This window comes from Cryptomeria japonica, chromosome 4, assembly GCF_030272615.1.
Source record: "Cryptomeria japonica chromosome 4, Sugi_1.0, whole genome shotgun sequence".
Classification (NCBI taxonomy): Eukaryota; Viridiplantae; Streptophyta; class Pinopsida; order Cupressales; family Cupressaceae; genus Cryptomeria; species Cryptomeria japonica.
In genome coordinates this window covers 450,298,477-450,370,565 of record NC_081408.1, presented here as the reverse complement: position 1 = coordinate 450,370,565, position 72,089 = coordinate 450,298,477, and the positions used below count along the sequence as shown (strand labels likewise).

The 72,089-nt window shown below is 36.1% G+C and overlaps 1 protein-coding gene across 1 annotated transcript; it reads left to right on the top strand.

Moving 5' to 3' along the window:
• The first annotated feature begins 30,334 nt into the window (after positions 1 to 30,334).
• On the top strand, positions 30,335 to 44,051 carry LOC131033732 (mitochondrial import inner membrane translocase subunit TIM17-2). Its single transcript, XM_057965002.2, has 2 exons — positions 30,335 to 31,240; positions 43,550 to 44,051. Exon 1 carries the CDS (start codon positions 30,516 to 30,518, stop codon positions 31,197 to 31,199), a length of 684 nt encoding a protein of 227 aa, XP_057820985.2. The 5' UTR covers positions 30,335 to 30,515; the 3' UTR covers positions 31,200 to 31,240; positions 43,550 to 44,051.
• The last annotated feature ends 28,038 nt before the right edge of the window (positions 44,052 to 72,089 follow it).

Below are 72,089 nucleotides of genomic sequence, written 5' to 3'. Positions count from 1 at the left end.
AGAAGAACGTTAGTGTATTAAACAAATATTAAATATTTATTTAATTTGTGGATAGATTTATGTGTCTACACTAAGTTTTCACTTTATTAAATTACTTCCTGAATATTAAATAAATATAATTACATGTATAAAGTGGCCCCAAGAATGTTAACTGATAGTGATGCATGCCCATCTAGGTTCCCCTAAGTGCACCACACACATAATAATAAATAATACCTTATAAACATTATGTAAGGTATACAACACCTAATTTCCAACAGTAACAAGTTCAACTCAATGTGTCATGACATAAATTAAATGACGACTCTCCATAGTATAGGTGACTCTAGAAGCATGATATATTAATGTAGGATCAATTTGTAAATCTCTAGAAGCATTATGCGGTAATATAAATGTAACAAGTAACTTGAAGTAGTAAAATAACAACATATCAGAATGATGTATTGTAGTTGAAAAAATATGTTGTAACTTTGAGCCCATATGTTGTTACCTTAATACTTAAAGTTACTTGTTACATTTATATTACCACATCATGCTTCTAGAGATTATTACCTTACAAATTGATCCTACATTAACATATCATGCTTCTTATATTGATATATATTATTACATATGGGCTCAATATAAGAATGATGTATTGTAGTAGAAAAAATATGTGAGATATAGTAATAATGATGTAACAACGTGTAATCAATAAGTAAGCTCAAGGAATCATGCGATAACAATGTTAGTCCAATAATAAGCTCCAAGCAACATGATATAAGAATACCATAATAATGAACCATAAGCATAAGGTAGATGACATCAATGTAATAGAGACGAAAATAGATATGCAAAAGCAAAACATGTAACCCAAGTTGAGAATGGGAATAAAGGCACAAGGTTAAATAAAAATAAGTGAAATACACATAGAAGGTGAAATGGATATAAATAGACGTAGCAATATAGGTAAAAGCATAAAATTGAAAATTGAAAAAGGGACTAAGGTGTGAAATTGGAAAAATAAATAAAATAAATGAAGTCTCTCCTATAGGTATATATGAATATATGCTATAGTGGTGCTCATAAATAATTGAACATTATAGTCTACACGGGTAGTAGATTTGGCTTGGGCCGTGGTTTTACTTCCCATTAGCCTCGAGTTTGACTCTGAGGCTTGAATATCACCCGATGCATCTAGCAAGTGAGCTTCTTGGTATATCCCTAGGGACTAGTCTTGCCTTGGCTCACCCCAAATGGGCATTGGGTTGGGTCATAGGGATACCCTATGGAAACAAAAATAAAATAAAATTAAACATTGTATTTATTATATTCCACCTAGGGTGGTACCATTTTAGGTTCATCAAGAATTAGATCATGACTTTTCTAAAAATCATCATCTAATTTGTCTTCCATTTCTTTTTGCTTTTGTTATTCTTTGTTTAATTTTTCAATGGTGTTGTTGTCTTGATATGATTTTGTACAGACATAGCTATTCTGGCTCTGAAAAACGTTCGTGTTATTAACACCTCAAAAAATCATAGCTGTCGCTTTCACAATCAACGGTTTGCAATGCATTCGTAACTGCATGTTATGCTACTTTACATAGTGTGTTAATGCATTCTTAGAGCCAGAATAGCCGCCACCATTTTGTACTATTGAAAATTTACACTCAATGGGCATATGACATTAAATACTTTTTTTCTTGCCCATTCTTGCTTGTTAACTTGTGACCGTGGTGGAATGTTATTTTTTTTTATGCACCACATCCTCTTGCTTTACATTCTATGTAGTATTTTGTGCACAAAGCTCCATACTTGGTGTTACTTTTACTTCTTCTATACCCTCCCTTTAATTTTTATTTTTCTTCAGTGCATGTGTAATATTTGTTTATATGAACTACTGGAAGATGTATAAATCAATACCTCTATGAACATTAAGCTTTGGTTGTATAATTTGAGGTTTTTTTGGTTTTGGAATATATTTATCTAATTTCTTTTCAATCCTTTGTAACCCATCAAGTTGTATTTTATGCAAATTATGTATATAATTATTTCTATTATAAGTTACATCATTTGGTGTTTGCACAAATGTAACTAACATGAAATTGATAACATTAGATATTGGTTTATAATTAACCCTTTCAATTATGATCACTTTTTTCTTCATGAACAAATTTAATATATTAATTCAAAATAGAAGGAATGACTTTGCATTGCTTAATCCATCATTTCTCAAGCAATACATTAGATTTATCAAAATATGGAATCACATGATATAAACTAAATAAATCCCTATCCTAACTCTCAAATGTATAGTAATGCATCCTAACATGTTTTTTTTTTAAGGCAAAGGTGGCAAGCCACAAATATATTAATATAAGATATCAAAATACAAGTTGGTTCAAAAAGAATACCAGGAGGAAAGAGCCAGCAAGAAAACCTTTGGTTATAGCTCTAATTTTGACACTAGTTACAATTCGAAATTGAGATTTGAAAAAATATCTCAAATACAGTTCCTAATTACAAACTAAATTAAACTTATATATGTGCAAATACAAAATATCGAATGACCATACATATATGGGGTAATTTTAAAAATGATTTCTACCAATTGGAAGCCAACAAAAAACCCCAGTGCTGAAGGCCAAAGCTCGTGGGGAGCTGGTATCAAGAGTAGTAAACTAATCAGTGTGGAGGCCCAGTAGACATGACCAAAGTATGATGAGTCACCATGAGGCTGATAATACCAATTCCCATCAAAATTTGCTTGATGTGTCTGATGATGTGAGCTTTGTTACTACTCAGAAATAGAGTCGGTGGACCATGTGGTAAAATTGCTATTCTTCCTTAGCATTGATTGAAAAATATTCATGTGTGACTGTCCCTAAAAAGAACCTCCTTCATCCCCCACGGACAGAACTGTTTCATGCACAAGAGACAAATTTCACATATCCTTAATCTTATGTTCTGTTCATGAAGCAAAATTGGAGACATGATTACAAAAAACAAAAAGACAGAGTGGAATCTGATTATTCTTCCATGGCTACTGGAGCCACAGAATGCACATCTTGTTGCTCTGGAACACCTTCTACGGGCATATCTCTATCTTGTAAATCCTCTTGACCAAGTTGGGGATCCCCCATTCTCGGCATGATGTTGAGATCAGGGATACTTTGTTGTTGAGGCCGAACTGCAACTCTAGACCCTTCATTACTTAGCAACATTTACAAAGCATTAACTTTTTTCTTGGTGGTGTCAACTAAATCACGACCATAGATTGTATGGTATCTATCTAGTGTCATTTGGAGAAACCTAAAATTTTGCAATTCTAGGGAGTTTTTTATGCTATCATATAGTGCAATATAAGCATGCCCATTATGAAGTAAAAGCCTAGGAAAAAGTCCTCATATTTCAGCTTCACCCTCCCACATGTCATACTTTTGAACGACAAAAATTAACTTATTTGTAGGGAGAAAAACATCATGAACCACTTTGTCTACTAAAATCTCTAGTAATTCTAATGACTGTAGGAGGTCCAATGCATTAGAGAGAAAAAATGATAGTAATTGTGAGGGGAAGATAAGTCTACTTGCTTGTGGAAAAAGGATTTCTTCTCCTAAAATCCTTTTCACACTTCTCCTAATGTCTCTATTTTGAACATGAAATACGTGTCCCAGTATTTCATCACTGATGTAACTTGAAAATGGATGCTCCCAATCCGCCACTGAGATCCCAACTCTGTAGTTTTGTGGCTTGTAGTCCATATTGCACCTGCACTTTTTGAATTGAAGCTTCTCGATGTATGGTGATTTAAGAACTATATGGGTCAGTTCGACTACCCCTTCGATTCTCTGTTGTCCCCCTTCTATTAATTGCTTAATACCCAGAATTGCCCCTTCTCAGTAGCTCAGAAAATGCTTCCTTCGCTTAAATTCTGATTGCAAGCAACTTCAAAGGGCTTTCACTGTTTCTAGCGATATTGTGGATATAATAGCAGGTACTGAGCCTTGTTATTCATATTAAATGGATGATGGAAAATATGCGGAGGATCCGCCACATGTCTACGAATTGGTACATGTGAGAATGGTGAATCAGACGACCTTCAAACTAAGCAAACAACCGTAGCTATGATAAATCATTTCGCATGTGTGTTATAATGAGCCTAACCAAAAGCTGATGCTAAGATCCCGACACAAGTCTGCAAATTAAAACATGTGAATGGTGAGACATTTGGCCTACGGTCCACACGAGCAATCGTTTAACTATAAAGTGAGCGCTCATAGGTGGGAAATAATTAGCCTTTACAATAGTAGATATAGATTCGCACTTCAAATCAAGGTTAATTGTAGCTAACACTTAGTGATGATGAGAGAATAAATTAACATCAATGCTCCCATTAATAAATTTGACTTCACACAGATACCCCCCAATTCGCCAACCTGATCGCCAATTTGTATCCTTCTCTAAATCACCTCACACATACTAAACCACCTCACACATATTAACCTTTTCTTTGTGAACGATTTCTTCTATTAATGGAAAGTCTGCTAAGTTGCAGTTTGGATTAGAAGAGTCCACATTTATCTTATCACAACCCATATTTGCTAGGAGTTCTGCTAGTACGTTGCCTTCTCTATATGTACGAGAGATGGAACATTGGATGAATTGATTGAGTAGTGACCAGATTTGCTTGAAAATGTAAGCAATCTTCTAATTGGAGGATTGTTGATTGATACACGCATTAACTATAACAGTTGAATCTCCTTCAATATGTAATTTTTTAAATCCCATCCTTTTTGCTATTGTTAATCCAGTAAGGAGGGCTTGGGCTTCAGCTATGTTGTTTGTACCTGGTGGGATGGCTGTAGATTTGAAAGCCTTCAAATCACCCAGGTAATCTCTAATACAAACTCCCACATCTGACTGCCCCGGGCTGCCTTTGGAGGAGCCATCAAAATTAAGCTTCACATAATCAGCAATTGGAGGATTCCATTTGATATTTTTTCTGTCAAATGTTTGGGGAATTTGATTATAGGTAGCAAAACAGGAAGGGATGGTCAGACCATTCCAAGCTCTTTTTATAGTATCATCCCAAGGGGAATAATGATATTGACCTCTAATGTTTTGAATGTTGGCATTAACCAACTCTGAGATGGATTTTTCTATTGTCTCCAAAACTTTGTGCAAAGGGGTGACAATTTTCCTGAATATCCGTTTATTTCTTTCCCACCAGATTGACCTAATTACTATGGTCAGAGTGCACTTCCAAATGTTTGCAAACATCAAGGAAGAGAAAAGAGTAGGCCAAGATTGGAACATATCCCATAATGAATTAGGGAGTGGCATTGTCAGATTTAGTTTATTCATGATGAAGAACCAACACTCTTGAGAGAAAGGGCAATTAAGAAACAAGTGATCAATTGTTTCATTTTCTTCATCACATAGGACACATCGGAAAGAATGAGCAATATGTAGTTTCTCCATCTTATCACTTGTTAGTATCCTTTTTCTTAATTCTAGCCATGCAAAACAACCTACTTTGGGTAAAATTGAGTTATTCCAGTAGAATGAAAAGGCTTTGCTTTTCATCGATTGGTTTTCCAATTGCTGGGAGGCCTGATAACCTACTTTGATTGAGTAATCCCCATCTTTTGTAGCAGCCCATATCAATTTATCTTGGCCCTTTGAAATGAAAACATTTCTCTTTGAGAAAAGATTTTGTAGAGAATCTTTTTGTGTATCTAGTATAGGAAGTGTCTGTGGGTCCTTCCACCTGGCTTTCCCTGAGAAAAGTTCTACTCCACATACATAATAAATAACTCTAGATCCCCAACAGTTAGTGATAATCTTCTTTGCATCCACAAGGTCATCAACTTGGTTTAACAGTGGTAGTCCATTCCATGACTCATCCCAGAAATGAGCACTTTCACCATTATGGATTTCCTTAGATACGTATTTAGTGACCACATCTCTAGTAGAGATCATAAAATTCCATATTACTGAACCTTTGGGAGGATCCAATATTGTGATAATCCTAATTGGATTATTGGAGTCCAAGTATTTTTCTTGCATGATTTTGCACCATTTTGAATCAGGTTTTGTGTACATATGCCAAATAAGTTTCCCACCAAAGGTTTTGTTTCTTTTTGTTAAGTTGTGCAAACCGACTCCACCTATCTCTTTATTGTTGGCAATATTGCATTATAACAGATAATGAAAGATTGTTGGCATTTCATAAGGATATTGAGAAGGTTGTTGATGATTATGGATATAACTAATTAAGGATGTTTTACTGTCTTGATATTATTATTTTGTCATTGATGTCAAGAAATTGATTTTCTAATTCAGTATGATGTTGCCATATCTTGAGAAGTATGATATGAAGATTATAAAGATGTCGGTAAAAGACACAGGAAAGAATATGATGAATAAGGGGATGAATAAGGTATTCAATGGGCAACTACTACCGAGTCAGACAATGATGAGATCATGATGTTTTAGATTTTTTTAACATCATACATATGTTGTAAATTGTAAAGGTTAATACTATACTATGTTATCAAGCAAAGAACCTAGTTGGTAAACCCTAAGGAACCTAGTCGGTAAACCCTAAGGTTATCGCTATCGGTTAATAAAGGCGGAATGTCTACCGAGTGAAGTTTAGTATTCATCGAGTTGTTACCGAGTTGTAACCGAGCTATAACAGAATGCATTAAATGTTTACATGCGGTATTTAATGAAGGAAGCTGATGAGCTGGAGCAGATTAAATGATTGATAAGCCATGGAAGAAGTTTGTTAACGAATCTAAGGCAATGAAAAGTTGGCATGAAGATCTATAGCTCAGATTGAACCGCAATACACTGGCACAAGTTCCAAGACTAGTATGCAAGTTCCAAGGTGGGGTAAAACGCTTTCAGATCGAAAGATGCATTGAACCTGGACAAGATTGAAGATCTGATGGCTATGATTGATCATGGGAAATGTGATCAAGGAGATTAAGCGGTTACATAATTGTTTATAAATAGGAAACTGTTGATAAACAATGTATGTGGGCAAGTGTATGCATAGGGATGCTACATAGTGATTACCAAGCACAGAAGCTTGAAGACCTGTTTGAATAACAGAGTATAGAAGCCCAGCAGATAGACAAGATTAGTTCTATGTCTAGATTGTATTGAACAAATAAGAATCTGCTTTAGCATTTTAGATGTGAAGTTGCAGATAGATTTTATTACTGTTATTTTGTGAAAGTGACAGAAAATCTCTTAGCCGAGTGGACTTAACAGTCTTATATGTAAACCCTCTAGCAAGGTGACATTCTGATTGAGTGTTTGAAATCCTTTAACAAGGTCACTTCTAACAAAGTGAAGATCCTAACAGATATGAGGGAAATCCCTTAACCGGGCCACATCTAGCAATGTGTTTGTAATCTTTAACAGTATTTGCTTTTAACCGAGCATACTCTAGAAGAGTATATTTCTTAGTGGGTCTGAAATCCCACAGTGGTTTTTCCCTATTTGGGTTTCCATGTTAAATCTGGTGTTATGAGGTTTATATTATTCATATGCTTTTGAGTTTGCATGTTTAACAGTTTTGGTTATATTACTGATATATATGTTACCGAGGTTGAATCCGATGTTTTTATGGATGATTAAGTTTGTATGATTCACCCACGCCCCCCCCCCCCCCCCCCCTCACATCTTGTTGGCTATTGGATCTGTACTTATATTAAGTATCAGAACTATCAATTGGTATCAGAGCTTTGGACTCCAGAAGGAAAGTTTAAATGCACTTGAGTTAAAGATCCAAAGATGTATAAGAGGGATGCACTGAAGCTGAACAAGTCAAGTTTCTCTACATGGCAGAAAAGGATGAAGCTACATCTATCAGGAGTTGGAGAATATGATGTATACTATCTGGAGAATGATTTTGTTGCACCGAGCACCTATCCATTGACTATGGAAGAGATAAGGGCAAAGCAAGAACATATTCAAGCAATGATTGAAATAACATCTGCATTAACTGATTCAGAGTTTAATGATCTAGAAGGCTGCAATGATGCAAAGGCAATGTGGGTTAAGCTCATATCAGTATATGGAGGAGATGAACATGTTCAAAGAGAAAAAGTAGATAGTCTGAGAGGACAACTTGAATCTATGAGGATGAATGAAGGTGAGAACATAACTCAATACAGTACAAGACTAAAGGAGATTGTCAATCAAATCAAAGGAGCAGGTGGAACTATTGAAGAAAAGGATATAACAAGTAAGTTGTTGAGAACCCTTCTACCAGCTTATGTAATGCGAGTCTCTGCAATCAATAAATTGAGGTCTGTACCTAATATGCCAGTTTCTTTAGATGCTACTATTGGTAAGCTACATGCATTTGAGTTAAGTAATTTTGATAACAGTGGATCTTCGGTAAATAAAGTTGAATCTGCATTTAGTTCTTTTCATCTTGATGAATCTAATGATTACAATGAAAGAAAATATAAGTACTCTGAAGGAGATCATAGTGGAGCAAGTGAAAGATTTTGGAAGAACATGGAAGAAGTACACAAACTGTATGAAGAAATCAGAAAGCAAGAAGAGTTTGAAGCACTATTAGCCAAAAGGTTACCGAGAGGCAAAGGTAAGTGTAAAGGAAAACTACCTTTGAAATGTTTCAATTGTGATAAGATAGGACATATGGCTTCTAACTGTCCTGACAAAGATTTTACTGAAAGAAGAGATTACCGAGATGATAGACAGAAAGATAATCATTACAGAGGACACCGAGACTTCAGAAGAAGAGATAGAAAGACATGCCTAATAGCTGACGACGAATCTAACGATGATAAAATAAATGAGACTAATACAGAGGAAGTAGTTTATGTGGCTATCAAGGATGGCTTAGATGAAGAAAGGTATGAAGAAAAAGCCCTAATATCTCACATAAACACTAGTGATTCTTGGATTATAGATAGTGGATGCTCACATCATATGACAGGAGATAAACACAAGTTTTTTATATTAGAAGATTATGATGGAGGCTATGTTAGATTTGGTAATGATGCACCATGTCCGGTAAGAGGTAAAGGATCTATAACACTTCTTGATAATGCAAGATGCAATGATGTTTATTGGGTTGAAGGTTTGAAATACAATTTGTTGAGTGTAGCACATGAAAACAACACAGGTTACCGAATAGAATTTCAGAAGGGAATTGTCAAAGTTCATGACAAAAATGGAAAGTTAGCTGCTACCGGGACACAAACAAAAGGTAATACATTTCACCTTGACTCAACTCAAAATAAGTGTTTGCATGCAAAGATTGATGATACCTGGTTATGGCATAAAAGGTTTTGTCATGTCAATTTTGATAATCTGACCAAAATAAGTAAGAAGCACAGAGTAAGAGGTCTACCGAGTCTTGAAAAACCTGAGAATGCTATGTGTCGAGGATGCCAGATGGGTAAGATGACAAGATCAAGCTTTACAAGTAAGTCCTACACTTCTAAGGGAATTTTAGATCTAGTGCACACTGATCTTTGTGGTCCTATGAAAGTTCAACGTTATTATGGTGATAAGTATTTCATATTATTTGTGGATGACTATTCAAGGATGATGTCAGTAATGTTTTTAAAAGAAAAATCAGAAGCTTTTCAAATGTTTAAATGGTACAAGGCAAGAGTTGAAAATGAAACAGGAAGACAACTAAAATGTCTTAGATCAAATAGAGGAGGAGAGTTCACATCTGATGAGTTCAACTTATTTTGCAATGATCATGGTATTAAAAGACAAGTCTTTGCACCGAGAACTCCACAGCAGAATGGAATAGCTGAAAGAAGAAACAGATCTATTGTGGACTATGCTAGAACACTGATGATTGAAAAGAAGGTGCCACAAATATTTTGGAGAGAAGCAATAAGCACAGCTATTTATACCTTGAACCGAGTTCAATTGAAGAAAGGTACTTTGAAGACACCATATGAAATCTGGTATGATAAGAAACCTAATATTAGTTATTTTAAAATCTTTGGAAGTAGATGCTATGTTCATAAAGATGATAGAAATGACAAGTTTGATCAGAAAAGTGAAGAAGGAATGTTTCTAGGTTACTCTTCTAGAAGCAAAGCATTTAAATGTCTGATCAAATCATCTAACAAAATAGTAGAAAGTGCAAATGTGAAAATTGATGAATTTGCAGAAACAAATGATGAAGGAAATTCCAAGGAACCAGAAAACTATGATGAATTTGTCTATGTTCAACCGAGAAGTCCTACCGAGAAGACTATTGAAGAAAATGAAGAGAATATCCAGTTACCGAGTGATGAAGAAGATCATACAAAGCCTACCGAGCCTGTATTAGCCAAGTATGTCAGAAGACATCATGCACCAAGTCAGATTATAGGAGATAAGGATGATCCAGTGATGACAAGGAACAAACTGAGACAGAACACATGCTTGATATCTGAATTTGAACCGAGAATAGTAAAAGAGGCATTTAATAGTGAAGATTGGGTAAATGCTATGATAGAAGAGATTGATGAAATCAAGAAGAATGACACATTGACACTAATCCCAAGACCGAAGGACAAAAATGTAATCGGTACAAAGTGGATTTTCAGAAACAAGCTAAATGAAAAGGGTGAAGTCATTTGAAACAAAGCAAGACTAGTTTGCAAAGGTTATGCTCAAGAAGAAGGAATTGATTATGGTGAAACTTTTGCACCTGTTGCTAGACTTGAAGGAGTTAGAACATTGTTGGCCTATGTTGCTTTCAAGAACTTCAAGATATATCAAATGGATGTCAAATCTGCATTTCTGAATGGAATATTAGAAGAAATTTTCATTGAACAACCTGAAGGATTTGTTGAAGATGATAATAAAGATCAGGTATGTAAATTGAACAAAGCTTTATATGGTTTGAAACAAGCACCAAGAGCATGGTATGAAAGATTGCACTCTTATTTGATTAAGATTAGTTTTATAAGGACAAGTGAGAACAACAACATGTACATGAAGAATGATGAAAATGGAATACTGATCTCAGCCATCTTTGTTGATGATATTATATTTTATGGAAATGACTCTTTATGCAAGAACTTTGGAAATGAAATGAGAAAAGAATTTGAGATGTCATTAATCGGTGAGATAAAGTATTTTATAGGTTTACAGATACTACAAATGAAAAATGGGATTTTCATTACTCAATCCAAGTACATAAAGGAAATATTGAAGAAATTTGGAATGGATGATTCAAAACCAGTAAGTACTCCTATGACTACCAACTACAAATTATCAAAGAATGATGAAACTGCATCTGTTGATGATACACTCTACCGATCCATGATTGGAAAACTACAATATGTTGTTCACAGCAGACCAGATATAGCACATGTAGTAGGTATAGTTGCAAGATTCTCTGCAGATCCTAAGGAAACACACATGACAACAATCAAAAGAATTTTTAGATACTTGAAAGGCACAGAGGATTATAGCTTAGTATATCAGAAAGGAAATGATTTTGATTTAAAAGTTTATACTGATGCTGATTGGGCAGGCAACATTGATGATAGGAAAAGCACAAGTGGAGGAGCTTTCTTTTTAGGAGAAAGACTAGTGAGTTGGCTTAGCAAGAAACAAGGATGTGTTTTGCAGTCAACAGCAGAAGTTGAATACGTTGCTGCAGCATTGAATTGTACCAACATTGCATGGATCAAACAACCGTTGGAAGGTATAAATGAAAAAGTTACCGAGCCAGTAACTATATTCTGTGACAATACTAGTGCCATTTATATTTTAAAGAATCATGTTATGCACTCTAAGACAAAGCACATATCTATCAAATATCATTATCTTAGAGAAGAAGCTCAAGAGAAGAAAGTGGTATTGGAGCATGTTAGTACAAAGGAGAAAATAACAGATATCTTCACCAAGCCACTACCAAAGGACACTTTTGAATATCTCAAAAGTCAGTTAGGGGTCCTACCCCTATCCTCTACTCACTGACCGAGTTCGATGAAAGCATCAATCCGATGACTCTAATGAATATCTTTTGAGAGTTGATGCTGAGTTATACACTTTAGGATGTTTTCTAAAAGTGTACTGGAATTAATACAAGAAATATTACAGGGAACAGGAATTGAAGACAAATGCTCTGATCGAGACTCAGTTGATACACAACAACAGGAAATAACTTCTTACAGAAAGAAATTATGGTTTAGTTCTTTACTTTTTGGCATTGTTGTCAAAGGGGGAGAAGACCTACAAAGGGGGAGAAGACTACTATAAAGAAGAGACAACTGAGAGAAGACCTATCAGGGGAGAAGACTAAGAGCAAACTGTGCAGACTACAGATTGGAAAGAAGATAGAAATGAGGAGAAGTCTAATGTATGGGGGAGAGCATTTCAGAATCACAGCAATTCGAATCTATTAAGGTCAAATCAATTGGTTTTGCCATCAATGCCAAAGGGGGAGATTGTTGACAATATTGCATTATAACAGACAATGAAAGATTGTTGGCATTTCATAAGGATATTGAGAAGGTTGTTGATGATTATGGATATAACTGATTAAAGATGTTTTACTGTCTTGATATTATTATTTTGTCATTGATGTCAAGAAATTGATTTTCTAATTCAGTATGATGTTGCCATATCTTGAGAAGTATGATATGGAGATTATAAAGATGTTGAGAAAAGACACAGGAAAGAATATGATGAATAAGGGGATGAATAAGGTATTCAATGGCTAACTACTACCGAGTCAGACAATGATGAGATCATGATGTTTTAGATTGTTTTATCATCATACATATGTTGTAAATTGTAAAGGTTAATACTATACTATGTTATCAAGCAAATAACCTAGTCGGTAAACCCTAAGGAACCTAGTCAGTAAACCCTAAGGTTATCGCTATCGGTTAATAAAGGCGGAATGTCTACCGAGTGAAGTTTAGTATTCACCGAGTTGTTACCGAGTTGTAACCAAGCTATAATAGAATGCATTAAATGTTTACATGCAGTATTTAATGAAGGAAGTTGATGAGCTGGAGCAGATTAAATGATTGGTAAGCCGTGGAAGAAGTTTGTTAACGAATCTAAGGCAATGAAAAGTTGACATGAAGATCTACAGCTCAGATTGAACCGCAATACCCTGACACAAGTTCCAAGACTAGTATGAAAGTTCCAAGGCGGGGTAAAACATTTTCAGATCGAAAGATGCATTGAACCTGGACAAGATTGAAGATCTGATGGCTATGATTGATCATGGGAAATGTGATCAAGGAGATTAAGCGGTTACATAATTGTTTATAAATAGGAAACTGTTGATAAACAATGTATGCGGGCAAGTGTATGCACAGGGATGCTACATAGTGATTACCGAGCACAGAAGCTTGAAGACCTGTTTGAATAACAGAGTACAAAAGCCCAACAGATAGACAAGATTAGTTCTATGTCTAGATTGTATTGAACAAATAAGAATCTGCTTTAGCATTTTAGATGTGAAGTTGCAGATAGATTTTATTACTGTTATTTTGTGAAAGTGACAGAAAATCTCTTAACCGAGTGGACTTAACAGTCTTATATGTAAACCCTTGTAGCGTCGTAAATTGTACGCACTTGCTGGGGTGGTACAATTTCACACCTAGTTTAGCATCCGCCTTGGCGCATTTTGCATTTTGCATCGCATTTCCCCTTTAGCACTTAATTAATCAAATTAATTAGGTCTAAGGTCTTATTTTATCATCTTCCACATCATAAAGTTGGGCCCTTTTCATTAAAGTGTGCCCCTTTCATTTTATTCTTCCAATACATCATTTAATCTAAAACCCTAATTAGGTCCTATTTTGAACTTGGGGGCTTGATTTCGGGGGTCAAAACATCTCGAAATCACTTGTAACTTCGGGATTCTCTCTAAAATCATCATATCCGATGACCTTGAAAATTTGGTGAAAAGTTGTCGAGACCATGGCACCCGGCGTGCACATGGTCCCGGACATTTTTCTCAAAATTTTAGGAGTGCAATCCAATCATAAAATAAAGCTTAACCCCAAGAAATTGGCGGGAGATTCAATCTCTAGGTCGGCCAAAAGTTGAAATTAAGACCTAGGGTTTCATATATAAGAGCTCTCTTTCTTCATTTGAAAGGATCAAAATTTTTTGTTTCAAGGACCTTCTATGCAGCGAAAGAGCAGATCTTTGAAGACTTCAAAACCATTCAACATCCATCCATCAAGCATCCATCAATTTCATTCATCCATTTAGGGCTTTGAAGGCATTGAAGAACACTTTGAAGGCATTGAAGAACAATAAAAGATCACCGACTGAAGATTGGCTTGTACCCCTCCCTTGGGGTTGGGTATGATTTCATGTTGTTTTCATGTCTTTGCATAAGATTCATCATATCATTTATATTCATGCTTTAGATCACTTTGCATCTTGATTTGGAGCACTTACATTATCATGTACAAGCAATTAGGGTTTACTTTCTAGGTTGCTCTAGTTTGCTTACTTGCATTTTAGGATCTTGCACACACACAAGGTCTGCACACACTACTTTTACAATACAACTTGGCTATTCGTGGAGGTGGAAACAACCAAAGCGGGGGTTTGACTAAGGCAAAACCCTATATAGCCGCCCAAAACACCTTTTCAGATATAAGTGCAGATTTCGGGATTCAGATGACGCCGCAAGTTGCAGATCCGAAAGAAGCAGACGGAGACTGAACCATACACCAAATTTCAGAGCAAAAGACCAAGACAGGGGCGTGGAGCGCCCTGGTCCTGCCAGGACAGGGGCGCTGGGCGCCCTGGTCCCTGGGATAGTGGCGTTGGGCGCCCTATTCCTTCTATCAGACAGCAAGCTTCAGACAGCTTTTCAGGTTGCAGAACAGCAGTTTCAGGAGCAGTTTCAGGGGCAGTATTAGGACAGTGGCGCTTGCGCCCCTGTCCCGAACATTTTCACTCAGATTTTAACTCTGGGTACGCATTTGCATTCTTGTCTTGTCCTTGTGTTTATAGCTTTCCATTGTTTAACCTTAATTCTGCAATCTTGTTATTAGTTCATACTTGCACTTTGGGATTAGGAATTGAACTTGTATCATTTTATCTTTCAATTACAACAAAGGAATAGAAATCCTAATAGGCAGCCCGTGGCTCTCTCTTCCACAAAAAGAAGTAGGCAATTGTGTGATACCTCTAGGCTCTTTCGTATTCCACAATGTGTGTCAAAAGGTAGGATTAGGACATGTTAGCCTAGTCTCGCTTTTTCCCCTACACATTTTGGTGAACCCGACGTGAATCTATTATTGCCTTCTCTTGCATTGCATTTGTTAGATCTAGATCTAGATTTAGTGTGTTTCATTTAAGTTTCGTTTTCATAAAAAAACAAAAGAAAAAAAGAAAAAAAAGAGGGAAAAGAAAGAGTGTGTTTCTTTGTTTCTTTGCATTTTGTGTTTAGGTTTTATGCAATTTTTATTTCAAAATGTCAGATTTTTATTTGCAAGATGTTCATATTTGTGATGATGTATGCAATTATGTTGATTATGAGTTAGATGAAGCTTTAGATGAGTTTTTGAACCCTAAAAATACCAAACCTTCATTTTACCAAAAACTCATAAACATTGTTACTATGCCATTTCGTTGTGATGAGAAAGATAAGTCGAATGATTCCTCTCAAGGGTACATTCCCATCAACTCTTCCACTAAATCTAGTAACATGGCTATTTTCAATGATCCCCTCTATGAAGAAATGTCTCCTTTTGAATCAAAAGATAAACCTTTTAATAGATATGATCATGCTTTGTTGGATGATGCCCTTGATGACCTTGTGGCTCCTAAAAAACGCTCCCTTCATGAGGATCCTTTTGTGCAAGAAGATGACATTACCCCTACATTTCCTAGTGATGGCATTTCCTTTTCCAACAAAATTCCCACTAGAGATGATGAATTAATGATAAATGTTTACCCTTCTCCTAAAGTTTGTCTTACCCATAAGCATCCCTTAGAGAAAGAAGATGAAATAAAAAGCAATTTCCTTAATTCTCTCTCCCCTGAAGATCATATTGAACATATTTTCAGGAAAGAGGATGAGTTTAACACATCTATTGATGCTCTCCCTCCTAAGGATGAGGAATTAATAAACAATGTTATCTCCTCTCCCGAAATTGACAATACTTCAAACATTCCTTTCAACAACATCACTATTTGGGATGAACCATTAGAAGAAGGTATAGATTATTCTCTACCCCTAGCCAAAGGGGATGAAATCAAGATTGAAAACTCCCTTGATAGTTTCTCACCTTCCTTGAATCTCAATCATTCTCCCTCTAAAAGTAAAGCATCTACCTCTCCTCAACTTGGTTCTACTTATAAGGGAACCCTAGTTCAAAGCAAGATGGTTAACATCTCTTTCAAAGATCTCCCTCTCAAAAGTGAGACTTTAGAGAGTAATGTTGATCCTTCTCCTAGAGATTTTATTCCCCATGTAGATCCTTTGATGATAGAGGATGATATGACCTTTCCTAGTATTACTCTTCCTACTGGAACATCAATGCCTACCCCTTGTCTCTCTCCTAAAATTGATTTAATTCGTGATAAGATTTTAGTGCAAGAGAAGACTATCAATAATTCTTCCAACACTTTTGTTCATTCCTCTAAACCATCCTCAATCAATTTGATACATACACCTAACAAACCTCTCTTCACTGTCCAAGGTGCTTGTCCTTCTCAAAATTCTCAACCTTTAAATAAGCCTATCTTAGTGGTTCAAGGTGGTTATGCTAATGATTCTTTTTGCACTCCTAAGAAACCTATTATTACTGTGCAAGGAGGTTATTCTAAGAGCCCTTATGAGTATGCTAAGCAACTGACTAGAGAGAGTTATCATGCGGTTGCCCATACTTATAATACTAGAAATAATAGGCAGCCTAATCCTCCTCCAGTTATCCCAACTTCACTTCCTCTTTCCCAACCTATTCTTCCTCAAGCTCCTCATATTTCACAAATGCTTAGTAAGGACTATGATCTCATAGAACAACTTAAAGCTACCCCTGCTAAGATATCCCTTTGGGATTTGATTCAAATTTCTTCCGCTCATCATGGAATGTTACAAGATGCCTTGAAAGATTTGAATGTTCCTCCACCTAATACATCTAGTAATATAGTGTCTTTGGTTAACTCTATGATGAATCCTAAAGCTCAAATTGTGTTTACTCAAGATGAGTTGCCTACTAGTGAAATTCAACATCAATATGATCCCTTGATGATTGTGGTTATCATAAATGACACTGCTATAAGACGAACACTGGTAGATAATGGTTCTGGCCTTAATGTGTGTAGCATTAATCTATTGCATAAGATGAATGTGGATACATCCCTTATTGAGTCTGACTCTCGTCCCATTCGAGGCTTTGATAATGTGGCTAAGTCTTCATTAGGTATTATCACCTTACCCATCACAGTGGGACCTGTTACTTTGCCTACTCCTATCCATGTTATGTCAGGAAATCTAACATACAACTTGTTATTAGGGAGACCTTGGATTCACAGTATGCAAGCCGTCCCCTCTACATTGCATAGACAGGTTAAATTTATTTATAATAATAAGACATATACCTTGATAGGTGATACTAATTTTCAAGCTTGTTTGCAAACATCTACTTCCAAAGGGAGTTCTTCTAAGCCTTCCTCTTCTAGTGGTGACTCGTTAAACAAGATACCTATGGATGAATCATCACCCTCTGATAATCAAAATTCTTTGGATGAGTCTAAAGTTCCTGAAGAAGATTCTTCTCAATTTGAATCTACACATGAAAAGGCTTTTGATCTTGAGAAGGTTCTCGCAGAAGACGATTGGGGATCTCTTGATTTCAATCCCACCTTTGTAGGTGAGTATAGGGTTCCTCCTAGGGAGCTTAAAGTTAAAAAGAAGGAAGAAACTAGAGATCAATCAGTCTTACCTGAACCTATGAGCAATAATTTTGTGGCCGCTTCTCAAACTTCTTCTCCTCACACCTCTAATTCTGAAGAATTTGATTCTTTGTCTTATGAAAAACCACCTTTTCTTTTTGAAATGGCTAATCGTTATGGTCGTGGTTTTCATATTTTGGCTAAGAGTGGCTATAGTGGAAATGGTTGTGGCGCAAATGAACAAGGAATTAAAGTTCCTTTAGAACATAACATGCATGAATATTCATTTGGACTTGGATATAATCTTTCTAAGCCCACCAAAGCATCTAAAAGACCATCTCTCAATGTGAATGCTATATTTAGTAGTGATGATGATCTCACTTCAACTAAATCATCTTCTACTTCTATCAACTCTCATTCCCCTCATAAGGAAATCTTGGCGATGAACAAATCTCTTTATGACTCCCCTCAAATTTCTAAATCCACTTATGAATCTTTATCTCCTATTCATCATAAAGTCCTTTCCTCTAGGGATAAGGCTCTAATAAATTACACTCATCCCTCTTCTAAGATTTCTTGTGACTTTTCTTCTTCAATTTTTATCATTTTATACATGTTTTTGATCTCACTTATAGTTGAGCATTTAGCATGTCATATTCAAATACCTCATTCAATCTATCATGTCTTTAAATAACATTAATGGCTATTATGTTGCTCATCATTATGTGACATTGGTAGCTCATTTACTGGGGGCTCATTGTCATTCATGATGGTACAATTTCAAGTGCAATCATATTTTTGAAGCAACATAATAGCCTAATCTCTTGTTCCTATGGGGACAAGAGTGATTTCATACATCTCTTCTTTTTATGGTTAAAATTTCCCTTTGGGGTAATAGTGTGGAAATATTGATCATCTTTTCTTTAGAATCCTCTTTTCCTAGATATGGGAGAAGATGTGTATTCTCTTTCTTATCCTACCCACTTCTTGTGAGGAGCATTTTACATACACTAATGTCTTGCTTGCATGAACTCATGTGAGTATGTAGTACATTTTGCTTATGTCTAAATCTCTCCCTAGAAGATTGTGTAAGTCCTTCTCATTGTCCTTATCCTTGGGAGGCAATGATCTTTTCTTATTTTTTATCTAAGGATCCACTTTTTCCTATTTCGTGGATGGTATGAACTTTATTACTTGATGTTATTCCTTGTATGCATTTGTTTTTGTTTGTTCAAGGATTCTTTCTTACAAGAGGTGTAAGTCCTTGACTACAACCTCTTTTGCACTTGGTAAAATACATCCATAATGAATTCACTCTCCCAATTGGGTTAAAAAGAGCGTCATCCTTCATTAAGAATCACTTTCACCTTGCACAAGAAGGAAGTATTGCATTCTTATTCTCTTCTTTGTCTTATTCTAGAAGATGTTATATTTGTCTAAGACAATTCCTCTTGGGGATAGGTGTCTTTTGTACAAAGATTTCTTCTCCTCTAAGGATCTCCTTTACACATACTACAAGATATCCCTTTTCAACTATCTTATCCTTGCTTAAAGAGTGCAAAACTCTCTTGCTTGGATCTATGACATTGTTGCATTTTTGGGGTATCTTCTTTTGTGATGAAGGTAGGTATCCTTGTTCTACTTTGCTTATGACATAAACATTACACTTTTTGAGCAATGGGTCATTCTCGGAACCAGAGCATAGACTCTTAGAGCAAGATGTCTCCATTTTTCTTTTATGCAAGGTGATTATTCTCGGAACCAGAGCACAGACTCTTAGAGCGAGATGTCACACTTTTGTACTATACATATACAGGTTGTAGCATACTTGGGCATAGACTCCTATGAGGTGCTTCTAACCTCCCTTACACACACATGCACGAGGTTGAGTGGAACTAGCGGCATAAGGCTAGATTTTCTCACTCTCCTCCCTTGCATGGATCACCTAGACAGACTCTAGGGGCTAGTTTTCCATGTCCTTTTTCCCATGGATCACCTAGACAAGATCTAGGGGCGAGAAGTCCATGTTTTCTCTCTCACTATTCTTTTCATGGATCATCAATGTGTGTATTCATGCTTTTTTCCTTTCTTTTCTTCTCTTTGCATTTTGTTTCCATTTACATCCTTCATCTTGTGTTAGAGAACTCTCAAATCCTCACACTCTTTGTTGTGTTGGAATTGAGATTTAGTCCTCTTTCTTACCAAATGATTCTCCATTAGTTTTTGATCTCATATCAAATCTTCTTGTGAGCATTTGTCATCAATATTCTTTAACAATTCGAAGTGGTAAACATGATACCCTGTTTCAACTCACTAAAATTAGCAAGCCGAAACAGGGGGGGGCATATAGCTACCCTCGAATTTTCATCACCTTCCTTAGTAAGCATTAGGTGATTTTGTGATCTAACATGTGGTTTTGTAGGTTGTGGTTCCTAACTGTGTACTGCAGATACCGCTGGGGGCTTCGTTTGACAGACTTATGGATATATCCTTTTTCAAATAATGTTTACTTTTATGTACTTTAGCTTGCATATGCACGTAGTGTTCATATGACCGCTAAAGTGGGGGCTAAATGTAGCGTCGTAAATTGTACGCACTTGCTGGGGTGGTACAATTTCACACCTAGTTTAGCACCCGCCTTGGCACATTTTGCATTTTGCATCGCATTTCCCCTTTAGCACTTAATTAATCAAATTAATTAGGTCTAAGGTCTTATTTTATCATCTTCCACATCATAAAGTTGGGCCCTTTTCATTAAAGTGTGCCCCTTTCATTTTATTTTTCCAATACATCATTTAATCTAAAACCCTAATTAGGTCCTATTTTGAACTTGGGGGCTTGATTTCGGGGGTCAAAACATCTCGAAATCACTTGTAACTTCGGGATTCTCTCTAAAATCATCATATCCGATGACCCTGAAAATTTGGTGAAAAGTTGTCGAGACCATGGCGCCCGGCCTGCACATGGTCCCGGACATTTTTCTCAAAATTTTAGGAGCGCAATCCAATCATAAAATAAAGCTTAACCCCAAGAAATTGGCGGGAGATTCAATCTCTAGGTCGGCCAAAAGTTGAAATTAAGACCTAGGGTTTCATATATAAGAGCTCTCTTTCTTCATTTGAAAGGATCAGAAATTTTTGTTTCAAGGACCTTCTATGCAACGAAAGAGCAGATCTTTGAAGACTTCAACACCATTCAACATCCATCCATCAAGCATCCATCAATTTCATTCATCCATTTAGGGCTTTGAAGGCATTGAAGAACAATAAAAGATCACCGACTGAAGATTGGCTTGTACCCCTCCCTTGGGGTTGGGTATGATTTCATGTTGTTTTCATGTCTTTGCATAAGCTTCATCATATCATTTGTATTCATGCTTTAGATCACTTTGCATCTTGATTTGGAGCACTTACATTATCATGTACAAGCAATTACGGTTTACTTTCTAGGTTGCTCTAGTTTGCTTACTTGCATTTTAGGATCTTGCACACACACAAGGTTTGCACACACTACTTTTACAATACAACTTGGCTATTCATGGAGGTGGAAACCACCAAAGCAGGGGTTTGACTAAGGCAAAACCCTATATAGCCGCCCAAAACACCTTTTCAGATATAAGTGCAGATTTCGGGATTCAGACGACGCCGCAAGTTGCAGATCCGAAAGAAGCAGACGGAGACTGAACCATACACCAAATTTCAGAGCAAAAGACCAGGACAGGGGCGTGGGGCACCCTGGTCCTACCAGGACAGGGGCGCTGGGCGCCCTGGTCCCTGGGACAGGGGCGTTGGGCGCCCTAGTCCTTCTGTCAGACAGCAAGTTTCAGACAGCTTTTCAGGTTGCAGAACAGCAGTTTCAGGAGCAGTTTCAGGGGCAGTATCAGGACAATGGCGCTTGCGCCCCTGTCCCGAACATTTTCACTCAGATTTTAACTTTGGGTACGCATTTGCATTCTTGTCTTGTCCTTGTGTTTACAACTTTCCATTGTTTAACCTTAATTCTGCAATCTTGTTATTAGTTCATACTTGCACTTTGGGATTAGGAATTGAACTTGTATCATTTTATCTTTCAATTACAACAAAGGAATAGAAATCCTAATAGGTAGCCCGTGGCTCTCTCTTCCACAAAAAGAAGTAGCCAATTGTGTGATACCTTTAGGCTCTTTCGTATTCCACAATGTGTGTCAAAAGGTAGGATTAGGACATGTTAGCCTAGTCTCACTTTTTCCCCTACACAACCCTCTAGCAAGGTGACATTCTGATTGAGTGTTTGAAATCCTTTAACAAGGTCACTTCTAACAAAGTGAAGATCCTAACAGATCTGAGGGAAATCCCTTAACCGGGTCACATCTAGCAATGTGTTTGTAATCTTTAACAGGATTTGCTTTTAACCGAGCATACTCTAGAAGAGTATATTTCTTAGTGGGTCCGAAATCCCACAATGGTTTTTCCCTATTTGGGTTTCCATGTTAAATCTGGTGTTATGAGGTTTATATTGTTCATATGCTTTTGAGTTTGCATGTTTAACAGTTTTGGTTATATTACTGATATATATGTTACCGAGGTTGAATCTGATGTTTTTATGGATGATTAAGTTTGTATGATTCACCCCCCCCTCTCATCTTGTTGGCTATTAGATTTGTACTTATATTGAGTATCAAAACTATCATTTATTGGATGTCATCTCTTTGAACGAGATCAATGGTAACTTTTTCTCACTTGTCATGCTATGTAAAGACGTAAATTATTCTATATTCAATAATGAAACAAAATACTCTTTATTCTTAAATAAACTCATAAATCTTTTAATAAGTCTATTTCAAACACTTATTCATCCTAAGCTCTTGTAGATAATTCAAATGATATCATAATAAACACTAGATTTCTATTGAAGATAAAGCATATTCATAAAATAGTATAAATTTTAGAAGTATCTCAATCTTATCTTCATACAATGCTTGGGATTTTCTAATGCCTTAAGTTTAATTACAAATATAAAAGAAAGAGAGAGATGCGTCCTTTGATATGCAATCTAAGCTATCTTCAATATATTCTTTATAATGAAGACGAGAACAAGATTCAGGTGCTTTTTCCGCCCAACCTTGAAGTTTACACTTCCCCAAAATTCTTGGTCAATCAAGAATACCCGACCCTGCACGAATTGCTTAGCAAAAAGAATTCAATAGACAAGATGGAATCTGGTGCATGCCTAAATGATACATGCATTTTCAATTTTCTAATTCAATAAAGAAATAAGCAAGTTCAATCAAGGATATGGTAGAGTGGATAAATAAAATGATTCCATCTATTTAAATGGTTATTCGATTACTCGACCGAGTATAATGCCATGCATAGCATTGAAATTTAGTTTGGAAAAAGAAAACTCTCTCTCTATAACCCATATTCGGCACCCGTCCTGGAAGGTAACTTTCCACAACACAAACCTATATAGCTTTGTTCATATAAATCTAGAATAAATATTTATATAGAAGACAATCTTTCATTGAATAGAAATAGAAAATATCAACTTCTTATTACAATCAATTATATCTAACAAGAACAACAATCTTTCATGGATAAACAAACTCATATCTGAAAAGAGAAAAAATTTCACTTCTATTTTGAAAAGTAATTCAAAAACAAATATTAAAGAAAGAAGGTGTAGCGCATGTATGTACACATTCCTTACATATAATTGAATAGAATGAGTACACATTCTTTTAAATAACTTATTTAATGCAATCCTAACATGTGTTTCTACGAATTTAGTATTTAACTATCCAAGTTCAATAATTCTTTCTATGATTATTAAATAAGATGATATCTCATGATACATATCCCTATATGGCTATTTAAAGGAAACTTTCAAAGAAAACCATCATGACTTCTATTGCATGAATCTAAATCTAAGTTTAGCTATTTCCTTCATTATCGATCTAAAGCAATCAAATCTCAAGAGAATTCCTTATCTAAAATATATAGCAAAATATTGTTCAAACAAGAGCTTACCTCTATAGTTTGATGCCAAATCTGCGATGATCAACACAACTCTTCTTCCAAATTTGACTGTGACTCTTTCCTTTACTTTCTTCCTAACCTCTTCAATATCCTTCTTTCTCTACGTTTCCAAGTCTGTCATTGTCTTTTGATATCGCTGCTCTCTATTATATCATCCTTATTCTTTGTATATTTCCTCCACTATCTTTTTGTGTCTCTCTACTGCGTGCTTATGCTTCTATTTATCCTAAACTTGTGCTACGTTTTCTCCTTCATTTTAGGCTTGCATTACTGCTATATCTGTTTCTCCTTGCGAATTACATGTTCATTAAAAACTCTTAGTTCTTGTTTATTGCCAGTCGCCATTATTAGATCTCCACTATCAACTTCCTACTACAAATAAGACTATGTGGGCTTGGTCCAATGGTATACCACATGTGCAATCTGTGTTAGAGTTTAGTACAACCACTTTAGTGGCAAGGTTGATGTCTATATCACTTAACCTTTGCAACTGGTGTTCAAATCGATCACTAAGTTTTAGTTGTTGCATGAGTCGAGGCTTCTTATCGACTTCACCATAACTTAATGTTTGCTATGAGTTGCATTTACTACCATTGTCTGGTTGTGACTAAACTACACTATATTTCCTCCTAGTTTTGAGCTTTTTGCCACTCTTAACTCAAGTTTAACAAAGTGTCACCATTTATTTTGATTACTTGCAACCGCCTACGTTTCCTGCCAACAGTTTCCTAAGTCTCTGCCAAGTCGATTAGTATCAACTTTTCTCAACTCATAGTCTCCCATGAGTCTTAGTTAATATTGTATCCTTAGCAAATAATTCCCTTTTCATCGTGGCATGAAGTTAATGCTTAGTCGACTTCTCTTTATCGATTTCCTTATAACATGCAATGACAGTCGCTTAAATCAAGTTTAATCAATAAGATCTGCCACCTTATATATATATATATATATATATATATAAAATGATTACATTTATGAAAATATAAACATAGAGGTTATAACAATATAAATGCATACATCATGATTATGTATATGTATACATGATTTCAATAAGAAAGTAATCACATTAAGAGTAATCAATATAATTACATATATACCATAATTACCTACGCATATATATGTATAAGATCGAGTCATAGTTATTCGAACTAATATACATATAAAATATGTATAGTTATATTATAATCTTGAAAACCAAACATTAAATATAGTTTCAATAAATCACATACACCTGCACAAAGAATGTTAAATCATAGGGTCACTATTTATTTTCAAATTATTAACAAATTTCACTCTCATAGACAAATAAAACATAACGTTTGCCATCACTCACAAAATTTCATTCATAACTCAAAATCATGCAACAATGCAGACACACACACACACACACACACACACACACACACACACACACACACACAAATATTCACTACTATGGTGTGTGAGATTCCTTTAATCTAGCGAAGTCCATGAGATAAGATAACTCTACCTGAACCATGTTCTCACCTTCATTTGCGTTCACCTGTCCCTGCATCCACTTGCACTCAATAGCTCATCAACGATGACGATCCCAATTTATAGTAAAAATAACACTAGTCATTCAATTGCATTTGCATAAGTAAAGTAATATAAATCATTTCATTGCATTTGCATTCTGATTGCATTATCATCATAGAAAAATTTCATTTCCATTACAATTTTATCTCATAAACGAAAAGTATACATTATTTTCCTAATAGCATAATTATTGAAAAATATGGTTCGTGACATGTTACCTTTCCAAAGAAATTCTCTGATGATTTTTTCAATTATCTGAATCACCGAGCTAGGAGCTTTGAGGACTGAAATGTAGTAATTCGGGATAGCTGCCAGGACTGTTTTGATAAGCAAAATTCTTCCTTATCATAAATAATTTTCAATGATACCCTAAAACATGTGTACTATCAATATCTAATGTGAGTATCAATTAATGTTTCTTTAATTCAGATATATCAATAAGAAATTTAGTAGGTGACAAATATCTAACATTCCCTTAGATATATAATAAGCCATAATAATTGTTGTGAGATTTTCTCTTCATAAAATATAATCAATGTTGCAAGAAGAGGTAAGGAAGATGTAGCTTTAGACTAGTTATTTCCCACAAAAAATTAATCTCTTGTGTAGTATCTTGTACCACAATATTATTATAGTCTAGGAAAAAATAAATGAATAATTATTATTACCTATTCAACTTTGAATGTATTGGTGCCAATGAGATCTTGTACCTCATGCTTAATAGTTAAACGATATCTCGTTTAATACTTTTTGACTCTTTGATAGTTATAAGATTCTTGATCATCACAAGAATTTGTAAGTGGTTTATAGGTATCTAATAGATGACTAAGAGGAAGTATAATTAGACCAAAAATAAACAAACTTTGGAGCACATCATCCATGTATTCTTGAAGCTTATAAGTGAACTTCCTAGGAGCATTTTGTTTAAAATAGAAAAAGAAGAAGTATTTGCCACTTGATTCATATTTTTGCTCATATTACTATCTTTTGAAAAATCATGTTGACTTAATGATCTATATTTAGAAGTATTACATGCAAGCAACTTATATTATATGTTTTAAACATGTGCACACAAATACATAAAAGAACAAAACTATTCAACTACATATTATATTTAATTGATTTGATTAGCACTTTCATAAATATATTTTGCACTTTGGAATCATGTAAAGGAGTAATCAACTCAAGCGCACAAATTGCACTTGAATTTAACAAAAATGCTAATGTGTTCAGTATATCATTGGGCATTCAAATAAACTGGCAACAATTACTCTAAGGTCCACCTTGACTTTGAATTGTGTTAATTTTTTAAAGTGAGGTCATCAAAAGAATGAATATAATATCGAGGAAGTGAAAAGAACCACTCTATAGCAAAATCATTCAAAGTGTGTGGAAATAACTTTGTTAACAACTCATGCTTAAAAATAAAGTCTACTTATGCAATAAGATAATATCCAATATGTGTATTAGGTCAACCCTTGCCATCATACATGAAAAACTATGGTACTAAAAATCCTAAAAGATGTGGACATGCCACAATATCATAATATAGCGATGTCTTCAAAATCTATAAATTCATCCATAGGCTTGGCATCCATTCTTTTTTCTACTTTGTCTATTTTGTGAAATAATTCATAAGACAAAAGAAATAGTGGTGATTAAATGGTAACCACTAGGAGGTATATGAGAAGTGATAGGAGTGGATGAAGTAATGACTTGGGATAAAGGCAATAACATATAAAAGGTACTTAAGGTTGTAGCATCGGAATTAGGAATCATCAAAGCAATATAAAGACATGTTAATCATTATTAGCTCAATCACACATTGCAATGATCTAATCCTAAGCACACTCAATAGAGACATAAAAACAAAGCATTCAAAAGCAAAGATCATGCAAACCAGATGACAATTTGGATGCTTCTTCCATGCGGCTCCATTGTTCTTCTTTCCTCTTCAAATGAATTTGTGGATCTCACCTACAAGTGCACATACAATTGAAAGCAAGATTGACATTGATGAAAAGCTCAAGAGTACTAGAAGCATAAATTCGATAGCCTGATAGGGATTACCAATTATTAGGGATTTGATTGAAGAAAATCATCCAATTTATAGATAAATTGGAGGAAAGACAAGATTAGCATGACAGTGATTCGAATGGAAATTCAAATCAAGAATAGAAAAATTATGACATGTTGCTATGCAAAGATTTATGACAATTTTATGACAGATTCTATGACAAATTGTTATGTCAAGACAAATTCTATGACAAATTGCTATGTCAAGACAAATTCTATGACAAATTTCTATGTCAAGAACTTATGACGATTTATGACAAATTTCTATGTCATTTCCATAAATTTAGGAGAGAAATAGGAGGAAATTGAATTTAAGAATTAAGAAATTAGGAAAATTAGAAAAATAGGAGGAATTAGGAAAATTAGGAATTAGAAATTAGGAAATTAATGAAAATTAGAAATTAGTGAATTAATCAATAATTTTTCATTTATTAATAATTCACAAAGAGGGAAAATTGATGAAAGATTAGGAAATTAGGTGAATCAATTAATAATTTTTCATTTATTAATCAATTCACAAAAAGAGGAATAATTAGCCAATTAAATGAATATTTAATTGTAATGAGAAGACTTAGGATAAATAAGTAATTTATTAATCCTAAAGGAAGAAAATGATAAGCAAGGTTAAATGACTAAATCATGAAACCCTAGAAGGTGAATTAGCAATGCGAGGATGACAATTAGGTCTTGACAAAGGATAGTTGATATCGATTCGATCATGATTTTGAATTGATAAATAACCAGTGTTGATAAATGATTTGATTAAGATTGATTGACAAAAATCAATGACAAATTGACCAAATTGACATGATTGAAAAGGACAAGGATCGATGACGAATCGATCGCAATATGACAAGATTGACAAGGACAAAGATTGACCAAAATCATGACTGAAGGTTGTTGTCGACAAGACCAAATTCGAAGGCGAGATGATAGAAGAATGACTCGATGCTCGCAAATGATAAAAACCAAGTGCGTGACATAGGAGAAATGTTAATGCGACGCAAAAACCTAAAACGAGGCAATGCGCAAATGTTAAAGTATGACCCTGCAAGCGTTGACCATTTTTAGGTGTCTACAAAGGGTATTTAGGGTATAGGATGTGATACAAGACACAAACGTAGCTTGACAAAGTGGGATAACTATAGGCCTAATATTAGTGAAGGTAAAAGGATTGGACATGTGGTACATCTTATCGGTATTGGGTATCACAAGAAGATTATATTCATGAGATATGTCATAAGGTGGAGGAAAAGTAGAAAGGGAAGCTAAGCACTGAATGGTGAAACACTAGTGACTAGGGTATTGTGAGGATAAGCAGTGGTAGTGGAAAGAGTAATGGTAGAAGGAGGATTTATGGTAGAGGTGAGCATAGGTCCATTAGCTACTATAGAAGAAGAATAATTACCCAAAAATGCATACAAAATTTCATGTCCCTATGGCTTATTTGCAAACATATCATAAATTGTATTTGCTACTTGTGTAGGTTTTTTCAAACCGACCAATGTAGAAACCCATTTGTAAATTCTTGATTAGCAGATGAGCATCATGCCATAGGTCTTGTTGTTCTTATTATGCAGATCAAAATATACTTCATTTTATTAATATGGGCCATGCTAGGGTTTATGTAGACACTCCTTCTAGGAGGTATAAATAAAAGATAAGAAAATAAAGCTTAAATGACTACTTTTAAATTGAAAATTTTAAAATAAAAAGGGCATGCTTAAATAGTTTCACCAAAATAAAAAGGAAAATAATGTTTCCTTAGTGAAAGGTGTTTAGGTAGAATCAACCTAAATTAAATAAATATAGTTGAGAATATTAATTTGACTATGAAATTTGGAAATTGAACAAGATACAAGATGATACTTAGCTCAATGAACAAAGAATGATGCCAAATGGATAGGGTCCTAGAATTTGTTGGTTATTAGACTTTGGAAACAATACCTCTTTTAGTGTAATTGTGTGCATTGGATCTAAATGTTGTCAAAGGACAAGTTTGTGAGCCTAGCAAAAAATAGTGACTATGGATTTGTACTTGTGCTCTAAATTCATTTCTAGATTTTGCAGGGTTTTTTCTTGCAACTTCATCATATATGTAGTCTTTTGCTCTATCTATTTTTAAAAGCTTGGGCTAACAATATTAGTAAATAGATTTGTTAGTATGTTGTATGATTACTCCATGAAGACACTACACATGGATTGAATTCTTTAAAAAAAAAAATCAAACACAAAGGCAAACACCTAAGATGCATAACTTTTACAGTTTTCATTACACCAAATTGAAATATGTTACTATTGATTCTTCTCTAGAATGATTCCTTTATTCAAATGATAAGATGCATAACTTTTAATGTTTTCATTACACCAAAGGAGGCTAGCTACCCAAAATTTGAAGTTTGAATTTTAAATTGGAAAGGGACAAGTTTGTGTTGTGACAATGAGGTCATCCTTGCAATGGAAACTTATCTTGATTTGGATTTAAAAGTAAGATCTAAGTGGCAAATGAGTAAACAAAAATAAATCGTGAATAATTGTGATAGTCACATGAATAAGATGAATGTATAAGAATGCATGCATAATTAGATTAATAGAACAAAACATATAAAAATATTTATAATCTAAAAAACTATTAAAATGAGTCTAATTTCACACAAATCATATCATTTATCATAATATACCTATATAAGACATTGTCTAAAAGTAGACACAAAGCTAAATATAATATAATATTAATTTGCTAATTTTAGCATTACAAATTCATATCGTAACACAATTGCAACTGTCTTAAAAAAATTGACAAAAAAAAAAGATCCGTGTTAGGGCATGGACTTACGGCTTTACGAGACTATTAAATGAAAAAAGAAGAAACACTTCATATTTTTCATTGTGGAAAGACCAGGGCATCAGGGCGGCGCGCAAGGGATCCTTAGCACCTTCAGACGCATAGTTGAGGGTTTGGGTAACAGGGTAGCGGTGGAAGATCATGGGCACGCCCGAGAATTCACGAGAGCCATGCCCAGACAGAATTTTAGATGATGTCGGAGGTGCCTTCGGCATGGGAGCTGTAGGGGGATCGGTTTATCATTTTGTCAGAGGATTTTACAATTCTCCCCGGGGGGAGCGTTTAATTGGCGCAACCCAAACTGTAGGAATGAATGCACCCAGAACTGGGGGAAGTTTTGCCGTGTGGGGCGGCCTCTTTTCGGTTTTTGACTGTTCCATGGTTTATGTGAGACAGAAGGAGGATCCATGGAATTCTATCATAGCAGGCGCTGCTACGGGAGGGTTTCTTCAGATGCGCCAGGGCCCAAGGGCTGCTGCCAAGTCCGCTATGGTTGGCGGCGTTTTGCTTGCTTTGATCGAAGGTGCAGGGATTATGCTCAACCGCGTTTTGAGTGCGCAGCAGCAACAGTTTCCTCCCATAGAAGAAGGAATGATGCCCAATATGCAGGGAATCCCTAATATGCAAGGGATCCCTAACTTGCCAGGGGTTCCCGCTACGCAGCCCAATTTAACGGAACCCAAAGAGAAAGAATCTTCTTCTTGGTTTGGAGGGTTTTTTGGCGGTAAGAAGGAGACCCAGCACAGTGGAGGCCGCGGTATGGCTGAGGTTTTGGACAGTTTTGATCAGCCTAGTGCTCCTGTGCCTAATTTTGAATATAAGTGATCATCTGAAACAGTTGGAAGCTTCATGTTTCACGTTTCCAGGCAAGTTTCGTGTTTAGAAACATTAAATTTTCATAGGAATTGTATTTGAAAAGGATTTGGACAAAACTGTATAGTGGTTTTTACATTGATAAAAGTTTCTTGGTTGTTTTCTTTATTGTTTAGTTGAATGATTCATTGTTTTTTCGAGTATTACATCATAAATTTATGTGTTATTTTCTGCCAATGATCTCTTTTTTCTAAATGTTTTAATAATGGGTATTCTGAGTACCGGATTTTCTCAAATACATTTAGCAAATTTTAATCTAAAATAGATGAAGTATTTTTGCCAAAATACACTTGCCTATTGTGTTTGGAGTTTGTTTGGAGAGAGTACATGTTATGCGTATAGGATTCTAGGGTTTATAAAGTTTGTAGGTATAATCATGGTGTTTCTAATTTGTACACAGTGAATGGGCGCTGGTGTTGGGATTGAGGGTTTAATCGTGTCTGCATCCAGTGAGCTCTTTTTAAATTGACGGTGATAAATATTTATAATGCCAATTAGATTAAATTGATTAGCGGGACCTATTAAATACATTATTTAAGATTTACAGTTTAACCAGTCTTTGGATTTTGTCGTGCAACGTGTCAGTGGTGTTGCCCTAATTATTATTTCCATCCCTCCAATCATTCATGTCCCATAACTTATTACAGGTGAAATTGTTGTCCTTGTGAATTGTCATCAATATTGCAAAATCTTTCGCTCTCCTTGTTCCTCTATTCCATCACGTTTCATAGATTACTATCCACTCAATCTTTGACGCTAAACTTCCTAAAAGTTTATGACAATCTACTTCAAATTTAATTTAAGAGATTTGTTTAACTTTTTTGCGTACAGGTACACCAGCGCACAATTTTTGTAAAACTCAAATTCACTTTGAAAATTTTATCCTACTAGTAGAAAGGTTTAATTTAGTGAATTCCACTATTTTTTGGTGTAATAACTTAGTCTTTTTGGCATATCTAAGCTCACATGAGTTCAGAGAATCCTCTAGTATATTGTTTTGCCAAATGAAAGTGTAGATTTTATTTTATACTAAAATACTCGACATTTCTCAAAACTGAGAAAGTTTGTGAATCTATGAATTCCAGAGAAGTGTTGAGAAATGAGAGCTGTCGCCATAGGATCTAGAAGCATGTTAAGATCCAAAATTTTGCCATAGTTTTAAGATAACGAAGAGACCAGTTTCTTCAACATGGAAGCTAATATCTCCACTTTATTTGATATTTTCACAAAACTCATGTCAGCAATGTTGGAGGAGGAGGGATAGCTAGTGGAAGAAGAGTTCTAGCTTGTGAAGGAAAATGATGAAGCAGATCCATGTTTGTAATGTCCCCTTGTTGAAATAGGATTTATTAATAAATAATAATTATAAATTAACTAATATAATTAAAATTTAGTTAAGTTTAATGAATGGTCAAAAGGCATGAAATGAAAAGTTGTGACTCCCTCAAACATGAGATATAAAAGGGAGAGAAGAGAACTTTATTTGAGGGAGAAAAGGGATGAAAGAAGAAAGAAGGTGGCAAAGGAATTAAGGAAGCATTAATGGGAAGAAGATAAGAAAGTGATTCTTTCAAAGGGGCAGCAATGATGAAGTGTTGTGACTCTTTTGAAGGTTGGTAATTGTAAAAGGTTGTGACCATTATGAAGAGGTGTGAAACACTCCTGCTTTGGTGGGGAAGCTAGTTTTAGCCTTGGAAAGAAGGCAAGGATCTTTCTTATCATGAGGTTGAATGCTTTCAGGAAGTTGATTAAGATATTTTTTTTGTCACGAGTATGAGGAAGAAGAACTTCATAATTGACACATTCTTGATAGAAGCAGGGACATGATGTGGGAGTATGCTTTGGAATTATGGAAGCATGCAATATTGTTGAATATCTATAAAGATAACTTATAAATTTTGTGAACTACTTGGTAGGTCTGCATGATCATATCTAGAAAGATTTGACTCTCATGATGTTACAAGCAGTAACAATGCTAACAAGGACTTGCACATTGAAATGAGTAGAAGGAATCATTGGAATTTTGGTGATTTCACTTTCACGTCTTAAGAGAATTTTTCTTAAAAGTATTTGAATGGTCAACAAGCAATTTTTTTGTAAAAAATTAAGGAAGCCACACAGAAAGGACTTCTTCAATTTTTGTGGTATTGATGATCATACAAAATCCACTTGTTGCAAGCTGCACCTGGAGCTTCACCCCTAATCTAATAACTAGAAACATTATGAAAGAAGAAGTTGACATCTAAGGTGTATTGGTAGGAGGTAAGTTTGCAAGTAAGTTGATGTGGAAGAATCTGATGGTGAAGATCTTGATATCAAAGGTGTTAAGAGTAGAAACTAAGACTCAAAATCTAGAAGCATTTGGAGATGTACCCACCGTGTTGGCTTTGTAATGACATGAACTTGCAAATGAGGCATGCAAGTAGCAGCTGATTACATTGATGAAGTTGGTTGTTATGTTGTACCTTCTGATGTTTTTGAAATCCTTTTCAAAAGCTTTTACTTATGGGGTAGTGGTAACATATCCCTGAATAAGTATTAAGTTGATTAAGGATATAAATCTTGATATCTTTCTTGCTCACAAAGACAAGCAGGTACTGCCTATGTGTTTGTTGGTATGGCAAGGAGTATGATCGATGCCACTAAGAAACTTTTGATGTTTTAAGCCAAACATTGAAGGTATAATTATAGAATTGTTGTTTCCTAACGGAAGATGTGCCAGGGAGTATTTGGAATGATTATCAAGCTTGTTTGAAGACCAAAAGGTTTGCTTCCAAAGAAGTAGGACAGGATAACCACCATTAGAAAATATTGTTTCTTGTTCCTTGCTCTTGAAATTCTTCGGGAGTTGCATGAATTTTTGTATCAAGGAGTCATATAGGTCAACTCAACTTTTGAGTGACCTATATAATTGGTACTGAAGAAAGATGAGATAACGGAATGTGTTTCACAATAAGGAATTCAGAAAAATTACTAGTCAGAATTTATAATATTTGAATATTTGATTGATAATCCACTTGAGCAATTGCAATATGTGATGAAGGAAGAACAATTTTCATAAAGTTGGATTTGGAAACAGGCCATGATGAAGTTGACATTTAGTATATATAGAACTTCTGAGTTGACACACAATTGCCAGTAGGATGCCAACATGTGAACACTCTGAATAATCTATGTTGCTGGTTCTGATTCAGTGGTTCACCGATTTTTTTCCTGTATTCCATACAGCAAGGTATATGTACCAAAAAATGCGTGGGTCCAGACCAAATTTTGCCCAACCTGTCCAGGTTCCTCTAAGATTCCCAGCAAACACAGCTTCATAGCTCTCAATACTGCACTAACTGAGGGGCAATTAATTAATATAACAAAAAACTATTCTCTATACACAATCTCCTTGTAGATAAAAGTCTTTACATGTCCAACTTTATCCTTAATCCGAAAGAGCATTTACTCTCTCACAACAGCAATACTGACTTAAAAAACTACACATTCTTCCTAATTTCTTGTAGAATGATATTATTCAATCTCAATAGCATCTTTTCTTGGGTTAATCTTCTTGATGAAGTTTGTATAATATGCCCAATAAATTCATCATTTCAATCGACATCCTTTGCCCATTGACTTCTCTCCCAGACACTTGAGTACAAATAAATCCAATGCTTGTATGGTTTTACTTAAAAGTGATAAAATAATGACAAATGGCATGTGCACTTAAGGTCCTGTTGTGACCATTTCACACATCGCCCCATTAAAATGGGGACCCCCTCTTTTTGTTTCTGTTTTGCTTGTTCTTCTCTCTGCTTTTAGGGTTTTGAAGTAAGTGAGTGAGTCGTCTGGACTAGGGTTAAGCCTTAGGGGTTTCTTTTGATATTTTCAAGCCAAGTCCAGTCAAATTTTGAAAGAGTATTAAGCATCCTCCCGAGGATTGCAATTTTTGAAATAGGATGAGCTTGTCAGGGAGTCAGGTATGTCTCAGGTTAGGTCTAGTCAGGGTTTTTTGAGGGCAAATTCAAGCTATGTCTAAGTGTTAGCATTTTGAGGATGGAATTGTGCATTTTGTCGGGATAAATTTTTGACCAAATTTTTGATGGCTTGATAAATGGTTCCCGGCCTTGGAGATGACCTAATTATGCCTTGTGAAGTGACTGAAGACCTAAATTTTGGATATTTTGGTTTATAGAGGTGAAATCGCCCCTGTCCGTCTCCCAGGGACCAAGGCGAAAATGATATTTGGTGCATCTTGGTTACTGACTTGTTTTAATTGTTTTGTGCAGGGTCTCCAGGGGAGGTAATTGGACGTAAATTGAAGATTTCGAAGATTTTGAAGACTCGAAAATGATAAATTTTGAAGGGTTGAGGTGAATTCGCTCCTGTCCTCTACTGAAGGACCAAGGCGAAATGGTTTACTTAGGTCATTCTTGGCCTCGATTGGTCAAATTGGAGCGCCAAGGATACAATGATGGATGAAATCAACATGATAGAGCACCCAGACTTAGTCAAAAGCAATGAAAGGTTGAACTTTTTGTCTAGCAAGATAAAATCGCTCCTATCCCTCTCCAAGGGACTAGAGCGATTTTCTTTGTACACACCTTCTTGGACCTTTTTGCACTTGGGCTCTCGTTCACAGATGGCACAAAGATGATATCTTCCCCAGCAAAGGAAATTTGAGATGAAAAGTGGAAAGATTTGGCCTTGAGGACAAAAGGCGCTCCTGTCCCTCACTGAAGGACCGGAGCTTGAATTCCGAATTTGCATTATCCGCACAAGATTTAAGTGATTTCGTGATTTGAAGAGGTCAAGAGAAGTATGTTTTATTCGTTGAATATAACTTGAGTGGCCTACCAAGGAGAAAATCAACCTAAGTAACTAAAGCGCTCCTGTCCCTCACCAAGGGACCAGAGCGATTTTCAAAGGATGCTCCTGTCCCTCTCCAAGGGACCAGAGCGATTTTCTCACAAGACAAATTTTTGGCAAAGGTAAAGCGAGTTTCAAGTTTTAGATGAATGAAGGAGGACGTAATCAATCCATTGAAGATAATTTTGAAAGTTAGCAAAACACAAGTGAGCTCATAATGGCCAAGGCGCTCCTGTCCCTCTCCCAGGGACCAGGGCGAAAAACACATTATCAAGTCTTCCTCCCCAAATTTGGACGAATCCAGATTAAGACATAAGATTGGGGTGATATTTAAAATGCTTCAAGGAAAAATGAAGTTGCAAGGACCACAAAACTTGATGAAAATTGGCTAGGGCGCTCCTGTCCCTCACCAAGGGACCAGAGCGAAATCTTCAAATATGCCTAATTTTGGAATGCTACTTTCGTTTCCAAGACTCAAGATGGAATAAGGAATGACGTTTTACGCCTTGAATGTAATTAGATATTGATGTGGTTAAGAATTTGTGCAATAAACTAAAAATCGCTCCTGTCCTTCACTGGAGGACCAGGGCGATTTTCATGAAATCAACAATTTTCCTCCAAAGCCATGCCAAGACAAGGTGATACAAGATGGGAAATGCCTTTCAAAGGACGATGAACAAGGAATCGACCCCAAGAATCAACAATCTTAAGCTCAAATGCAAAAATCGCTCTTGTCCTTCACTGGAGGACCAGGGCGAAAATCCTTGGAAGAGCTCATTTTGTCTTAAGAAAGCGAGTGAAACATGCATTGAAGGGACGAATGAAGATCATTGTTTACCCCCAAACATGAATTGGCGATTTGGAAGACAAGGACCAAGGACAAAAGGTAAGATCGCTCCTGTCCCTCACCAAGGGACCAGGGCGAAAGTGCTTTAAGGCACACTCCTTCCAAAGAAGGAATGAATTAAACTCAAGGTTCCCAATAAAAATGCCATTTTGGACGTCCAGGAAGAGACTTTGAACGTGAAAAGCAAGAAATACAAGGCCAAAAATGAAAAAGCGCTCCTGTCCCTCTCCCAGGGACCAAAGCGAGGTTCTTAACAAAGTGATATTTTTACCGTGCCTAGGCGCCAATGTCCTCTAAGACACACTAAATGCCAATTTCGCTAAAACTCCAAGATATTTTAAAATCAAATTGACATTTAATAAAAGCACATATCATTTAATAATTAATTTTTGAAGCCTTAAAAAAAAAATCAAAATTTTCAATTATAAAGGCATTTAAAATTAATTTTTTATTAAATTGAATTTAAAAATGGAGCGCTTAAGGTATCTTTTTTAATGTTTTTGTTAAGTCGGCCTTCTCCTTTTATTAATTTTTATTTGTTTTTGGCCTATTTTCGAAGTCGGCCTATGGGAAATTGCAATGGTGAGCACCTATATAAGAGAGGTATTGTGAGCGATGTTAATCCATCATTCAATCATTTATTCAAGTACGATTTGGAGAAGCAAGGAGGAGTGCGAAATCTGGTCTAAGTTGGAGCGAACTTTGTTAGAGGCTAGAGGTGGAGCGAATTTTCCTCAAGGCGTTGAGGACTAAAGGTGGTGGAGTTGAGGCTCGTGAGGATAAAAGGGAGGCGCATTTTGCTAAAAGACTTCGATCTACCTTTTTTCTAGCGAATTTCCTCATTTTGTATCGTTTTTTAGAGTTAATTCTCAAGAGGAGGTGTCAAGATGGCGACCCCAAAGGCAGGAGCATCCACTAGTCGTCCAACTCTCATGAAGGAAGATCAAAGGAATGAAGAATTGGAGACCAAGATTGTGTCAAAATGGAGCAACATTGGAGATACCAACTTGGGAAACTTCAGTATGAAGAAGTTTCGAGAGGTCCCTTATATTGGAAAGCCATCACTTATCGCAAGGAGAATAATTGAAAGTGGCATTATCAAGGCGGTCGGCTTCCCTCCAGCAGTCTAGTGTCATGAGCTGATGATCGAGTGTGCCCGCCATTATGACCCACAATCAAGATCAATCATGTCCAAAGAAGGAAACACTTTGGCTTACCTTTCAGAATAGGCTATTAGTGAAGCTCTCCATCTGCCAAAACATAAAGATATGATTTACAAAAGCTTGGAAGGAGCTAGATCCATGTACGAAGATGATCCAGACACTTGCTTGAGCATCATCAATAAGAATTGGTTACTCAAAAGTCGTCCTCGCCTGAGCAAGATTCCCAACACACCACATAGGATCGACTTCCAGGAGGAGTACAGAGATTTGATAACTTTGCTCAATCGAGTTACTGGGGCTCCTCATGCCTTCTATTTTGAGAAGTGGATGCTCTACTGCATCCAAGTGATAGTTCAAGGGAAAGGAACAATTCATTGGGCTAGAATTATTAGCCATTGCTTGGACGTGCAGTTGAGAAGATTGAAGGCTACCAAGTCATTCCACATGAGCTCGTACATCATATATGCCTTGATCAGGAGTTTTGAATATGCAAGACTACCTCACAGAGGAGTGATCGGAAGAGGGCCCAGGGAAGTCAGAGTTTGTGATTCTTATGTCCATTTGCATCATCCACCTGGAAGTAACTACAAGTTAGTTAATGATACCTTCACGATGAACATCACCAGGACATTGCAAGGTGGGATTCACAATCGGATATCTCAAGATGCACAAGAGCTTGTAAAGAGGTATGGTGCTTGGTTTATCCAATTCCAGAAGTTTACATATATTAGAGTTCATGGGTGTCCTTCACCTCCATATATGTTGCCAAGATATCCGACAGACAGGATAGTGTTACTTGAGGTGACTAGACAGTTGGCAGCTTATGCAAAGGTATTCAGACACAGGCATGGAAATGGAATTCCTGTGCCTATCATACTAGGGAATTCAGTTGAGGTATGTCCTAATGCTCTAGCCATGGATGATGCAGAGAAAGAGTTGGCCTTATATTCATTTTCATTCTTTGCCTTGAGAGAGAATTTTGATCCTTATGGATATATAGAAGAAACAGTTGGTAGAAAGTACAAGCACGAATTTTAGATAGAGGACTTTTTGATGAATCTTTCAAGTGATTTAGAGGTGAAAAGAAAGATGCATTCCAGATTGCCTTTAGATCTCATCAAGAAATGCAAAGTTTACAGAGTGGTCGATCAAGCCCGGGACAATGGCAGACATCTCCAATCATCTTATGACCGAGAGGACAAAACAGTGAAGATAGATTGGAATGAACCTGAGGGTTTTGACTTAAAAGCTTTGATGGCTCCAGTTTTGTCATGTACTTGCAGATGGGTGGATATACAACATCAAAAGTTGAGAGAACAGAACACATCGATGACTTTTACTTTGGAGGAAAGGCCAGGGGAAGGAGGAGCAAGCACAAGCGAAGGCAATCCTCATCCTAGGAGCACAAGTGAAGACAATCCTCACCCTAGATGCGTAAGTGAAGGCAATCCTCATCCTAGAAGCGCGAAAAGGAAAGAAAGACTTGAGAAAAGGGAACCCTCCAAGAAGAAGCAAGAGGCCCATCGAGATCACTCGTCTGGCACATCTTCCCGACATGAAAAAAGGACAAGTCAAGGACAAGAGAAGAGGGTACTTGAAGTTGAGGAATCTATGGAATCAATGGTCCAGAATGATAAACATGAAGAAAGGCAAGCACCTCAACGTTCATCAAGTCAATCTCCCCAAGTCAATGAGCTACATGAAGACAAGAATGATGATGAAGTGACATCTCCTCTCCGAGAAGAGGGATTAGTGCCTAAAGAGATACAAGTCAGAGAGACAAGGTCCGCCATTCCAGATTGGTTAAAGGAGAGGCTAACAAGGGTGATTGTGATCGAAGACGAAGATAATGTGATTGATTTAGAAAGCCTTGTTGGAAATTCTCAGGGAGTAACAGAAAGGAAGAAGGCCACTAAGATGTCCAAGATGATCAGAGATGAGACAAGGTCTAGGAAGTTGCAGATAGCTACACCAGCAGTGGACAAATATGAAGGTGAAATCCTTGCAGAAGAGTATGATGTAGAAACATTTGAACTTGGTCCACTCACAGCCGAGCAGACACTGGATGAGGCAACTGATTCATTTGAGGCACTTAAAGACAAGCTTAGAGAAGAAATGGAAAAGAATAGAAAGCTTGAGCGAGAGGTCGGTGCTTGGAGAGGCTACTTTAGCCATCTCAATCAGCCTTTGGGACGTCAGGATCCAGCAGTATCTCCTGTTCAAGCACTTCCCCTTGAATCAGTTGGTGAGGCAGAAAGAGTTAAGAGCTTGGTCCAGCTTATGAGCTCTTGGATTGACAAATCCCATACCGTTGCCATTGAGTTCGCAACAAGAATGATGCAGACCACCCATCGAGCTATCCAGGTTCTTGAGGTCATTCACAACCTAATGATAACAGTAGCCGCCTTTGCCCACACTAGAGATGTTATCATTCCTGTTCTGCAAGTAATCAGGCAAACGCCAAGGAAGATCTTAGCATAGGAAAAGATAATGGATGGAGTAGCTCATAATTTACTCCAGTGGTCAACTCTACTTCAGATGAAGGAAGTTCTTTTCGAAGACATTAGTACCAAATGCAATCAAGTTGAAGAGGTCATCCATCCAATTCAGGACAAGGTGTTTGAGGTGTTGTGTTCTATTCTTGGCAGAAGGATTGAAGATGAGACGGATGTGAATCTTCAAGAGTTGGAGGAGAAGGTCAAGGTCATCTTTTGCAAAGATGAGAATGTTATCACAGATGAACAAAGAGATCAAATGTTCACCACTATGCTCCTGATTGAGAAAATCAAAGAACTCAAGCCTGGATGGGACGTAGCTCTTCTCAAGGCTTTTGATCAGGTCATCCACTTGGAGGAACGAATGAGGAATCTTCCAGAGATTCCTATTGCTGAGATCGAAGGAATTGTGTCTAGATTCACTGCATATGCTAAGAAGGAGCATTGGAAAGGGAACAAGGTTCTAGAAGAGAGATTGTTATAGATGATGTGGCACCTTAATTATCATTGGTCTATGTTTCCTAGATTTTTGTGCCAATTAAATATTTGGCTATGCATTTAATATTGTTCAATAAAGGGGGAACTTTTTGTAATAAACCCTAATTAGGGTTTAGGTGTCAAAATCTCAGCCGTTGATCTTCTTTTGATCTTGGCCGTTCATTGTAATTGAGGATGCTATATATACCCTCATTCATTTTCATTTTGTCATGGGAATATAGATAGAGAATAGCAGAATAGAATTAGAGCTTTTGGAGAGAAGAAAGTTATTTTGTAGCAAGATTGAGTTTTGAAGAAAGAATTTTGAGCAATTGTTGTCTATTTTTGGCTTTGAGATCAATAAAATATTGAAGTTATGGTGTTTTATTGCAATTCTTGTGGCTATTTTCATGGTTGCTTACTTTCTTGAATTCTTCTTGGTCGAAGTAGTATTTAAATTTGAAGGACTAAGTGTTGAGCTTGATCTTTGGTGAGATTCACGTTCCAAACCACTAGCTTCTTGCTGATTGTAAGGACGCCTTGTGTGGTCAACTGGAGATATTTGGATTGCTTAAACTTTCAGTCATTATTGAACTATTGATATGTACCTTCATGGTAGTGTCTATGATTCTTGATGAATTGAAAAATCAATAGTCACCTTAGAAGATCGCATCAACTTCAGTAGAGTTGTTATTCCTTGGCAATACTGAAATTGGTAGAATCTTACCAAAGCTAGCCTACATTGAGTCATTCTTAGGATTAGATTAGAATCTATCTCTTGCAAACCCTACCTTTTGATCTTTTTGAGAACTTGTTAGTTTTAGGAAACCCTGTTCCTGCAATAACGGAAACGTAAGGCCCCTTGATGAAACAACATTCACAACGACCACTGGTGCTTATCCACACGTAGAGACCCTACATCGAAGAACCTTGGAGTCATCCTGATTGATCCTTTTTGCGACATCTTCAGCAATCAGAGGCTTTATTCAAGAGAGGATAAGGTACGCTTGGGTATTTTATTCTGTGTTTGATTGTGTACAAAATACACGTCAACAGGTCCCTATGGCCTTAAAGGAATTAATTTGGACATTGGCAGTGGGGGCTCAGTCCCCAACACCACCATCTATTGCAATCGGGAATGCATCAAGCCCTAACTTTGGTCTAAAAAAGCAAAAACAAAAACTGTTTTGTGCTGCAGCAGAAATAATTTTTTTTTCCCCTTATTTAGTTTTAATTAACAATAACAGCATCAATTTCTTATCTTATGAATATTTCACCTTTTTAATTTCTCGTTTTTTTTTTTGCTGGTTAAATCCTCAGTAATTGAAAATTCCATATGTACTTTTGGTTTATTGAGGCAATTTTGCTGAAAACAATTCTATTATGACATGGGCCAATTTTATTTTTTGCATATATCTGGGGTATTCTTTGAATTTAAACTTCTTATTAAAAACTATTTCAAATCATTAGGACGTTACATGTACTAATTCTAGCCAGAAATTGACTTTGGTCTAAGAATATGTAGTGGCTTGTTATTCCTGTTGTGCTACCACAGTATGTCTTCCTCTCCATAATCATTGGTAATTGCATGCCCATTTGAGCTGTTTAGATGGTTATCCTTTACGATCAAGCTTTTTTTCTGGAACAGGGTGGGATTTGTAGTTTTATTTCACTATTCTGTAATTGAATGATAGATATTAGATAGTACGAGTTTCCTATCCAGGCAAGAACTGAGACCATGTTGACAAATGCTTTTATGTTTTAAAAAACATACAATGCACATCCTATCGAAAATGGTTGTTATTTCTCCTATAATCAAAATCAATCCCAACTTTCAAACATTTGTCTGAGGATATCAAACAATTATTCAAACTGAGGATTAGAATATTCAATATATATTTATATCACTAAAACATATAGGCTTATAGTTAGTCATTGTGAAGGCGAAAGAGAATAGTATGCAATTCTAAGTGTACAATGGATTCAGTTAAAGCAGGCTTTCTGTGTGAGGAATGTGACTGCTTGCAATTCCTTATGTTTTTGTAATTAGTAAGTTTCCCTTTTTCTAACTGCTCTAGGGGTCAATGGACCTTCAGTTAAGATAAAACAAGGTTTTTTTATTTGGTAAAATTCACTCAAAATGAGTGCCCTTCGTTAAGTTTTAAGGTATGGTGCACTTGGAATTGGATGCAAGCGGTTTATTGACTGTTTATAATTGTCTTTCAGGATCTGTTGAGAAAAAGTCTGTTGATTGTACGTCTTTTGAATGTGTTCTCGTCATTAATTAATTGTATACAATCACTTTGATAGCTATCCAAATGATGGACTCTCTTTTTACGGTATATTAAGAATTTTGATGCATTCATTTATGAAAACATAATAATAAGAAACTTAAAGTTAAGTATGAAAATATAGTTTCTTATTTATTTTCTCTAGTATTTATGCTACATTGCTTTCTTCTTGCAGGTTAAATGGATATTTTATTTAAAGTAGTTGTCATTTGCTCTGTTGTGGTTTGGGTTCTTTGGCATGCCCAAATAAAACCACCAAGATGAAGGTGTGTATGTCTGAAAGCGCAGAATTGCCCTCATATGAGGTTCTCAAAGTTGTTACCAAAGCAATTGGGAATAATATCCAAGTTCCCTTATTTTACATTCTTTAATGTAGTGCTCATTTTCATTCTTAGCACATAAATCTCAACATCATGTTTATATAAGCATTAGTTGAATACCTAAAAACGAAAGAATTGTTAGATTAGTAGAGAAAAAAATCAGAAGGTGGGTTGTTGTTATAATAGAGATTATGAAACATGTGGTTGAGGTTCTTTTTGTGATGGTGGGACCAACAGAGTTTATTCTGATTGTACAATGATTTATGATAGCAAATCAGTAGGAAATCCAGGTTCAATTAGTCTGCTCTTTTAAACTTTCCTTTTCTAATAGAGCATGCTACGCATGTTTTTTCTTTATGGGTATGCTAGAGAACATTGTGGATTTCTTGATATTTGGCCTATATAATTGTAGACATTTTAACTACTCAAAAAAGCTTGTGCTACTATCGGAAAAACTTAAAATAATGTTCAGAAAGAATAACTTTAGCATGCCTTACCAAGAGAAATCCTTCCACTAGTGGAATATACTTACAGTTGTGGCTTTGTAGGAACAGATCTAACATTTTAAATATATCTTTGCTATACTTGTTTATCAAGAAGGAAACTGCTGTTTGCCAGTTTTAGCTTTTAAAATCAGTCTACTGATGATCATGTCATTGACTGTATCAAAGTGATATTCTATCCAAGGCTGACATGAGTAGATGTTTAATTTTGTATGGTATTTTAAATGTTGAAAGAGAATAAGAGAAACTTGGTAAATTCATACTAAACTAGGAATTTAGAAAGTGTGTAAAGAAAAAAGATAATTAGCGTCTATGGAAATGTTGAAGATAATCGGTCATCTCTATAAATTTTATTTTGGTCGAGGCACGAAAGTATTGCATTGGTCGTTTAATGTCAACATGAATAACCTTGGAGCATTGAAGAAATTTCTTCGTGATCTAGAGATTATCCATAAAGAAATGTTGAAACTCGGGTTTGGGAAGGTGATGGTGCATATTCATAAGAGTTGATTAGAATATTAAAAAAAAATAATTACACAATCATTGTTTAATATTAACATCCAAGGCAATTTGAACATAGAAGTAGCTCATGAATGTTTGTATAAGAACATCAAAGGATGTAACTAACCTAATGAGGAATTCCATGCGCCCTCACCCCCGCCCGATTAGAATTACTTTCGTCGAACTCCCTCCCGGTCCGATCAGCCCTCACCCACGGTTGAGCTCTATGCTCTATGGGGTCCTCGAGCTTCAACTATAGGTAGGAAGGCTCCACCTGACTTCCTTCCATCCAGTTCTTCATGATAGGAATCTTTTGACCGGGTGATAGTGATGTTGCTTTCTTCTCTTTGTTTGCTGTCCTGCTTCTCTTCTAAGATCTGGACAGATAAAATAATCTATAAAAGTGGAAAGTAAAATTTTCACAAGAATGTTATCATCATAAAGATAATCAATGTAAGTTGCATTGCAGGATTGCACATCTATTGTGGGTGTTTTCATTGTTTGTTAGAGAGAAAATCAAGATACCACAAATATGAGTGGAAATGGAAATGATATATCATCATTAGGGGCTTATGTTGTGGACCTTCCATATGTTGTAGGTCCACAACACTAGAAGGAATAACATAACTAATTTTGAAATTGTCAAAAATGATAAAATAGGGGGCATTCTAAGATAAGGATAACTTCTCTTTAGCAATTGTCAAAAACAATAAAATAGAGGTAGTGATGGGAAATGAGGGGCCATAGAATAATTGCACAAATGTAGTATAGAATCTAAGTACCATATATGGTATGAAAGATGTTGAATGGGAAGACATAGTAAAATGTAAGTGCAAGAAATAGGAGATTAGGTTAATATTTAAGGATGGGTTAGTAAACGAAAATAAGAGGAAACATAGAGGTAGTTATCAATGGATATATTACAAAGGATAGAAGAAGAATGAGCAATTTTAAAAATGCTTTGTTCTAGAGCTATGAATTTGTGAGGTCATAAATGAGGGATCTTATAACCATTTAAACATTCAATAATAGCACCCTAGTGGGGTTTGAACCTTAGTGGCAAGAACAATAGCACCACAACTTACCATCACAACATGATAAATGTTGAACGAATGAGCAATTGAGGGGAAAATATAAGTTAAATTTTATGGAGATAAAGAAGTATGCATAGAAAAATAGAACAATGATAAATAAATTGGAACCTACATTTGTGATAAGTTAAAAATGTGGGGTGCTACTTGTGAAAGTGGAGGAGTTAGACAATCATCCAAATATGATAGGTGGAGGATTATGGAGGAGTAGATTGATGAATGACAATTTTAGAAGAAATGGAGGATTTGCTCAAGGATAAAATAAAAGTAGGCACTAGAAGAAGGATGAAAGAAATGTGAACACGGTGAATTAACAGGGTGGTTGATAACACAATTGAAATCTTATAGTTGTAAAATAATTTTGGCAAAGTGGGTGTCGTGATAAAAAATTCATGAGAATTAAAAAAATTAGTGTCATCATCAAAATTATTGGAAATAGAAGGTATATGAACCATGAAAGGGTTAATGATTATGTTGTAATGAATTGAATTGAACTAGGATATGTAGCACATGAATTATGATGAGAAGTAGACATTAACAAAAGTAAAAGGAAAGATGTTTTAATGTACGAAATATAAGGGACGATATCAAGGAGGGGCATAGGAGATGTGTGAAAATTGGTTAGGAAAAATGAACTAGAATATAAGAGAGGGAAATGATATATGACGAACTAGGGATACAAAGTTCTACCCCTTATACATATATCAATAAAATTACAAATATATACACATTAGCATCATAAATAATCAAAATATAGTGAGCTATGCTAGCCCCACCTACGTTGTTGAATAAAATTAATCCCTGTTTGAAGAATTTTGTCAATAACAAATTGAAATGACAAAGAGGATGTACCTTGAACTCCAAGATTCAATTTCTTAGTTGTATGATTTGTTTTGTTTGCTTCTAGCTTCACACTCATCTAAGATTTGAATTTTTCATCAATTTCCTTAGTATTATGTTCAATTCTATATCAATCTAATAGAATTGGTACAAAATATAAAATAATAACTACATACTATCAAATTCAAACACAACATGAAAATAATCATTCCAAATCTTTAAAACATGAAATTAATAGTTGACACTATCAAATTCAATCTAGAAACATACAATTCAATTTTTCTACAATGTCAAAACAAGAAAATGATTTAGAATTGTTAAACAATCATTGAAATTTTGTCAAAATCATGAAAAGTGTGTTTTTGCTAGAGAATGCATAATAGACAAGGTAAAATAGAGTATGTGGGTGTTGCAAGGTGTGCGCCCTTAGTCTCCTTGTGTTGTGCAACACAAGGCTTGGGTTTGTGACATGGCTTAACCGCCTCCTGTGGATTCTATAAGTCTAGTGGTTGTATCAGGCATTAACATGTCGATCTTTTGGTGCAACAACAATCACACTTGTAACAAGTGGTATCAGAGCTTGGTCACAGGTTCAAACCCTTCGCTTACACTGGCAGGGGATTGTTGCAAGGTGTGCACTCTTGGTCTCCTTGTGTTGTGCAACACAATGCTCGGATTTGTGACATGGCTTAACTGCCTCCTGTGGATTCTATAAGTCTAGAGGTTGTATCGGGCATTAACAGGTCGATCTTTTGGTGCAACGACAACCGCACTTGTAACAGTGGGTTCATAATCTTAGGCTGTACATGCTTTTTTTAGCCATTTTTTGAAAATTTATTTTCCAAATATGCAAGCGCACTAAAATGCATTCGTGTTTATGTATTGCAATAAAGAGGGAGGGAAAGAGATGAAGAGGTAAGGATAGAGTTATGTGTGTGTGTGTGTGTGCGCATGCGTGTGCATGTGCGTGCACACATACATACATACATGTATGTATGTATGTGCACGCACACTCAGAGAGAGAGAGAGAGAGAGAGCTCAATAGATAGAGAGGGAGAGGGAGTGAGGGATATAGATAGAGGGAGATATATATAAAGTGATAGGGAGAAAGATAAAGAGATATGGAAAAAGAGGTAGAGAGATATGGATTGAAAGAGAGTCAACAAAATAGAGAGAAATAAAGACACCCACACACACACACACATAAGGTGATAGAGACAAGTTATAGAGAGGGAGGTATAGGGGGGAAGAAAGAGAGTGAGAGATATAGGGAGACATAGATACATCTCTGGATCTTTGTCTCTTGCTCTGCACCCCTTTATATCTCTATATCTCACTCTTTTCTAAATCTTCCTCTTTATCTTTCTCTCGCTTTCTTTTATTTTGTTTCTATAGAAATATGAACGTGTAATAACACAAGCACACTATAACACACTTATGCTTCCTTGACATAGGTATCGTTAATACTTAGGGATGGATTTGCCTTGAGCATTTAACCCAAAAGGTTGGAATTTTTATTGTAAATATCGTCATTATATACCTAGTTAGCTAATAACCTTTCTAGGATTGACCTATCCACACCTAGCTTACGTTTACTTATGTTGTTCTATGTTCTTGTCTCTCTTCATATGGTTGAGACATTTGTCCTCATCACTTGAGATACCTAGCATATTCATGTTTGACATTTGCTCACACACTTGTCAAGTGAGCTCTCACAAGTTTTACACCTTTGGAGGGGTTCACTCCTACCTTCTCAAGTTCATCTTTGCCTATATATGCAAGGTCGATCATTGTATTATACAATCTCCATGTTATATGATAGATATTCTATTGTGTTTATCATTTCACTGATGAAAGTTGTTTTCACGCCTTTAGATTCGTGGCTTACTCCAACATGCTTGTCAATGTCCAAATGCGTTTTTTAACAAATCCTAAAAAAATGACTAAATCTCAAGTGTGATCTCCATTACCTATTTGCACATTTGTTAATGTTGAGTTGAAAAATACCATAATAATGTCAATATCTCTCTTCCCTTTCTAACCACATAATTTTTTCTACACGTGAATATCTTAAGATTTTGATCTTTAATTTTTTTTGCTAAAAAAATGTTTATAGTTTTTTTGGTTTCTCTTTTTATCCATTTATAACAATTTGAAATAAATCATTTTTTTATATTCTAGACTCTATTTTATACACATTCAATTTTAATTTTAATTTTTCAAGATGAGTCCACTTTATCATATACTAATTTAAAAATTAGTAGAAAAATTAAGCATAAATACATGGTGTTAGCTATTTTTCCACCAAATCAATATTTGAAATATTAAAAAAATTATATTTTAGAGGGAGCACACCAAAGACTATATTATATTTTTTCAACAAAAACATGAGCACATTGTGTGCTCCTCTATTTGAACTCCTTAATCTCCACCATTTAAAAAAAATTTGTTTAGAAAGTAGATCCAAATCACTAACTCTTGTTCTTATTTCATCTTCAAAATTTGAGTATATCTATCTTTATTTTATCACCAAAGATTCATTTATTGATTTTTTAAAAAAGTGATCACTTAAGATGCCCATTTGGTCCCTCATTTTCATGCACATACCCATGTAATGAGTGACAATGCCAATTACAATAATGTAAAGTCCCAAATTAAAATATTTGGTCATTTTATAATTTTTCAACATTAATGTATGAAATCTAACACTTTTTGATTACTAAGATCTTGGTATGAGCAGGGTGAGAGAACACAATGACTATGATATGTTTAATATATAATCTATTGTGCTTAGTGGCATAGCCAGTAACACACACAATTCTAAATATGAAAGATTATGATAATTTGGATTTTGGGACTATGCCTTCCAAACTCCATTACAACATTATTGTAATACCAATATAAACATGGCGGAGAACCACATAGGGCTCTATAATCAAACAATAAATCACTAATTGGGAAAAGATCACAAAATTTGATTATTAAAAACTTGTGAGGATATACATTCTAAACAACAAAATCCCTATGTAATAAGTCAAGGAAAAAGTTTGAAACAATTTAGAGATACTATAATATAAATATAGTCACAACCTCAACTTGTACAATTATGGAAACACTTTCAAATTGTTGCGATTCCTTGTTTATACTAGCACAATAGCCTTTATGATAGGAAATAAGCAAGGATTGGATGGCCTATCAATGTAAAGCTTTGTTTGGGTTGTGATTCACATATAACATTCTCTATCATAGATAATACAATATAATTTATGAGCGCACATGCCAAATTAGAAAGTTGAAAATGAATGCAATTTGCACAGTTAAAATCTATAAGATCTTCAATCAATTCATCTGAAAGTAGGATACATTTCAAGCTTTCAACACACTAAAATACGTTCAAAAAATGGAAAAAGTCATGTAAGTCCTGTAATAGTACACTGTTGAACACAATGTACCACTGAGAGAGGGGGGGGGGAGGGGGTGAATCAGTGGTTCCAACAATTCTTTTCTCTTTAAACTGAGCTTTGAGTACCGGTTAACAATCTCAACACTAAGCAATCAGACCGGTAAGATATGAGAGGACATCAAAAGAGGCAAACACACAAATGCATAACCCACAACACCATATGTACGAGGAAAACCCAATATGGGAAAAACCTAGGTGAGAAATGCTGCCGGAGTCTAGTGCTCCAATCCAGCCTCACAATGAAACAAGAAGTTACAAATGATTTAGGGCACCAACCCCTGCACCAAGCACCAACTTGGTGTAACACAATGAAATACAATTTTAATGCAATGACAGCACCTAGTTGCAAATGAGTTTTGCAACACCTGATCAACTGATGTTTGTTGGTACTCACCTTCCTCTGTTTCACCAGTCCTTCTTTTGCCAGTTATCAGATTGCTCTCTTTGATCTCTTACCGGTTGATCTCTGCCTCTCTTCTCTTTCTCAGAACTTCACCCTACATAGTATCACACTTGGATGCCTTCTTAACCACACAATCTCTACCGGTACACTTGACTGTTAAGATTCTAACAGTTTACTGGTTACACCGTCTCTGTCGGTTAGAACCTCTCACCGGTTCAACTTGCTAACTCCACACTCTAACTCTCTGTGAAAGAACTCTCAGGAAGATAGTCTCTCTTCTTTCTTAAGATCTCTTCTTCTCTCACAACTCGCATCCAACATCATCATCTTCAGTCTCAAGTTCACATATTTGTATCCGAGGGTTCCCGCCAAAAGCAACATTCAAATGGTGGTGTGCTAGGGTTTTCCTCTACCAACTCAATCCGTATCCAATCTGATCGGATCTGCTTTTCCGGAAATATGATCTGCATCATATTAAACAACACCGCCATATCCTTGCCTTTCAATGCATGTTTTCTATTTTTAGATATCTGCAACATGCTTTTCGACGTTGCTTTGTCAGTCACCTTTAATGGCTCGGTTGTTTCCTTCAGCCAATGAGTACAAGGATCAGGTCGTCCTGCAAGGTTAGTTCAATCACCTTGCCACTGTCTCCCTCGAGCCGCAACATCCTACCATTGTCCAATGCTTTGCGGGTTCTTCATTAATGTCGACTTGCTCGTCAAACTACTATGTCGATGAATACTTCACCGACCTCTGTGTGCTCGCCACTTGGTGTCCACCTGTCATCCTTGTCGACATCCACCTATGCTTAGACTGCAAAGTCAGTTTAACATCCTTCACCAACCAAGACATACTACTGGTTCAACTCACCTTACTGGTATAACCTAATTTCACTGGTGGACCTTCATACCTGTTGACCTCTTCTTTGCTGGTGGATCAACTTGGCCTTCCATCAAACATGGTGGTTCATCCACTAAATCCATTTACCGATTGCATTATATTTCTCTTTATCTATCGATGATCACATCCCTCTGTTCTTCTTTGCTTCTTTGCTTGCTTGCCTTGCCTTGCTGGTAGTCCTGCTTTACCGGTAGATGTTGCACTTCATGTGTATCGGTAACATACCTTTTTTGTCTACTTACACACTTCATCCTTCATACCGATTGACATCATTTCTTACTTCACCCATACCGGTCACCGCTACTTACTCACCGGTGACCATTCCATACCAGTTGACATCAATGACAACATAATGCCAAATATCTTCCCCTTTGGCATTGATGTCAACACACTCTATTCCTTCATCCGGCCCATTTGACCATTCTCCCCGTTTGACAACAATGACAAAGGGTTGGGGCATCCTTCTATCTAATTCATACTCCACCGGATATACAATGTATTCTCCCCCTTTGGTCACAATCCGCTCAACCAACAACATATAAGAATCAAATGTGATTGTACTATGAGTGCTACCAAGTGGGAAAGTAGATACTCGTAATCATGAAAATCTCTTGGGTATTCCTACAACAATTTCATTCTTCTGCAGTTTGTGCTTCTAGTACACCCAAAAGTTCAAGCATTCCGGTACCGCATCATAAACACTTGATCTCCCCCTATGTCCAACATATGGTCCAAGAGATAGGAGATTTTACAATGAACTCCCCTTGAACCACAAATCTTCATACATAGTTAAGTGCATGAAGCAGGTAACACTAATCCTAACTTTTGTCTCAGATACTCAAAAGTGTTTATCGATAGAGGCTTGGTGAAAATATCAGCCACTTGTTCACTTGTAGGGACATACTCTACCTTGAATTTTTGATCTGCCACCTTCTCCCTGAGGAAATGATATTTGATGGCAATATGCTTTGTCCTTGAGTGCATAATCGGATTCTTTGGTATGTTAATTGCACTGGAATTGTCACACAAGATGGAAATGGGGTCAAACATCTCTGCCTGAATATCCTTGAGGGTCTGCTTCATCCATAGCACCTGAGAACAACATGTGGCAACAACAATATATTCTGCCTCAGCAATAGACAGAGAAACTGAATCCTGCTTCTTGTTGTGCCATGAGACCAACCGGTTATCTAGGAAGAATGCACCACCACTTGTGCTCTTCCGGTCATCAATGCAACATGCCCAATCAACATCAGTGTAGGCATGCAAGATAAAATCCCCTTGCTTGGGATACCATAGTCCATAATCAAGTGTCCCTTGTATATACTAGAATATCCTCATGCCTACATTTACATGTGACTATTTGGGTGTAGCTTGAAATCTAGCCACCATGCATACAACCTGCACTATATTCGGTCTAGAAGCAGTAAGATATAACAAACTGCCAATCATAGATCTATATCATCATTGCTCAACTTGCATCTGGTCACCATGGGGGCACTTACCGGTTTGCTATCTTCCATTTGGAATTTCTTTAACATGTCCCAGGCATACTTGGTTTGAGAGACAAAAATTCCCTTGTTTCGTTGTGAGACCTATAAACCAAGGAAAAATGACAGCTCTCCAAGCATAGGAATCTCAAATTTTGTTTTCATCTGATCAACAAAGTCTTTGCATAGAGTGTCCTTGTTACCTCCAAAAATGATGTCATCTACTTACACAACCACAATGATCATGTGGTTTCCAACTGCCTTGATGTATAGATTGCTGTCAACACTCCCCTTTTTGAATCCTTGCTCCTTCAGGTACTTATCTAGCCTTGAATACCATGCTCTAGGAATCCGCTTTAAACCATACAGGGCTTTCTTCAACCAACACACAAAGGTTTCATCATCATGTAACAAAAACCCTTCCGGTTGCTTCATGTACACTTCTTCTTCCAAATTTTCATTGAGGAAAGCAGATTTTACATCCATTTGATATACCTTATAACCCTTGTAGGCTTAAAAAGCTAGAAACATCCTAATTGCTTCTAGTCTAGCTACCGGTGCAAATGTTTCTTCAAAATAAATGCCCTCTACTTGAGAGTAACCTTTGCACACAAGTCTAGCTTTATACCTAACAATTTTACCTTCTTCATTCATCTTGTTCTAGTAGACCCATTTGGTGCCAATGATGTTCTTGTCTTCCAGTCTAGGTACTAATTGTCAAGTCTTGTTCTTCTCAATCTGCTGCAACTCTTCTTGCATGACATCCATCTAATTCTAACTTTTGCTGGCCTCATTGAATGTCTTAGGTTCCACTTTAGTCATGAGCAGAAATTGATTGTCATCATTCTGGGCAAGTCTTCTTCTAGTCTACACCATCACTCTTATTAACTAAAATCTTCTCTTCCGAGTGGTTTTTCTACACATATCAGTTAGGGACCTTATTGGATGCTTCTTCTAGTTCATTGTTTGACTAAGTTTCTTCACCTTCATCACCAGAATCATCATACCAATTCATTTGTGCTTGTCTTCCTTTATGCATATCCTCATCAACCCTTACATGCACACTCTCAATGACTCTTCTTAGTCTTTTGTTGTAGCATTTGTAGGATCTACTGTGATTTGAGTAACCAAGGAAGATCCCTTCATCACTCCTAGATTCAAAGCTGCCCAAGCCATCCTGATCTCTTTTAGTGAAGCATTTACTCCCAATCATCTTGAAGTACTTGACTGAGGGTTTCTGATCATACCACAATTGATAAGGTGTCATATTGCTGTTTGTTCTCAACTAAACCCGGTTCAAAGTATATGCTGCAGTATGAACCGCTTCCTTCCAAGACATATCCGATAAACTTGCCTCATTCAACATGGTTCTAGCCATTTCCTTGACTATCTTGTTCTTCCTTTCTACCACACCATTTTGTTGTGGTATCCTGGGGGCTGAGTATTGTCTCCTGGTTCCATGTCTTTCACAATAATCTTCAAACTCATTTGATGTGAACTCTCCACCTTGGTCAGATCTTAGGCATTTCAGCTTGCATCCACTATCCTTCTCTACCATCTTTTGAAAGATCTTGAATCTGTCAAATGCGTGTGATTTATCCTGTAGGAAGGTGACTCATGCCATTCTTAAGTAATCATCAATGAATAGCATAAAGTATTTCTCACCGGCAAGAGCTCTTATCCTAGTCGGACCACATAGATCTGTATGTACAAGTTCAAGTGGTCTTGAGGTGTTGTGTTATTTTGTCTTTAAGCTCACTTTAGTCTGCTTTCATTTCACACATTCATCACAAAATGTGCTTACTGGTTTGATGATGGGTGGAATATTTCTCACACAACCCTTTTTTCTTACTGCAACTAGATTATCAAAATTTATGTGGCCTAATCTTCTGTGCCACAATCAACTTTCATCCACTTGTCCCAACATGCATTGGGATTCAAAACATTCTTTCAGGTTGTATACATTTCCAACAGTCCTCTTGCCTTCTGCTACAACCTGACCGATACTCTCCTTCTTTATTTGGCAACTGGTAGAATCAAAGGTGAATTAATAACCTTTGTCACACATCTGACTCACACTCAACAAATTGTGCTTTAGGCCTTCCACATAATATACATCATGTGCTTTCAGTTTTCCATCAATATTTAGAGTACCTTTTCCCTTTATCTTGATAGATGAGTTGTCTCCAAACCTCATTGAGCCACCATTCCAATCTTCAAGTTTGATAAATTTCTTTTTATCACCAGTCATGTGGTTGGAACAACCACTATCTACAACCCACAAGTTTCTTCTTTCTGCATGTAGGGTAGTTTGCACTATCAGACTTGATTATGCTTTGTCCTTTTCTTTCTCAATCCAAATTGGTTGAGTTTCCTTCTTCTTGTCAACTGTAATTTTATGCTCCGGTTTCACTACCGGTTCCTGTTCAAGAGCTGTCCTCTTCTGCTTGATTTTCCTGTTTTTACAATGCTTTGCAATATGTCCAAACTCATGACAACTATATCACTTTACATTCATATTAAATGACGAGTTTGAAAAATTATTGTAGGAAACCGGTTGACTTCTCCTACACTCATAACTTCTATGACTGGATCAATTACATTGATAGCAGATGACATTCGTCTCCCGGAGTGCAGCAAAAGAGTTTCTATTTTCATAACTTACAGCGGGCTTATTCATTAATCTACAGTTAACTAACCTATGTCCAAATTTGTTACACCGATAACAATAACCATGAAAGTTTGGAACATATCGGTTAGGTTTCCTTTGTCCTGCAAAAATCTGTCTCACGGGGGGTCTTCCTTTCATGCTGCTAACTCTAGTGAATCCTTCATGATCAACCCTTGCATTTCTCCTAAGATCTACATTTTGGTACATTGAGTGTGGCCTCCGGTTCATTGATTGTGTATACCGGTTTGTGTGGTGGTTTCTAACAACATCTGCATAAGTCTTCTTACTGGTATCCTTGCTTACTGTAAATGTTTTCCTCTCTTCACCTTCACTTGAAGAAGTGAACTGTATCTCTTTACAAGATGTATCTTTTCTATTTGAACTTTGTCCTTCTTCAAATCCTAAGCCACCGATATCTTTAGATTGCTTCTATTTTCTCAACATCTTGTCCAAGGCTTTTGTGCTACCCTCATATTTGCTCCTCATTTTTAGTTCATCCTTACTCTTTCCAAGCTCCTTTCTGAGCTTCACTATTTCTGATTCCAGATCTTGATGCTCCTTTTCCTTCTTTATCAGATCAAAGGATGTAACTTCACATATCCTCTTGGCTTCTTCCAACTGGAGTTTTAAACTAGTGATAACTTGATTGGACTCATCCAGGGATTGCTTCAAGAGACCTTGTTCTTTCTTTTCTTTGTTCATCTCCACCAGTTTCATTATAGGGACATTTTGCAGCAAAGTGTCCAATTTTACCACAGTTGAAGCATTTGAGTGGTAACTTTCCTTTATACTTACCGTATCCCCTCTTGAGATTTCTGACAAAGTTTGCCACCTCTGCATCCGAGTCTTCACTGGATCCTTTATGAGAAACCTCTTCCTTTCCCTTTTTGATGGAGTTGAAGGCTGCCTCTTTTCTTGAAGATGCTTCACTGGTTGTCCTCATTTGATAGGCAATTAAGGAGCCAAATAACTCATCCATTGTGAAGGTTTTAAGATCCTTGGCTTCCTCTATGGAAAAAACCTTAGTATCATACTTAGATGTGAGAGATCTAAGTACCCTTTGACAATAATTTCATCAGCAATTTCCTCTCCAATTCCTCTGACGGTGTCACGGTTTCATCTACTCTGTGAAGGTAGTTTGCAATATTTTCTTCATCCTTCATCTTCAAGCCTTCAAGTTGACCTCTCAGTGATTGCAACTTTCCCTCTTTGGCTTTGGCATCTCCTTCAAATAATCTCTGCAATTTATCCCAAGTCTCCTTGGCAGATGCACAATGCATGACCTTGATGAACTCATTATCTAACAACCCACTTAGAATAACATGTTTAGCCTTTGCATTGTTCTCATACTCTTTCTTAGCATCTAGATCAGTGGGAGGAACACGAGGGATAGTGTACCCATTCTTGACAAACATCCACACATCAAAACCAAGAGAGGAAAGATAGGTCTCCATTCTTCTACTCCAGAAGGCATATTTAGATCCATCAAACATGGGGGCTTTTGAGGAGGTAGACTCATTTCTTGCCATTGTGTTCTTTGACTAGAATCTTCCCAAGCTAGAGAAAGATTTAATCAACCGGGAACCTAAGATTTGATACCAATTGTTGAACACAATGTACCACTGAGAGGGGGGTGAATCAGTTTCTAACAATTCTTTTCTCTTTAAACCAAGCTTTGAGAACTGGTTAACAACCTAAACACTAAGCAATCAGACCAGTAAGATATGAGAGAATATCGAAAGAGGCAAACACACAAATGCATAACCCACAACACCAGATGCATGAGGAAAACCCAATATGGGAAAAACCTCGATGAGAAATGCTGTTGTAGTCTACTGCTCCAATCCAGCTTCACAATGAAACAACATGTTACAAATGATTTAGGGCACCAACCCAAGGAGCACCAACCCTTGCACCAAGCACCAACTCGGTGTAACACAATGAAATAAAATTTTAATGCAATGATAGCACCTAGTTGTAAATGAGTTTTGCAACAACCGATCAACTAATGTCTGTCAGTAATCACCTTCCTCTCTTTCACCAGTCCTTCTACTGGTTATCAGATTTCTCTCTTTGATCTCTTATTGGTTTCTCTCTACCTCTCTTCTCTTTCTCAGAACTTCACCCTACATAGTATCACACTTGGATACCTTCTTAACCTTCCAATCTCTACCGCTACACTTGACTATTAAGATTCTAACAGTTTACCGGTTACACTGTCTCTGTCAGTTAGAACCTCTCACCAGTTCAGCTTGCTAACTCCACACTCTAACTCTTTGTGAAATAACTCTCAGGTAGATAGTCTCTCTTCTTCTCTCACAACTCACATCCAACATCATCATCTTCAATCTCGAGTTCACATATGTGTATCTGAGGGTTCCCGCCAAAAGCAACATTCAAATGGTGGCATGCTAGGGTTTTTGTCTACCAACTCAATCCGTATCCGATCTGATCGGATCTGCTTTTTTGGAAAGACGATCTGCATCATATCAAACAACACTGCCATATCCTTGTCTTCCAATGTACGTTTTTTATTTTTAGATTTCTGCAACATGCTTTTCGACGTTTCTCTGTCAGTCACCTTTAATGGCTTAGTTGTTTCCTTCAACCAACAAGTACAAGGATCAAATCGTCCTGCAAGGTTAGTCCAATCACCTTGCCACTCTGTCTCTCTCGAGTCGCAACATCTTGCCATCGTCCCATGGTTTGTGGGTTCTTCATTAATGTTGACCTGCTCGTCAAACTACTACGTCGATGAATACTTCACTGACCTTTGCATGCTCACCACCTAGTGTCCACCTGTCATCCTTGTTGACATCCACCTATGCTCTGCAAAGTTGGTTTGACATCCTTCACCGACCAAGACATACTATCGGTTCAACTCACCTTACCGGTATAACCTAACTTCACCGGTGGACCTTCATACTCGATGACCTCTTCTTTGCCGGTGGATTAACTTGGCCTTCCATCAAACATGCTGGTTCATCCACTGAATCCATTTACCAATTACATTATACTTCTCTTTGTCTATCGGTGATCACATCCCTCTATTCTTCTTTGCTTCTTTGCTTGCTTGCCTTGCCTTGCCAGTGGCCCTTCTTTACCGGTAGATGCTACACTTCATTTGTACCGGTAACATACCTTTTCTGTCTACTTACACACTTCAACTTTCATACCGGTTGACATCATTTCTTACTTCACCCATACCGGTGACCACTACTTACTCACGGGTGACCATTCCATACCGGTTGACATCAATGACAACATAATCCCAACATGCACAACATTGCAATGATGATAAGGAAAACAGTAGAGCACTTTTGAACAAAATCACTATCGCAACATACTATAGAAAACTTAAAGTATCCAAAAATCCTTTCAATTCAATGATGATCCTATAGTGGAATTTCTTTAAGAGGGTTCCCTCTTTTCTAGTCACTTTTAATATTTGGCCTCTTTTTTAATAATAAAATAAAAATATTTATTGAAAGAACATAAAGTTACTGTAGTGTCATAAAATTGTGACCCTTGCAATTTCTGACCATATTAGGGTCCTCACGCATGCGAATCGAATCCCTAAGCCTGATCGGAGACCAAAGACTTGCTTGACACTTGGAAAATGCATCTTTCTTGCCCTCTGCACTACCCGAACTGTATCCTATCCTAGAAAATGATGAATAATGATGAGCAACTAAGGTCCTAACTGGTTATTGAGAGGGGGGGGGGGTGATTCAGTAAATATAAAAAACTTCTCAACCCTTTATCATATTAAAACACAGCTGACCAGTTGTCTTCACCACTAAGCTTAATCATGGCTATACTGGTTAAACACATATACTTCAGACAACATTCCACATATCTCAAATCTTGATGACTACATTACTGATATAATCATGCATGAGTTGTATCTACAATACCACAACCATTTAACACTGCATGCATAACTAACTTAATCAAACACACACAATCATTACATGAAAAACTCACAACTCATAACACAAAGATTTTCACGTGGAAACCCAAATGGGAAAAACCACGGTGGGGATGAATACCCACAAGCTTGTTTTGAACTCTTTTGAAGTCTGCTCTATTAGGAGCCTAGTTTGGTTAAAGACTTTACAATAAGGTTCTGTTAGGAACCGATCCTGTTAGGGATCACCCAATTAAGGGATGGCTATATACCCTGTTAAAGGTTATCTCACTAGAGGATTTAAGTAACTCAATGAACTTGAGCAACTTGGTTAGAGGATTTACAACAAAGCCTGTTAAAGCTACCGGATCAAGGGATTTACCTTCTGTTGAAATGGTTAGAAGACAACAGGTAAAACTCTGATCTGATAACATCACTCCTTACTAAGGCAAATCCTTTTCAGTTCCTTTCCTCTGCAATCACACTCTGTAGATTCCTCATTCTGGTTTGGCAAGTATCTAATCTCCAGCACGCAAACACACACACAACTTTTGCCAACAACTTATAATAACAAAACTCATCGACCTTATAGATAGAAGTTAGGTCGGTAGCATAAACCCTAAACCTTAAATATTTTAGGTTTACAATTACAAGCAATCCAATCCTAACCGTCCAAACACATTACATAGAATTAAATGATCTACGACAGATCTCAAGACATTCTGCATCGTCCAATCTTCACTGCATCTGGAAAACAGTAACCCATCATGCACTCTTCACACACCGCTCAGAAAATTGTGCATTCCCGAGATAGGCATTCAATGTATTCGATCTTCACATGCAAGATCCTCAAGGAAATCCTTCACGTGCACATAGGTGACGTGGCATCCCGATCCTTATCCTTATCATTCACAAAACACCATCGGTTGCACCACACAGGCCATAACGGAAACCCTAGAGCTGAACAGAGACTACCAATCGGTAGTCACACTTTGTGAACCTCGACACCAATCCACTCCATCCCGGTTGACCATAACCGCTTCCAATCTTCATACTGGTGCATATCGGTTCTCCTGTTTGAGCACTTATTGACATCAATGACAACAAACATTGTCACCGCTTCATCATATGCCAACAGAAAAAGGGCAGGATAGGGGCATGGTGTCCATGTCTCTACCCCATTTTGGGGCAGGACCCTTTTCAATTATGCTTTGGTGGTTGTGCATTGAGTGGGAAACTCCCCTAGTGTCAGCCTGTGATGGAAAATGAGTCATTTAACCCTAATTGACAAGTATATAAGTCACATTTTCCCTTCCATTTTGGCATAACACAAATACATGAGATTACACATTCAAGCATTCTTTTCCAGCATCGAGCATTCTCAAGTCTCCTTTCAAGGCTAGGTGTTGCATTCAAGTCAAGGATTCAATCATTGAAAAGGAGATTCATTCCAACATTCAACTTCATACAAACAATTCTATCAACATTTCTATCACAACCTCCCTTGAGGTGATTTACATTTCAGTCTTTCATTTACATTTACTCCATTTGCAGAGACAAAAAAATCCTTTTCGTTTGGCGGATTTTTCAGAGGACCGTGTACACTTTTGCCACAGTCCAGACAAATTTTTCTTAAATTCGTAGGGCGGCTTCGTCTCAACATATTATTGCTAGATCTAAGTGCACAGCTTCATCCTACTCTTCTATCTCGAGTTATAATCAGATCTTTGTCACTTTTCCACTTGGTCATAAGTACATAATTAAGTGAATTCAAATCTCAATCCAGAAGAGGGGATTAACTTACCATTCTTATATCACTCAGAATTCAATCTCCTTCCCTGGAGGTTGAATCTAGTGTATTTCCCCCCTCTTATAATGTAATGCATGAAAAGTGTTTGAAGGGAAATCCGAAGTGAAACTTTCATCTCTCCTCGGAGGGAAGAAAACATTTCCTCTAGATCTCCATCAGTCACCTTTTTCAACATTACATTTTGGTGAACTTGACGTCTTACATGCTTTATTCTAAAAATAATTGCATATTTTTCATTTGCAAGTTTAATTTTTATGCAAACTTAGTGGTTAATTAATTCAAAACCCTAGTTTTTAAAATTGAAATTGAACTTGTGTTTTGTAAAAATTGTTTGTTATTGTCTTAGATCTAAAAATTGCTTTGTTTGTCAAATTCAATTTCTTCATTGCCTTGTTCAATTTGCAAATCAAATTCACAAAATTAAAAGGTTAATTGTCAAAACCCTAATTTTTAAAAATCATCTTGAAATTATGCAAAAACTGAAATTCCATTTAATTTTTCAGATTTGTGACTATTTTCAGACTTATCTTTTGTCCTACAATTCCAATTTTCAATTCCCCTCCTTTTTCAAAATTTAAAATTTCAAAAATTAAGTGGTTAGGTCTTAAAACCCTAATTTTAAAATTTAATTGGATTTTATACAAATTTCAATCAATTTAATTCAAATTCAGATTTCTAAAATGTCCAAGGTGTCCCTCCCCTTTAGGTTTGACCCTTTTCAAATTTGCAGTCCAATTCCCTGTTTTTTTTCAAAACCCTAATAGGGTCCTATTTTCACATTTGAACCTTAATTTCGCCTATCTAGAAATCGTAAAATCCACCAATTTTTTGGGATTAGCTTTAAAATCATCATAATATTCATCCTTGAAAATTTTGAAAAAAGTTGGTTGGACTATGTGCATTTTCGCCATGGTCCTCGGCTTTTTTCCCAAAATTTCGGGAGACTGTTATGACTATATTTAATAGCCTAAATCTAGAAGATTGGCTGCTTTTGTTGATTTTTGATACCTCTAAAATAAAAAATATCTCCAAAATTCAACATTTCAAATTTTAAGAGAATTTTTAAAATTAAGAGGTTAATTATAATCTGCCTGATTTTAAAAATTCTATTTTTTTTAAAAATTAAGTGGTATCCCCTTGGCCCTAATTTTAAAATTCCAATTTCCTTCGATTTATTATTTTGGAAATTGTGTCATTATCTTCCTCCCACAAAGTTCAAATTGTTTATTCATTATTTTCTTAAATTTTGCATTACTCAATTTCATAAACTTTGTTCAAAATTTAGAATTTCAATTTTCCCTCTAGTGCATGCGTTTTACCACTATTAGTCCTACCTACACTATCCCCGTTAGACGAAGCATTATAATTAAGGCTTCTCAAGGTTTAATTACCGAGGATATGGAGCATAATTTGGGCGACTTCTTTAATGAGGATAATGATAATGCATCCCATCCTAATCATGAGCCCATTTATCCCAATGATGAATCCCATGATGAACATGAAGAAGCTTTGACTAGAGTTTCCACAGATCAACTTTCAAAATTGGGCAATCAATTTGATAACTTTAAACAATGGATGTCCCAAGAATACCCTAATAGTGAAGCTCTTCCATTAATTGAAGGCCTTAAATGCATGATTCAAAGTGATAAGAATGGAATTGATATATTGCGTGACATTGCTCATATTGTTGATTCTAATGTCATGCCTATCACGAGTTGTGCTGAGAACTTAGGTTATTCACAACCTTCAAATCAAATCAATTCTTGTATTCCTTTGACCACTTCAATGGCTAGTATTCCTAATTTCACTTCAAACATCATGGCTACATCAACTCAAAATGTCATTCCTACAACCATTGGTCATGGGGGCAATCCCTCTTCTTCATTTAATCCTCCATCTTTACCTATGTCTTCCATAAGTATTCCTACTATCCCTCAACCAATCAAAGTGACAAGGGGGTAATTCATTTAACAATTTTATTCCTCCTTTGAGTGTCCCATTTCCTACTCAATCATCAACTATGCCTACTTATCATAATGTCCCACCACCTTATTCTCAATCCATTCCTTCCTTCAATAACATCACACCACCTTCTCAATCAACCATGTCTAACATCAATTCTTCTACCGAAGCAACAATTAACAATCTTTCTCAAACCATGTCTTCCTTACAACAACAAATTGCTTCTACGAGTCAATCCAAGTTTAGTGTGCCCACCTTTGATGTTGCGAGCCCACTTTTTCTTAATATTGTTAAATTCTTGCCACCTAAGCATGTTGAAGTCCCTCAATTGGAACTCTATAATGGAAAAGGTGATCCTCTTATGCATGTCAAAACATTTCAAACATTGTGTACTGATTTTGCTTATGATCAAAGATTTCTTGCAAAATTGTTTACAAGAACATTAAGAGATAAGGATTTACAATGGTATTGCTCTTTTCCTTCTTATTCCATCACTTATTTTCAACAACTAACAAATGTTTTCATCCAATAATTTCAAAATAACATTAGTCCTAAAATCACTTAGATTGATTTAATGCATTTTAAACAAGGTGTTAAAGAAAAAGTGACTGATTTCATTGGTAGATATAAGCATTTGTGTGCTCAAATTTCTTTTCAAGTACCTGATAATGATATTCAAATAATTTTTATTTCTAATTTTCAAAAAGATATCAGGGAAAATATTCTTTTGTCTGAGTTTACTTCCTTTCCACAGTTGTGCACAACACTCCACAATTATCAACTGGTTGTGAGTCAAATGGAGAAATCTACTCCAATGGCTCCGAGTGATAAGGGGGAGAGTGTTCAACAACTTTTTGTGAAGTTCAAACCAACAAAAAGCTTCATCAAGTTCAATGATACAATCAACAACAATAATGTGAATGCTACAACAGGTGTGCCTTATATTTCTAAATTTTTCAAAAGAGAAAGACAGTTTACTCCTTTGAATGAATCTTTACATGGTATTATGTTTCAGTTGTTGCAAAGAAATGTTATCAAACTTCCTCCTATAAAACAAGTTGATCCTTCTAAACTTGCATCCCCTTATTTTGATAACAATTTCTTTTGTCAATTTCATCGTCAGCCTAGTCATGATACTGAGAAATGTTTCGCATTGAAAAGTAAGATTTGAGATTTGATTGATAACAATACTATATCTATGGCAGGTGTGAATGATAAGGAAAATAAATCAGTAGCTCCTCCTAATCAAAATCTTAAATTTTTTACTGATCCTTTCCCTTCTCATACCTCTAATGTGATTAAGATTGAGTATACTTCTTTCTCCTCTGAGGAATTCACTTTTATGGCTCCGAACTTGGTAAATATGGTAGAACAACAAGATATTCCTAAGGATTTTGTATTACATTTGACCCTAGTAAGACCATTAGAGCACCCGATGGCCCTTTATACATAGTTGTGAAGGTTAAGGATATACCTTGCCGTGGCGCTCTTGTTGATCCCTCTTGCGTGGTTAACATCATCATTGCAGAGTATCTTTTCACTTTACGATTGCATAAACCAATATATGATTCCTCTAATGTAGTTGTGAAGTTATTTGATGGATTCTTTTGTCCTACCATTGGCTCTATCACCCTTCCTGTTGAAGTTCATAATAAATCTATGAATGTTGACTTTGTTATCATACCCTCTTCCGAGCAATTCCATGTGAAGTTGGGCTATCCTTGTCTATCTTCCATGAAGACTATTGCTTCTCAAATCCATGTGTTTGAAATTTCCTCACAATGACGAAACCATAACCGTGAACAATAGCTTATTTCGTCCATCTAAAAGAAACCCTGGAGTTCTTATTGATTTCTTTTGGCCTAAGAAATTTCAATCTCTTCCATCAAAGAGCGATACTCTTTTTCAATCTTATAAAAAATAGAAGAAAGATATGATCTTATCCTTAAATCAACCTAGATCCCCAACACTTGACATTCCTATCATACTTGAAGAAGAATTTCTTCCCCTAAAACTTCAAAAGTTGACATGATTCCCTTTTCTCCTAAGCAAGATGTTCAACCTACATCTCCAAATCATAAGTTGCACAAAACATGTGATGGCTTTACTCCTATTCGTGTTCGTTCTCCTCTTTCTCTAAATTTTGATGAAGAAATGAGTGAAAATGTTATTCATGATGGAAATACAATTCCTAATGCTTCTGATAGTGATTATGAATATGTTGATGTGGACAAGCATTTATCAACTGAATTTTCACAAACCCTAATCCTAGCTCCTAGAATTGAACAAAGTGACTTACCACATGAGACTAGTCCTTGTTTGGATCTTGTGATAGCTCCATCTGCTATGCTTGATGTCACTCCTCTGGCATGTTGCTTGCCTTCCAGAACTAGTGATCAGCAAGATCAGAAGGTGAATGTCATGCTAGATTAGCAATATTAGCATTGTAGATCCTCTCTCTCTCTCTCTCTCTCTCTCTCTCTCTCTCTCTCTCTCTCTCTCTCTCTCTCTCTCTCTCTCTCCTTTCTTTCTCTTTTGTGACCATTCTTCTATGTGTATCCCCATTCTTCTATTTTTCCCTCAATGTATACTTGAGGACAATGCAAAGCATTGAGATCTCTTTTGGTCTCTTTCATGTTGACTTGAAAGACATCCTCTCTTCCCTTTCTTCTAAGGTAGTGTTCTTTATTTGGGGAATGATGATTATTATATGCACATATGCATATATGATATACATGAGTTATCATACAACATACTGACCCCGAGGAAAGTGAAACTACCCTTTGTTTTGTGTTCATTATCCTTGGGTTTATTCCTCACTTGAGGGCTAAATCCTTGCGATAACGTGCTCCCTCTATTCTCTCTCTCTTGGGTGTATCCTACCTTAAAGAAATCGCTCCCGATAAGGTGCGCGCAATCGCTTTAATGTGTGGGCATACACTTCGCTCATATTCTCCTTCTTGATACTTCAAATTATTTAGTGAACTTGGCTTTGCTTCATAATTTTGGTATCTTTTTCGTGACTCATAGTGAGGGGAACCTTGCTACTTGCAGTCATGGTTTTCCCTTCTTAATCTTCCTTTTTACTTTGTCAATCGAAGTCGTAATATCCTAAGTCCACTTGGGGCTTGGTGTATCTTGCCTCCTTGATGTGGTAGAAGTATTTCAATCTTGTTCCATTGTACTTTACCGATAGTATTGGAGTACGCTTATACTCCCGCTAAAGTGGGGGCTAAATGTAGTGTCATAAAATTGCGACCCTTGCAATTTTTGACCACATTAGGGTTCTCACGCATGCGAATCAAATCCCTAAGCCTGATCGGAGACTAGAGACTTGCTTGCCACCTGGAAACTGTATATTTATTGTGTATAGTGCCTCAAGAAGGCACTTGAGAAGAGAATTAATCCTACATCAAATCTACCTCAATTGGACAATGAGGGAAAAAATATTCTTAGTTTTTGAGGCTATCATTGACACTAGGGAACAAAATTTAAGAAATAGAAGCATAAAATTCGGAGCATCTAAATTTATTATTATCATGTCCCCTTTCTAGACATAAGTATTTGGAAGTACTCTAGCTTATTATTTTATTTCTCGTAGACTAAATGGGTATGGTAAGTAATAATATTTAAAATATAATGTAAGTTGTCCTAGTAACTATAATATTGAAAAAGGTGAACGATGGAGATCTAGAGGAAAGCTTTTGTTCCCTCCGAGGAGAGATGAAAGTTTCACTTCAGATTTCCCTTCAAACACTTTTCACGCATTACATTAGAAGAGGGGGGAAAATACACTAGATTCAACCTCTAGGGAAGGAGATTGAATTCTGAGTGATATAAGAATGGTAAGTTAATCCCCTCTTCTGGATTGAGATTTGAATTGACTTAATTTTGTACTTATGACCAAGTGGAGAAGTGACAAAGATCTGATTATAACTTGAGATAGAAGTGTAGGATGAAGCTGTGCACCTGAATCTGGCAATAATATGTCGAGATGAAGCTGCCTTGCAAATTTGAGAAAAAATTGTCTGGACCGTGGTGAAAGTGTACACGGTCCTCCTAAAAATCTGCGAAAGTGTAGAGTCAAAGATGGATAGTCTCATTGCTATGCTTCTCTAAAGAGAAATGAGAAGATAGACCATGAATATTGTCTCCCAAGATGCCTTGCACATGTGTGGTAGATCCAAAGAGAAAGAGCTTAGAGTGGATAAAAATAAAGAAGTGAAAAGGATGTTCTATGACCCCTGAAAAGAGTATAGTGAAGTATTGGAATTGTGGCAAGAGAGGGCATGTGAAGAAGGAATGTAGAAACAAGAAAAAGAGTGCAAAATATTCATGGAGAAGTCCTTGATGATATTGATTCTATTGCTTCATTTATTTTAGATAACACTATTAGTAATTATTCTTAAATTATGGATTAAGGTTTCTCCTACCATATGACTTCTACAAAGAAGCAATTTTCTACACATTCAACTTATGACGGGGGAGATGTTTTCCTTGGTGATAATAGCATAAAGAATCTTTTTAGTAAGGGAAAGGCAAAGTTATGTTTCAATGATGAAAGGATTTAAACCCTTGATTATGTTTTATATGTTCCCCGAATTGTGAGAAATTTACTGTATATATCCAAGTTGAATGATTATGACATACATGTGAAACTGTACAAGTCAAATTACAGGTTGATAAGAGGGAGTTTGACGATTTCTAAAAGACCCTGGATAGGGATTTTGTTTTAGATTAATGCCTTTATTTTTTGTAACTCTTTCAATATAACTGGCATTGAAAATGCATGTATGTTATGACACCATAGATATGGCAACATAAGTGAAAAAAGTTCATTCTTAATAAAAAGTTGCTTGATGATATTTTTTATTATTTTATTGGAAAAAATGATTTATGTGAGCATTGTGTGTTCATTAAACAAAATAGATCATCATTTTTTAATGGGACTAATAAGGCTAAGAAATTATTACAAACCATTCATTCAGATGTGTTTGGACTAGTGGATGTTGACTCTTTTGGAAAATCTCATTATTGTGTTACTTTCATTGATCATGTCTCAAGATACACTTTGATTTATTTTATGCATGCAAAACCTCAGGTTTCAAATAAGTTCAAGAAATTTAAAGCTTTAATAGAGAAACAAAGAGATCATAAGGGTGTAGAGATATGATAATGGGGGTGAATATTGTTTTAGGGAATTTAATGAATTGTATAAGCATGCAAGTATTGTTCAATAGAGGACAACTCCTTATACTCCCCAACAAAATGGGGTAGCAAAAAGAATGAACCAAACCTTGATGGAAAGAGCTAGAAGTATGTTGAGTGGTGCTACACTTGGTAGTTGCTTTTGGATAGAAGTTGTAATTATTACTTGTTATTTGATTGATAGATCTCTTTGCTTAACTCTTGTTGATAAAATTATTTATGAAGTGTGTATAGGTAGAAATAATGTTTTGTATCACAATTAAGGGTATTTTTTGTTAGGCTTTTGTTCATGTGCCTCAAGAGAAGTGATCTAAACTAGTTCCAAAAGATCAGAAATGAAATATTTGTTACTTACAATGAGAATGTAAAAGATTATAATCTTTGGAATCCTCTTACCAAAAAAATGATTTTTTAAAGGATGTGTTTTTCGAGAAGTTTAGAGCATACTCAAATAAAGAACAACCATGAGGATGTAGTAGAAGAAGAGGGTTCAAAGAGTTTAGATGATGTCCAAGATGAGCACAAAGAAGAAGAGATTTCAAAGAGTCTAGATGATGTGAAGAATTAGCACAAAGAAGAAGATGGTGCAAATAACCTTACTACTACCTTGAGAAGGCCTGCAAGACAATGTCCAATCTAGTTGAAAAGTAAATCCCACTAGATGTTCATTGTGTATTTTATTTGTTAAGTACTAACAATGAACCTAGATATTCCAGGGAGGCTCTCTTTAATAGGAAAACAAGTCTTGGATGTAGGACATACATGAGGATTTGGACAAATGTGACACTTGGTATCTTGTTAGTTTTCTTGAAGGAAGAAATCCAATTGGCTTTAAAAAGGCATATAAGAAGAAATTTGGTACAAATAGTTGGTTAGAGCAAGACAACGTTGGACTGGTGGCCAAGGGCTACTCCTAAAGAGAGGAAGTTAACTTGAGTGAAATTTTATTTCCTATTCCTCAGTGAATTTCTATTGGATTCCTATTATCCATTGTTTCTAATTATGACTTTGAAATAGATAAAATTGATGTTAGCACTCTTTTCTTGGATGGGGATCTTGAGGAAGAAATTTATATGTGATAGTATGATGGTTTTGTTATGAAAGGAAAATAACACTTGGTTTTTAGGTTAAAATGGTCATCTTGTGGTATGAAATAATCACTCAAAATGTGGTACTAAAAGTTTGATGCATTTGCATTGAAATTGGGTTTTATTAGAAGTAAGTGTTGAATTTTTCAATACAAGCTCCTGCAAGATCAAACAACAAACAACAACACCTTGTGAGGCCCTACCCCGAGCCGTCATAGCATTGCAATTATTTTTCATGTTGGACCTATTATTGATACTTTATTTTGATGCATTATGGATTTAGATTCTATATGATCTAGTAATTGGATAACATTGATATGATGTATTTCATCTATTTTTGATTTGTAGTACTTCATTTATGATGTTAGAAAACATGGATGCATGCCTTACGGATGATTGAATTGCATGATGATTATGATGATGCCATTGAGTAAATTATTTCATGTGGATTCTATTGGATAATTGATAATTTGATTGTTATGGTGTAAATTGTATGCAAAGTGCCTGATTTGTATTCTTTTCATATATTAATATTGCATGTGATTATTTGAGATTACTAATGTGCAGGAAAACCAATCCATGTGACCATGAAAACTATTCAGAGAATCAAACTAAACCTATGTGCGTTAGTAAAGCCAAGGGTTGTCTATTTGGAGAGACAACACCTCGTATGTGATGTGTTTAAATTCGTAAATGTGAATGCTTGAATGTGTGTTCAATTTGTACTTTTTAATTTTGTTAATTCCAAAAAAGGACATGTCAAGCATATTATAGTGATGTGTATTTTATGGTGTCACTTGACACTTGTGATGTGTGTGAGTTGACAATGACATGTCCTTTGGAGGGAATTTGTTAAACCTAATGCATTTTTCAAATATCATATTGTGGTCCCAAGAGATAACTTGGTTAGAGAGCCATTAGTTTGATCAACTCAAGTTTGACCCGTAGACAAACTTTAGGTGGGTTTTTGGAGGGTTAAACTAACTCCTAAGGTTAGGTTTAGGGAACTTTTGAAGGCCCATATGAGATACCTATGGGTAAAGATCAATTTTAGCTATGTGACCACTCACATGTGATTGTCAAGTCACCTCAAAAGTGGGTTTTCCAAGATGAACGAAAATTTAACTTTTGAGGATTGCTCTTTGGTTAGACAACCTTCCATTTGAGTGATAGTTGCTTTTCCCCACTTTCTCTTACCTTTTTAAGTTTTCATTTTTATTAAACCATGTAAGAGGTTGGGAAGACCAAGCTATGGGATCTCACATCCTTTCCAAGGAAGTTGGAAAGTGTGAGGAGAGCCTACTTAGGGAAGGGATTCAAACTTGAGATCTTGATCACCCACTCTCCAATCTTGGAGACTTAGAGTTGTTTTGAAAATTTGGGATAGAGATGCATTTTGGTTTTTGGGAAGAAAAGACTAGTGGATCGGGCAACTCTCCTACAACCATCCCTCATACCATTTGTAGGATAAAAGGTTGGTAGTGTTCTTCCATGCATTTTGATTTCCATTGTTTTATATGAAGGAAAAATGCTTTTGTATTAGATTTTTTGTGTATATGTGAGTTGTGGTGTTGGTTGTTGAAATCCTTCTTTGTGATTGTCTTTTGTGCTATTTTTGTGATTATCTTGTGATATGGGTGTTTCAAGGTCATGCTCACCCTTGGGAGGGAAGAGTAGCCTTGGGGTGAAGGGCTGCTTGACAGCCTAAGAGTGTAGAGACTTTCTTCTTGGAAGAGAGAAATACACAAGAGTTATGGGACCCTTGCTACATTGTTTTGTGCTTATGCAAAAAGGGGGTCATAAGGGGAGTTTTGGGCATGTAAGCCATGGGGGTCATAAGGGAAGTTTTTGGGTCAAGTAAGTGACCTTGAGTTGGTTGTATTTTGGTAGCCTTATGAAGGCATTTGTTTATCTTTTCATGCAGATCTCCTCTAGGTGCTTGGTCCACCTTCACCCCACAAAATTAGTCACACAGTGACAATGTGAATCCTTGGGTTGGGAGTTTATGTTTTGTATAAATTTTCCTTGCATGTATTGTTGAATTTGTTTGTAGCCTGTTTAGCCTTGGTTCTCCTAGCTCGGGGGTGGCTTCTTGTAAGCCTAGGTTGGGAGGTGAGCCTCCATGGTCATATCTAAGTTTATTTGTATGAAGGATGGAGAAAAGTTAGTTACCTAAAGTGGAGTTTAAAGAATGTTGAAAGTGTACTCCTTTGTTCATTTACCTATTTAAAGACTCTTGTTGTATTTAGTGATTTCAATAAAATGTAAAGAAGAAAGAGTCACATATTTTGTTGAGAGCAATGTATTTTAGAACAAAAAGAAAAGACGTTGTATTTACTTTTGTTGTATATTCATTACATTCAAATCAAGAAGCATTTAAATAATATTCCTATTTGTTGTTGAATAAGGGCATTATGATTGTTGGTTAATTATTTTTGTCAATGAAAGAAAAATGGTTAACATACATGATAATGAAATTTAGTTTCAATATTTAAGAATATAATAAAAATATTTATGTTTGATACATTCATTATCATCACATTTTATTTACT

What these genes read in the sequence shown, in the direction of transcription:
- LOC131033732 (XM_057965002.2), top strand. Translation starts at nt 30,516, where the DNA reads ATGGGCACGCCCGAGAATTCACGAGAGCCATGCCCAGACAGAATTTTA.